This window comes from Cnephaeus nilssonii, assembly GCF_951640355.1.
Source record: "Cnephaeus nilssonii genome assembly, chromosome: 2".
In the NCBI taxonomy this organism is placed as follows: domain Eukaryota; kingdom Metazoa; phylum Chordata; class Mammalia; order Chiroptera; family Vespertilionidae; genus Cnephaeus; species Cnephaeus nilssonii.
Window position 1 is genome coordinate 15652114 of NC_137073.1, and position 68704 is coordinate 15720817.

The window sequence follows — 68704 nt, forward strand, 5'->3', positions numbered from 1 at the left end:
CCAGTCTTTCTTCAGTGTCTGCAAATTATCTGTCCCTCAAGCTTTTCATTTCCTTGTCACCCATTGGCAGGAAGTCTGGATCCACAGGCCTGAGCTGAAGTCTCAGCTTTGCCATTTGCTGCCAAGCCATTTAATTGACTCCTTTGACTCTGCTGCTCCAAGCTCTTCCGTGGCTTCCCACTGTACTTAGAACTACCAGTAGACCCAGACCACGCACCCTGGGGCCCATCCAAGGCCGCTTCCTACCATGGATCTCATCTAACTGCCCCTTTTCTTTTGCCTGACACATTCCAGTCATCACCTTTCAGTTCCTGAACAGGACTATCGGATCCCACCTCCCCGACCTGGCCTGGAATGGATGCTTTCACCAACATCCCCACTTGGCCAATTCCTCTTCGTTCTTACATTTCAGTCTCCTTGGGAAGACTGCTTCTGTTTGCTCTTTTAAAAGTGTTCTCTCTGCACTCTCATTTCCTTCATAGCACTTGTTACAGTGTGTAAGTCACTTATTGCTTTTTTGTTTATTCGTCTGTCTTCCCCGCTGGACTGTAAGCCATAGACCATGTCTTTGCTTCCCAGCTTGACCTCTCAGTGGATTTGAACTTTCATCTTCCTTAGAACTTTATTGATTTCTAGAATTCACACTCTTCTATTTTTTTCTCTTTCTATACTTCTCCAGTGTCTCCTCTCAGTCTCCTTTACCAACTTTTCTCTCTTTACCTGACCACTACTGGCATCCTATAAGGCCACTGGCTTAGTCTTTTCCTCCCAGCCACCAGTGATTCCTGCCTGTTGTTATTCACACCCTAGTGGAATCCACTCCCCTTATTGCTTCTTTTAAAAAAAAATTATTATATTTATTTATTTAACATGCATTAAACATTAATATTTTAAGAAAAACAATCTTAAATATAATAATACATGCAATTATTCAAGAAAAACTATCGTAAATATAATAATACTAGAGGCCCAGTGCACAGAATTCGTGCACTTGGGGTGGGGGGGGTGTTCCCTCAGCGTGGCCTGTGCCCTCTCTCAGTCCGGGAGCCCTCGGGAGATGTCCGACTGACAGCTTAGGCCTGCTCCCCAAAGCCGTCAGTCGGACATCCTTAGTGCTGTGCTGTCCTGTCGGCTTCTGACAGCTCCTGCATTGAGCATCTGACCCCTGGTGGTTAGTGCATGTCATAGTTACTGGTCGTTCTGCCATCAGGCCAAAACCAGCTTTCAAGACATCCCCAGAGGGGTCCCAGATTGCGAGAGGGTACAGACCAGACTGAGGGATCCCCACCAGTGCATGATCTGGGCGGTGGAGGGACACAGGAGGTTGGCCAGATGGGGCGGGCTGCAGGAGGGCTCCAGGGTGTGTTCAGCTCCTCTTGCTCAGTCTGGATCAGCCGGACCCCAGCAGCAAGCTAACCTACTGGTCGAGCATCTGCCCCCTGGTGGTCAGTGCACATCATAGCAAGCAGTTGAGCAAACTTAGCAAATCCTATCTAATAAAAGGGTAATATGCAAATTAACCATCACTCCGCGACAAAAATGGCGGCGCCCATGGTCACAAGATGGCGGCGCCCAGTCCTCTTAGCCCCGAGCCCCAGCGGAGTCCCTAAGTCTGCCCAGCAGTGGCAGTCCAGGGTGTCTAGCTGGGAGGCGCCCACCTCACACACAGCAATTCCTGCCCAGTGGCGGCAGTCCGGGGTGTCCGGCTGGTCGCCTCTGAGCCACGCGTGATCGGGGGCAAAGCGGGCCGTGGGGCTTTTGGCCGGTGTGTCAGGCCGGCAGTGACCCGCCCCCTGAGCCGAGCGCGATCCGGGGCGAAGCGGGCCGAGGGGCTTTTGGCCGGGGTGTCAGGCCAGCAGCGCAGTGCACCCCCAATGCGCGATCTTCAGGCCAGGGAAGGCACCCACCGGGCTATCCGCAGCCAGGCTGAGATGGGGTGTCATCTGGGTGGGCTGAGGTGGCAGCCTTGGGCTGGGGTCTCATCCTGGCCAGGGCCAGAACCCCTCCAGCGGTGGCAGCCTGGGGTCTCAACCATTGAGTCACACCAGCCAGGCAGATATGGAGGAATCTTAAATGTTTCTTTTTTTATAATATATATATTTTATTGATTTTTTACAGAGAGGAAGGGAAAGGGATAGAGAGCTAGAAACATCTATGAGAAAGAAACATCGATCAACTGCCTCCTGCAAACTCCCGACTGGGTATGTGTCCCCAACCAAGGTACATGCCCTTGACCAGAATTGAACCTAGGACCCTTGAATCTGCAGGCCAGTGCTCCATCCACTGAGCCAAACCAGTTAGGACTGTCCAATATGCTAAAGAAAAAACCCTATCTAATAAAGAGGGAATATGCAAGGGAGGGCATTTGGGGGTGACTGGGGTGTCAGGGGAGGGCAGTTAGGCATCGATCGGGCTGGCAGGGGAGTGGTTAGGGGGTGATCAGGCTGGCAGGCAGAGCGGTTAGGAGCAATCAGGAAGGCAAGCAGGCGAGTAGTTGGGAACCAGCAGTCCTAGATTGTGAAAGGGATGTCTGACTGCCTGTTTAGGCCCGATCCATGGATCGGGCCTAAACAGGCAGTCAGACATCCCCCAAGGGGTCCCAGATTGGAGAGGGTGCAGGTTGGGCTGAAAGACACCCCTCCCCCTGCCCCGTGCACGAATTTCGTGCACCGGGCCTCTAGTCATTAGCATATTACGCTTTGAATGGTTGAACAGCCAACTGGATGATCAGACACTTAGCATATTAGGCTTTTATCATATAGGATTACATGCAATAAACATTAATATTTCAAGAATAAAAGGATTTTAAGTAAAATAATATTACCAAAACTGTACTATCATAGTATGATATCACAAAAGTTGTAGGAAATATTAAAAATCTGCAAATAACAGGATTACTTCTATTATATTCTAGAATATTTTCCCCCCTCTGGCTCTATTTTTGTTCATCAGTTTATGTTGTTCATTATATTCCACAAATGAGTGAGATCATGTGATATTTCTCTTTCTCTGGCTTATTTTGTTTAGCATGATCTTCTCCAGGTCCATCCATGATGTTGCAAATGGTAAGAATTCCTTTTTTACAGCAGCATAGTATTCCATTGTATAGATGTATCACAGTTTTTTAATCCACTCATCTGCTGATGGGCACTTAGGCTGTTTCCAAATTTAGCTATGGTGAATTGTGCTGCTATGAACATAGGGGTGCATATATCCTTTCTGACTGGTGTTTCTGATTTCTTTGGATATATTCCTAGAAGTGGGATTATTGGGTCAAATGGGAGTTCCATTTTTAATTTTTTGAGGAAACTCCATACTGTTTTCCACAGTGGTTGCACCAGTCTGTATTCCCACCAGCAGTGCACGAGGGTTCCTTTTTCTCCGCATCCTCTCCAGCACTTGTCATTTGTTGATTTGTTGATGATAGCCATTCTGACAGGAGTGAGATGGTACCTCAGTGTCGTTTTGATTTGCATCTCTTGGATGACTAGTGACTTTGAGCATGTTTTATATATCTCTTGGCCTTCTTTATGCCCTCTTTTGAAAAGTGTCTATTTAGGTCCTTTACCCATTTTTAGATTGGATTTCTTCATCTTCCTTTTGTTAAGTAGTATGAGTTCCCTGTAAATTTTGGAGATTAAACTCTTTTTGGAGATAACGTTGGCAAATATGTTCTCCCATGCAGTGGGATTTCTTGTTGTTTTGTTGATGATTTCTTTTGCTGTGCAGAAGCATTTTATTTTGACATGGTTCCATTTGTTTATTTTTCTTTGGTTTCCATTGCCCCAGGAGCTGTATTGGTAAAGATATTGCTATGACATATGTCTGTTATTTTGCTGCCTATGGATTCTTCTAAGATTTTTATAGTTTCCTGTCTTACATTTAAGTCCTTTATCCATTTTGAGTTTATTTTTGTGTATGGTGTAAGTTAGTCGTCTAGTTTCATTTTTTTGCATTATCTGTCCAATTTTCCCAACACCATTTATTGAAAAGTCTATCTTGGCTCCATTGTGTGCTCTTGCCTCCTTTGTCAAATATTAATTGAGCATAATGGCTTGGGTCTATTTCTGGGTTCTCTGTTTGGTTCCATTGGTCTATATGTCTGTTCTTGTGCCAATACCAGGCAGTTTTGAGAACAGTGGCTTTGTAATATAACTTGATTTCTGGTATTGTGATCCCTCCAACTTTGTTCTTCTTTCTCAGGATTGCTGCAGCTACTCAGGGTCTCTTTTTATTCCAGATGAATTTTTGGATAGTTTGTTCTAGGTCTGTGAAATATTCTGTTGGTATCTTAATGGGGATTGCATTGAATCTATAGATTGATTTGAGTAGTATGGACATTTTAGTGATGTTGATTCTACCAATCCATGAATACGGTATATGCTTCTGTTTGTTTATGTCTTCCTCTATCTCTTTTTTCAACATCCTGTAGTTTTCTGAGTACAGGTCTTTTACCTCCTTAGTTAAGTTTATTCTTAGGTATTTTAATTTTTTTTTTGCAATGATAAAGGGGCTTGTTTGTTTAGTTTCTCTTTCTGTGAGTTTATTATCTCTTATATAAAAGGCCCACGGCAGTCACGCCGTTATGACCAAACTAGCAGTGGCTCTTGCGGCAGGTGGGACAGGGCATGCGAGCTACTAGCGGCAGAGAGCTATGAGCAACAGAGGGTGGGGCAGCAAGCTACCGGCCGCGATGGGCAGGGCGGTCAGCTGAGGCAAGTGGAAGTGAGCTACTCGTGCACGACTTCGTGCATGCTGGGCCTCTAGTTGGTGTATAAAAAAGCCATAGATTTCTGGGTATTAATTTTGTATCCTGCTACATTGCCAAATTCATTTATTAAGTCTAGTAGTTTTTTGATGGAGTCCTTGGGGTTTTCTATGTACAATATCATGTCATCTGCAAAGAAGGACAATTTTACTTCTTCTTTTACAATTTGGATGCCTTTTATTTCTTCTTCTTGTCTGATTGCTATGGCTAGCACTTCCAGTACTATGTCAAACACGAGTGGTGAAAGTGGGCATCCCTGTCTTGTTCCTGTTCTCAGGGAAATTGTTTTAGTTTTTGCCCATTAAGTATGATGTTTGCTGTAGTTTGGTCACATATGGCCTTTATCATGTTGAGATATGCTTCCTCTATTCCAACTTTGCTGAGAGATTTTATCAAAAATGGCTGTTGGGTCCTAACCGGTTTGGCTCAGTGGATAGAGCGTCGGCATGCGGACTCAAGGGTCCCAGGTTCGATTCCGGTCAAGAGCATGTGCCTTGGTTGCGGGCACATCCCCAGTGGGGGGTGTGCAGGAGGCAGCTGATTGATGTTTCTCTCTCATCGATGTTTCTAACTCTCTCTCCCTCTCCCTTCCTCTCTGTAAAAAAATCAATAAAATATATATTTTTAAAAATGGCTGTTGGATTTTGTCAAATGCTTTTTCTGTGTCTATTGATATGATCATGTGATTTTTGTCTTTCAATTTGTTTATGTGATGTATCACGTTTATTGATTTGCGAATATTGTACCAGCCTTGCATCCCAGGAATAAATCCCACTTGATCATGGTATATGATCTTTTTAATATATTGCTGGATGTGATTTGCTAATATTTTGTTGAGGATTTTAGCATCTATGTTCATCAGGGATATTGGCCTGTAATTCTCTTTCTTTGTAGTATCCTTATCTGGTTTTGGAATTAGGATAATGCTGTCCTCATAAAAAGAGTTTGGAAGTGTTCCTTCCTCTTGGATTTTCTGAAATAGTTTGAGGAATATAGGTGTTAGTTCTTCTTTGAATGTTTGGAGAAACTCCCCTGTAAAGCCATCTGGACCTGGGCTTTTGTTTGGTGGGAGTGTTTTTTTTTATTATTGCTTCTATTTCATCAGTGGTTATTGGCCTTTTTAGGTTTTTTTATTCTTCCTGATTCAGTTTTGGGATATTATATTTTTCTAGGAATTTGTCTATTTCATCTGCATTGTCCAGCTTGTTGGCATATAGTTGTTCAGAGTATTTTCTTACAATCCTTTTTATTTCTGTGGTGTCCATGGTTACTTCTTGATTTTCGTTTCTGATTTTATTTGGGTCCTCTCTCTTCGTTTCTTGATGAGTCTGGCTAATGGCTTATCAATTTTGTTTATCCTTTCAAAGAACCAGCTCTTGGTTTCATTAATTTTTTTTTTAGTCTATGTTATTTATTTCTGCTGTAATCTTTATTATTTCCTTCTTCCTACTTACTCTGGGATTTTCCTATTGTTCTCTTTCTAGTTCTTTAAGTTATAGGGTTAAATAGTTTATTGCTGATTTTTCTTTTTCTTTCTTTCTTCCTTTTCTCTCTCTTTCTCTCTCTCTCTCTCTCTCTCTCTCTCTCTCTCTCTCTCTCTCTCTCTCTCTTTTTTAGCTATGCCTGTAGTACTATGAACTTCCCTCTCAGGACTGCTTTTGCTGTGTCCCAGAGATTTTGGGTTGTTGTGTGTTCATTTTCATTTGTCTCCAGGAAGTTTTTTATTTCTTTCTTGGTCTCATTGGTAACCCATTCATTGTTTAATAACATGCTATTTAGCCTCCATGTGTTTGAATGTTTTTGGGTGTTTTTACTGTAGTTGATTTCTAATTTCATTCCACTGTGATCTGAGAAGATGCTTGATATGATTTCAATCTTCTTGAACTAGTAGAGATTTGTTTTGTGTCCTAACATGTGATCTATCTTTGTGAATGATCTATGTGCACTTGAGAAGAATGTATATTCTGCTGTGTTGGGGTGAAATGTTCTATAAATGTCTATTAAATCCATCTGATCCAGTGTGTCCTTTATAGTCTCTGTTTCCTTGTTAAGTTTTTGTTTGGAAGATCTGTCCAGTGAAGTCAGAGGGGTGTTAAAGTCCCCTACTATGACTTTATTGTTGTCAATCTCTCTGTTAAAGTACTCTAGAAGTTTTTTATATATTTAGGTGCTCCTATATTGGGTGCATATGTTTACCAGGGTTATATCCTCTTGCTGGATCGATCCCTTTAGTATTATGTAGTGACCTTTGTTGTCTCTTGTGATGGCCTTCATTTTAAAGTCCATTTTGTCAGATCTGAGTATTGTTACTCCAGCTTTTTTTTCTTTTCCATTTGCATGGAAAAATTTTTTCCATCCCTTCACTTTCATCCTGTGTGTGTCTTTTGTTTAGAAGTGGGTCTCTTGTAGACAATACATAGTTAGGTCATCTTTTTATATCCATTCAGCTACCCTATGCCTTTTGATTGGAGCATTCAATCCATTAACATTTAGGGTTATTATTGAGAGGTACTTTTTTTTATAGCCATTTAAATTCTGTATGACTAGATTTCTCTCTCTGTTTCTTCTTCTCAGCAATCCCTTAGAGCAGCGGTCACCAACTGGTGGTCCACGGACCACTGGTGGTCCGTGAGGTCCGAAAGGTTGGCGACCGCTAATTTAAGGAAACCTTTGGAGTAGTGGTCACCAACCAGTGGTCTGCAGACCACTGGTAGTCCGTGAGGTCCAAAAGGTTGGTGAATGCTACCTTACAGCAATCCCTTTAGCATTTCTTGTAATGCTGGCTTGGTGGTGATGAACTCCTTTAGCCTTTTTTTTTTTTTGTCTGGGAAGATCTTTATTTGACCATCTATTTTGAATGATAGCCTTGATGAATATAGTAATCTTGGTCTCAGATCCTTGCTTTCCATTACCTTGAGTACTTCATGCCATTCCCTTCTGGCCTGTAGAGTTTCTGATGAGAAATCAGGTGTCAGCCTTATGGGAAGGGAACTCCTTTGTAGGTAACAGTTGTTTTTTTTCTCTTGCTGCCTTTAAGATTCTCTCTTTGTCTTTAATTTTTGGCATTTTAATTATGATGTGTCTGGGTGTGGGTCTGTTTGGGTTCTTCTTGTTTGGGGTTCTCTGTGCTTCCTGAACTTGTGTGACTTTTTCCTTTACCAGGTTAGGGAAGTTTTCTGCCATTATTTCTTCAAACACCTTCCCTATCCCTCTCTCCTTTTCTGCCTCTTCTGGCACACCTGCTATGCTAATATTGTTACAGTTCACATTGTCCCACAGCTCCCATAAGCTGTCCTCCTGTTTTTTAATTGTTTTTTCTTTTTGGTTCTCTGATTGAGTGATATTTTCAACTCTGTCTTCTAATTCACTGATTCGATCCTCAGCTTCCCCTAATCTGCTGTGTATTCCTTCCAATGTGTTCTTTATTTGTGTTATGCCATTCTTTATCTCAGACTGTTCTTTTTTCATATTTACTATATCTTTTTTCATACTGTTGAGCATTTTTACCATCATTACTCTGAACTCTGTTTCAGATAAATTTCTTATCTCTGCTTCATTTATCTCTGCTTCTGGAGAATTCTCTAGTTCTTTCATTTGGGGGTTCTTTCTTTGTCTCCTCATTTTGGTTGTCTGTTTGGGTATGTGACTATGTTTTTGGTAGATCCTCTACACCAGCGGTCGCCAATGGACCACCGGTGGTCTATGAGGTCTGAAAGGTTGGCAACCACTGGTTTAAGAAAACCTTTGGAGCGGTGGTCACCAACCAGTGGTCCACGGGTGGTCCATGAAGTCTGAAAGGTTGGCAATCGCTGCTCTATACTTTTCAATCTCTGGTGCAGGACAGTGTTAAAGGCTGTTTCTGACAAATTGGGTCAGGCAAAGACTCAAAGCCTCTAGAAACTGCCTCTGTCTACAGACTAATAGGATTCTGACTTGAATTGCCCCCAGGCCAGTGGTCAGCAAACTGTGGCTCGAGAGCCACATGCGGCTCTTTGGCCCCTTGAGTTTTTAGCAAAGGCCAGCTTAGGAGTACCCTAATTAAGTTAATAACAATGTACCTACTTATATAGTTTAAGTTTAAAAAATTTGGCTCTCAAAAGAAATTTCAATCTTGTACTGTTGATATTTGGCTCTGTTGACTAATGAGTTTGCCAACCACTGCCCCAGGCAATTTCCTCAGGTGTAGCAAGAGTTTTTCAACAGGGTGGGGCAGTTGTTTCTGTCTGAAGGCTAATTGTTACTTTTAATCTCTTAAGTGGCCTGGTTTTCCAATAAGATGTGTTGACTGTCTTCCCCCCAGGCAAGGCAAGTGTCTATGTGGGAAAGATGTCCTCCACTGAGTGAGGGAATGACTCATCCCAGGAAACTTGGGGTGTCTGTCTTCTAAGCTTTATCCCCCCAAGTCCCCAGTCCTGGGTTCTGCTCTCATAGCTCCAGTCCACTTCACTCTTCCTTTGCCAGAGCACAAGGTGCATGGTTCCACAGGGAATTTTTGTGCGTTAGCCCTTCAAGAGGGTGCCTGAACTTGCAGCTGCCACTCCCTGGCAGACAGCACACCACTGCTTTTCACAGCTAGATGTTATGTGGGTACCCTCCTCCGATTTGGTGCTCCTTGCTGGGGAGCCCAGCCTCATTGGGATTAGATCCCAGAGTTCTCAGTGGCACCCTCCCACAGCTGAGATATCTCTCCGGGACTTCAGTTGCTGTCTGTGGGCGCCTGGCCAGCCCTTTCGTGCCTCTGCCCCTCCTACCAGTCTCTATGCAGTCTCCACCTTCGGTCCTCAGGTATCAGGGTTCTCTCCTGTGAGTTTTCCGTTGATTATTCATGAAGACTTTCCATATTTTAGTTGTAATTCTAGCATGTTCCTGGGAGCATGTCCGTGCAGCATCCACCTACGTTGCCACCATTTTTAATCTCAGTTATTGCTTCTAATAAACAGAATCCAGTCTGGTTAGTGATGGAGTGTCACTCTGAGATTAGGTTGTAAACAAAATGTGGTTCCTCTTGGGGACTTTCATGTGCACACCTTCACTCTCTTGCTTGCTATCCCTGGAGGGAGCAATGTCTGTGGAGGGGTCCATGTGGTGAGAGATCAAGGCCAGCCAATGTGTTTTCTCCTCCCTTGAATCAAGCCTTAAAATGAGACCACACCCCCAGCTGACAACTTGAATATAACTCTCATGTATTTGTTTTAAGCTGCAATGTTTGGGGATAATCTGTTTGCAGCAAGAGATAACTAACATACCTCCATTGGTGGTTTCATAGCTCCTGTGGCCTCAGTTACCATTCTCAGTGGCAGTATCTCTGTATTGATATTTTGCTTCTCAATTCTCTTGATATTGCTACTTTGTTGTTTCATAAATTCGTCAAAGTTTTCATGTTCAAAACCAACTCACCCAGCCACATAAATAAATGCAAATTTCATGAGAGTGGCTTCATTGCTATTCACTGCTGTGTCCCCAGTGCCCAGCACACAGTAAATCTTCACTAAATGTAGGTTGGATTAATATTTCACATCAAACTTGTATCTTTTCTGATGTTCTCTATTTCAGTAAATATAGTACGATCCATTTAGTCACTCAAGGGACTTATTCTTGACCCCCTCACTTTACTTCATTCTCACATCTTATCAATCTCTAAGTTCTGTAAGTCTAATATTGTAAATATTTTCCAAATCTGCCTGATTCTCTACCTCCATTGCTGTCACCCAAATCCAGGTCACTATTATGTCTTACCTGAACCATAGCAATGGCTGAACTGGTTTCTCTTCATTCACTTTGTTGTTGCTTTTTAAAGTAAACTTTTAAATGTAACATACAGAAATGTATAAAAACCTACAATGAAGAGTGTGATGGGTTTCCACCACGTGAAAACAGCCTTTTAGCCAGGATTGCCCTAGCCGGGTTGGGTCAGTGGATAAAGCGTAGACCTGCGGACTGAAGAGTTCCCAGACACTCACCTGGGTCAGGAGGTCAGGGGCACATGCCTGGGTTGTAGGCTCGATCCCCAGTAGGGGCATGCAAGAGGCAGCCAATCAAAGATTCTCTCTCATCATTGATGTTTCTATCGCTCTCTCCCTCTTCCTTCCTCTCTGAAATCAATAAAAAATATATATATATATTTTAAAAAAGAACATATCAACACTCCCGGGGAACATAACCAGTTTACCCTATTAAATTTGGTGGCTTGCTTGGCTGAGGCTGAAACTGCTAGCCTTGACAATTGTAGAAAGAACGACTTAGTGTTGCTGCCTATGGCGGAGACTTCTGTCCTCCTGGAGCTTGTCCAGGGCAGGAAAAGGCAACTGTGATGGGCAGACTGCCAAGCCTGCATCGTGGCTGACATCCAGAAGCCAGGCTTGGGGTTGGCAGCCTCTCTGCCTCCCCTATTTGCAAGATTAGATGTTAGTCTTGCTCACCCACTAGGAAGGAACAAAGCCTCCATGACCGTAACTGCTGAGTAGTTCCTGTTGCTGCAAGACAAGGGCATCAAGAATTTGGTGGTGAGAGGGACCTGGTTAAAGAGACTGATATGGCCACACAATGAAATATGCCGTAGTTTAAAAAAAAACACACAAAAAAAACCAGCAAGGTACTACTTGAGAACTGCAGAACTCTCAGCACACAACCTCTCCATCTAAACCTGCACTAAGAGACTTGACCAAATTGTGGCATGGCTTCTAACAGCATAAGGCTAGGATGACCCTAGCGCTCCCCCACCCTCACCCCTAAAATGCCTGCCTGAAAAAGCTCAACGCTGCTGCCAGGAAAATATACTGTTTGTTCTAGCCAACACCTGATGATTGGCCCCTGACCTCCCTTTCTCAGAGTATTTACTAAAAAGGGCTTATAATTGTGAATATGTGTCTCTTACAACTCAGAAGCCATCTGTCACAGACCTGAGAGTCATTCCTTTGAAATGCATTTGCCCGGAAGGACAGGACGTCTGTCTCCCTACTCCGTGGGAGGATAGACGACTGACACATCTAGCGGACACACCTGGCCTCGTCACATCTACCCTGGCCAGCTCTGTGACCTTTCACTTCTGATTCTACTGAGCCCCTTCCCTCCCTCCCGCACTCTCCCTTTCCCAAATGCCCTCTCAAAGCGGAGGGCGTTCAGCTCTTTTCCCTGCTGTCAGTAGTTATCCAATAAAATCTTCCCACCGCTGTAACTAATGTCCGGCTGTGTTTGTCTTCGACACGCTGCATGTTTGTTTGTTTTTTTCTTCTCTGTATGTTTTTTATATTGAACCATCTCTAAGATGTGTCACACACAGAGTGAGGGCAAGTCAGCAGCATATGGTGGTATATACTCCCATTTCTGAAACAAAATCCAGACTAGGTGAGTGTGGGAGGAGACCTTGTCCCCGGAAGGCTGGGCCGGAATTTGCTCCGGGTTGTTAGCTTGGTAGCCCCGCGCAGACCGCCTCAATTTCCCCATCGCGGGCTGGCAAGTGTCTGCCCCGGAGTTCTCGCTGCTTCGGGTGGCCCCGCGCCCAGGGCCCACAGCTGGCGCCGCGAGAGCCGGGAAAACCGGAAGTTGGAGTGGGGCAGCCGGACGGGAAACGCCAGCACACCCGCCTGGGTCAGGAGGCGCAAGGGTAACTCCACTCAGCAGGGCTGCCCCTCGGGGGCGCGGACGGGAGCGCGCAGGTGAGAGTGGCTGGACGGTGCCTTGGAGAGGCGGGGTCATATGGACGTCAGCCAATCACCGGCGTGTCCGCGGGCGGGGCAACGTCGTTGCCTAGGCAACACGCTCCCAGCATCGGTGCTCCGAAAGCGTCCTCTCCCACTGCCTCGCATTAGGGGACTCGTCCGTGGAGTCACCTCCGTGCCTCTGGGGGTGAGCTCCCACGACCTGGTCTCCAGCAGACTTGGGGTTTCTTATTTTTCTTCTTTATTCCTGGGACCCCCTCCTATCTAACACTTATACTGGTTTTCTTTTTTTCTTTGTCAGTGGTTAACATTTGCTCTGCTATTTATTCGATTATTCCTGTTTTTCTCCCTCTCCCCCATTCCTTTATTTCCCCTTCTGGTCTCTTCTTCCTAAGACTAGATGTTTGCATTGCCCTGTCTCCAGCCTGGGCTGCCTTAATACAAGGTTGTTTTTTCCTTACTTAAGATTGTTGTGTGTGTTTTTTAGTTTTTATTATTCTGGTGTGTTTTGTTTGTTTGTTTGTTTGTTTGTTTTGTTTTTGTAAAGTCCTCTTTAAGACCTGAATTAGCTCTCAGGCCAATCTCCGAGGATAGGTCTTGATTTATTTTCTAAAGGTAGCGTATTCTCCTTACTCAAGCTCAATGAAGCCACCTGATACCAGTTTGCATTTGTGTTTCCCGTGCCTGAAGCTCCCATAAGCGCCTTCATCCATGATAATTATCCTTGTGACAGGCTCCTGAGGTGAGTACATACCTAAATTGGTGGCCTGTGAACTGGACAACCAGTTATTTGTGCTGGGTTTATATGGAGTTATTTTTTAAAAATTTATTTTAGTCATCAACATTTAAAAGTCAGGACATTTCACATAGAAATCTAATTATCTTTTAGTTCTCTTGAAAAATCCCCAAGCTTTGGCAATTCTGGGTCCCCAACTGCCCCCTTTAAACAAAATATGGTTTATTGAGGCCTCTGAAGTCCCTCCCCACGCTGGTCTTACACCCAAGGAACCAGTCATTTGTGGTACTGCCTGGCTGCTGGATGCATTTAGGTTTTTTTGTTTTTTAAACAGTACATGATTATATTTAATACACAAGTTTGATGCAACCAATGCATTTAGGTTTTGATCTCTGCTTTACTTATTTACTCACCCTGCCTTGGTGCCTTTCTGAACTCTTTCAGGGAATTCCCACAGAGCAAATGTGAGAGCCTTTCCTCCTAGACCTGCTCAGTCCTAGCACCAGTCCTGGAAGGGTTTCCTTTTCTTTCCAAGAAGGGGCTAATATCTGTCATATAGCAGGTGCTCCATATATATTTTTTGAACAGTTAAATAAATATTGTTACTTTATTCGGTCTAGTTTAGGCAATCCCCTGGTGGGACCCAAATCTCAGGGCTTCCCAGTATCCCTGACGTGTCCCTTACGTCTGGTAGAGAGACTTTTGCCCAGGAAGCACTCTTTTTGGACTCTGTGCACTCCTGGGACTGCCATGGGCTAAAATGGTTCACCTGAGGAGCAAGGTCCCCCCTCACTCTGGACACTGGCCAGGCTCCTCCTTGATGGAGAAATGCTCACAGATTGAGCAGTTCATCTTCTCCAGGGCTTCCTGTGGCTTCTTCTCAGTTTGTAGCTCTCTCTGGCTTGAAAACAATATTTACTTTTGCTACACATTTGTACATCTCTCTTTACCTTGAGGATTAAAATGCCTGGAAATACTGACCAGAGATAAACCCTAGGGGTAATTTTTCCTTCATCAAAGTGACAACAGAATGGGTTAGAGTCCTAGGACTCCTAAAACATGTTGAACTCCAGGAGGAGAGTTGCAAACTCAAAATGCTGCAGGGGCCAAGTGGGGACCAAATGTGGCAATCTGAGAGCAGCCCCTGGATGTGAGGAGGTTGGGTTCAGGGTTGCCAGATGTTCTAATTTTTCAAGAAAATAAAATTTATGAGAATTCTAATTTTTAAATTTTGGAAACTGATCTATAATAATAAAAGCACAATATGCTGATTAGACCAGACATCCTTCTGGATGACCTTCCACATGAAGCCGGGGCTGCGAGGGAAGCCCAGGTCCTGAGTGCCTGCCAGCAGCCAGAGGGAAGCCCAGGTCCCAGGTGCCAGAGGGAAGCCGGTGCCAGCAGCCAGCCAGGGGAAGGAAGGCCTACTCTTGCATGAATTTCGTGCATCGGGCCTCTGGTTTTCTAAAGAGTGAAATCCTTGTGAGCCTTTGTAGCATGCCTGTGGGCTGGTACAGGGGCCAGTCATGCTTGTCTTACTGGATGAAGTGGATACGTCTCACAGGACTGATGGGCTGAAGGCAATGGGCAGGGGAATGTTTCCTGGAGGAATGAATCTTCCTAGAATCTGACTTCAGGGCTAGTCCCCACCCCTTTTCTGACTGGGAGGTGGAATATGAACCTACCAGGGATGTCTGAGGGTCTGGGGCCCCGTGGATAGTTGGGCCAGACCCCTTAACCTCCACTAACCTCAGCCTCGAGAGGGGAGTTGGGGGTAGGAGGCAACTAGAAAAATTAGATTGATCCCCCATCTTTCAGAGGTGTAGGGAAATGGGGGAAAAGAGGTAGAAGGGAGATCCTGGGCCTCTGTTTCCTAAGTTCCATCTTCTGGAGAGGGAACTCTCTGTCAGTCTTGGGGGGAACCTGGAGGACCTGCTGACCAGCCTGGGGGCCATAAATAAAACACAGGGGAAATCTTTATGGAGACACCACAGACCTTCAGAAGTCCTCAAGGGTGCTGAAAAGGACCATCTACCCCTCCACCCAGCAAAGTGCCCTCCCTCCTGTGAGGACAGCTGCAGTGTTCTCTCTGAAATGCCAAATGTCAAACTCCTCCCATAAAATGCATTTTCCCATATTTGCACCCCCGCTTGGGTGGCATCACAAGTAGTACGTGCCCGGAAAAGTGATTGTGAGCTGCCAGTGCAGATTGGGAGTGACCTTTGGAGCAAGAGCAGGCACTGCTGGGCTCGGGACCCTAAGCCCGGAACCCTCGAAGCCAGGAACCCTCTAGGACTGCAGCTACGCGGGGAACGGGATCTGGGAGGGACTTCCTGTTGTCCTTAATCCCAGTCTCCACCCGGCTCCCCTTCCCTGGTGCTGGCTGCCGCGACAACTTTCCTGGGGGAGGACCCCCCTTCCCACTGTTCAAGGTGCCCCATCCACCTCCACCTCAGTGAGGGTGGGGGGCTGGGGTGGGGGCCTGAATCCAAAGACCGATTTGGGCGGCCAGCTGGCAGGAGGGGACGGGGTCGAGGGTAGAAGGCTTGGAGAGAAGGGGTCCTGGACCCAGCTTGGGGAAGGGGAAGGACAGGAAGGTCATCCTCCGATCAGGACCCTGAGCCAGATGGACTCCCAAGGCCAGGCGGGTCATTGCAGCTGCAGGGAGGGCTGCTGAGAGTGGCTGCTCACTTTCTGGATCCCAGGCAGGGTTGAGTCGGGCCGAGTTCAGGGTGTATGTGTGTCCTGAGCCAGAGAAACGCCAGAGCCTGGATTCCTCAGCTGAGCTGGCTGTGGTGTTAGGGGCCCCACGCAGCACCTGCTTTGTAGGATCTCTGCAGACCTTTCAGCTTCTGATGACAGGAGATACAGATTCCTAGTCAGCCCTGCTTTGCCTGAACTGATGGGCTCTTGTTTAGTGACAGACGGGACAATACAAAATAGCATGCTGTAGAAGCGAGGAGCCAAAAAAACAGAGGGAGGCCGTTGGATAGCATCAAGGAGGCTTTATTTTTTATTGAAAACGGGGGTGCATCTGGCCCTACATGGGATTTTTTGGGGGCACTTCAGAGGTGTCCAGGAGACGTTGCCTGGTTTCCTTCTGCTCTTCCAGGCTCCTGGCCAGAAGCTGGAGGGGGCCTGGCCAACAGAGGAGAAACGACTCAGTTGTGCTTTCTTGCTGTGAGATAGAATGTCTGCAGATCGTGGCGGCATCCGGGCTACCCAGGACAAAGAGAGAGCCCAAGAGGTATGGACGGGGCGCCAGGTGAGGGAGGTGTGCTTTGGAAGGAACTGGAGCTGGATGGTATCTTCACAGGAGGGTATCTGGACCAATGGAAGAGTTAGACTCACTGGGGTGCAGAACTGGTGGGTGGGGGTGATGGGGGTATTAAAAAGAAGATGGTATGATGGGGAATACTTTCCACCTGGGAATTGACTTCTGTGGAACTGCATTGCTTTGCAATAGTCAGAGGACCGAAGGCCACGTTGTGAGGTAGCATTTAGGCTGTGTAGGGACCCTACTGAGGAGGCGAGCTCTCTGAACAGAACCCAGAGCACACACAGAAGCCTCAGTACCCCCATCCCCCCCCACCCCACCCACCCCACACACACACACTGTCCTTGGCCTGAGACCCCTTCTCTTCTCTCTGGGTATGAGCACCTAGGCCTTCCTGTACCGTGTGTGTGTGTGTGTGTGTGTGTGTGTGTGTGTGTGTGTGTGTGTAATTACAGGGAGACCAGAGTCACCAGGCTTGGAATCAGAGGAATATGAGTCAGTCACAGCCAGGTGTGTGGCCTTGGGCAAGTCCCCTGGCCTCTGGAAACCAGGTGTATGATCTATAAAGTGTGGATCATGTGCCTGTTGTTCCCATCTGTCTCACCCAGGTGGTTAGGAGGCTCGGAGGAGATAATGGGCAAAGAGTCCTCTGTAAGCAGTTCATCAGCCTGTAGGAGGTCATTTTTGTAACACACAAAACAAGAACACCCACAGCGACTGGAACCTAGTCAGAGAGACCTATGTCCCCTCACCTAGTAGTGCAAATACAAATCAAGTACTAGTTCTGTTTTTCCTACCATAGAAGCACAAAGAATTGTTACCTTTGTTTGGTTTCTATTCCACAATGCCTTTGTAACACCAAAGGGCCTCACACACCCATGACATTCTCTGCTGATGGTGGGTTCTGTCAGCTCACACAGTTGAGTAATAATAATAATAGTAACTGTTTATCTAGAACTTTCTGGGCAACTCTTGCTCACCCGTTATCTGTGCAGGAGGCAGAGCAGCTGAGTCTTGGAGGCTGCCTCACCCACGTGGTTCTCAGGCACCCTGACTCCCGGGTTTTTTCCTGTGAGACTAACACAGATGGAAATGGGGGCAGTGGGGAGGGTTTTGCATGAGTTCCCAGCAGAAGGCTGGCTAGTCCCTGTGCTGTGGAGGACAGTGAGGCTTCACCAGGGGCCTCCAAGTGTAAGGGAAGTAACTGAGATTCTGGAGGTTTGGGTGGAGGCGGTGCCTGCTCGGGCGAATGGCTAGTGAGGAACGGCTTTGGATTTGAGCCCCAGTCACCTAACTAAAGCCTGCTCCTCACTCTCCAGAGGACGGGCTGAGGCTGGTGTGACGAAGGGGCGACAAATTGGGAGGACCCTGAAGTCCCACTGTGCGGGGTGGTGCTGAAGGGGGTGAGCTGGAGAGGAGTTCTGTCAGACCAAGATGGGCATCAGGCCTCAGCACACTGAGTGGCACTCTTGGGTTTTTTTCTCCACACCAACAAACGCCCAACTATGACCAAATTGAGTCAGGCCAGAAACAGCCCAAGGCCACATGATGCCTCCCTGTCACCTTTAAGACATGGTGGCCCTAGGGTGACTTGGGAGTCAGATACACTTGAGTTCAAATCCTGGTTGAGTCACTCACCAGCTCCATGATCTTGGGCCATTGTCTGATCTCTGAGCCTGGCACTATTCGTTTCCTAGGGCTGCCGTAACACAGGACCACAAACTTGGTGGCTTAAAACAACCAGAATTGATTCTCTCAGTTCTGGAGGCCAGAAACCCAAAATCAAGGTGTGGCCAGGGCTCCCTCCCAAGGCTCTAGGGGAGAATCCTTTCTGCCTCTTCTGGCTTCTGGGGGCTCCCGCTGTCCCTTGACTTGTGACAGCATCACTCCAACCTTTGCTTCTGTCTTCGCATGACCTCCTCCATATTTCTGTGTCCTCTCCTCTTTTTATAAGGACACCAGTCATTAGATTTTCAACCTGCTGTACTTGGTTTCCTCATATATTAAAAATAATAATCCACACAGCTGTTAGAGGTGCAGGCTTGAATTGAAACAGGCAGCCGTCCTGTGGGCACTGGGCCAGCTTGCACCTAGCAGGGCCTTGATAAGCCTGCCTTTCTTCCCTTTGTTGGTGAGCAGGAGATGCACAGGCCCCTGGGGATGGGGAAAGGAAGCAAGGCCAGTGCTTCAAGCTGTGTCTTGTGTTTGGTTGTGCATTCGGCCACAGTAGGTGTCTGCCCTTGCAGGGACCCCTCGGTGTGGAGGACATGGTGCTTGGCCGTGTCTCCCCGTCTCCATCCCAGTGCTGATGGGGGCTGCCATTCCTAGGTTCCAGGTCCTGGGCATCCTTGTCAAGAAATGCTTTCTGAGTCAAAGGAGATGGTGCCTTTGGGAGCCGCTCAGGAGTCACCCTACATTAAGACAGAGCTGCAAGAACCACACCCTGAGGAGGCGTTGCAGGAGGACAAGGCTCAAGGAGCTTGGAGCTGGGGGCGCCTAAGCCAGGGCTCTAAGGAGAAAGCTCTTTTTTTGCCTGGAGGAGGTGAGGAGAGGAATGTGAAGAGCAGTGCTTTCCTGGGCAGCAGCTGTGAGGAGAGATGGAGGCTCACAGCCCAGGTGGGGAGGGGAAGAGGCCCCTGCCATGGTCAGGAGCGATGCCTGGGTGTCTGCTCACTTGCCTCTTGGAGGCCATCCTGACACAGCCTCAGAGCCTACTGACCTCTTCTTGGGTGGGGTCAGCGGTGGGGTTTGAAGCAGCTGTGGATTTTCCAGGCATGAGCCCACTTGGGGAGCAGCAGGATGCAGCAGGGTGAGGTGGCCTCTCTGAGGACCTCTCTCCTCTCTCAGCCCTCCCCTCCCCCCAGATCCCCGTGCTTTCCCATGAGGGGAGGACCAGAGACCGGCAGATGGCTGCAGCGCTCCTCACTGCCTGGTCCCAGGTGAGTGCGCCTGTCCAGGGCCGGAGGGACAGCATCTCTGACTGAGTCGTCCTCCAGATCTCAGCACCGGACCCGAGGGTGGGTGCTGGAGGGAAATGTGCTGGAGATCCGAGCTTTGGCTGTGATGTCGGAAAGAAGGTCTCTCGTTTTTGTTCCTGTCGTCTGTTGTACACAACTGCCTTATTCTTGCCCCACCCCCACCCCCACCCCCCAAAAAAAATCCTTGGGCGGCTCCTGCTTCACCCTCAGACCTGGGCAGCAGGTTGGGAGTTGGGAATCTCATCTTGGCACTGTCAGGCCCCCTCCACCAGGCCTCGTCGTGTCCTGCAGAGAAGGCATTTTGTGTTGTTTCAGATGCCAGTCACCTTTGAGGACGTGGCTCTGTACCTCTCCCGGGAGGAGTGGGGGCAGCTGGACCACACGCAGCAGAGTTTCTACCGGGATGTCCTGCAGAAGCGAAATGGGCTGGCCTTGGGTAAGGGCTGGCACTTGTGTTGGGGCGACCACTTCCTGAGGCCCTAGATGTCAGAGGTGGGGTCTGTCCCACTGTCACCTCCCAGCTTTCCAAGGCTTAAACCCTTCTCATAGTTCACGTAGACAGTGCGGTTATGTAGAACCTTCCTAGTGATGGGCATGTTCCACGTATTGGGCTGAGATGGCAGCCATGAGCCAGATGTGGCTGGTTAGAGCAACTGAGTGCTTAATTTATTTCACTTAATCAGCTCAGTTTTGAACTGAAATCGCTATATGTGGCTAGTTGGCTGCTGGACTAGACAGTGCCACCTGCAGATTCTGCTTCTCTTTGGTTCTTCTGTGTGCTTATTCCTGTAGTTTCACCCTCTTTCTTTCTCTCTTTCTTTCTAATATTTTTATTGATTTTAGAGAGGAAGGGAGAGGGGAGAAAGAGATAGAAACATCAATGATGAGAGAGAACCATTGATCTGCTGCCTCCTGCACGCCCCCTACTGAGGATTGAGCGCACAACCTGGGCATGTGTGCTGATCAGAAATGGAACTGTGACCTTCTGGTTCATAGGTTGACACTCTTCCACTGAGCCACACCAGCTGGGCACCCTCCTCTTTCTTGAAGCCAGGCTTTAGAAGTGTCTGAGCAGAAAACTTGGCTCTGGGGTCAGGGCTGCATGCCTGCAGTAGGGGGGACATGGCGCCGGTTAATCTCCAGACTCGTAGACTCATGCCCAAGAGGCACGCCCTCTTCTCAGAGGGGCGTGGCGCTCTGTTTTTCTCACTGTAAGAGTTAAGTCCCAGGGCGGTTCTCACTTTCAGAATCTAGTTTTTTTGGCAGATTTTTTAAGATCTTATGGAAAACTCGGTGTGTTCATTCATTTTTTAAAATATACATATTTTTTATTTCAAAGAGGAAGGGAGAGGGAGAGAGAGAATTATTGGTCAGCTGCCTCCTGCACGCCCCACACTGGGGATTGAGCTCACAACCTGGGCATATGCCCTGACCAGGAATCGAACCTTGACCTCCTAGTTCATAGGTCGACATTCAACCCCTGAGCCATGCTGGCTGGGCTCTTCATTCATTCAGTTAGTATGTCTATCAACACACATCTGTTGCACATCTGCTAGTCCAAGTGGAGCTGGGGGCTTGGTAATGACCCCCTTTGACTTCATTGGTGAGCCGAGACCCCTACGGTCCCTGATGGACCCCCAAATCACAGCCACCCTGCTCACTCTTTTAATTGTTAACATTCTCAAGGCCCAGATCAGCAGGTCTGGGCAAGTCCTGGGAGATCAGAGGGAACCTAGTGCCCATTTGTGGCCCCATGACAGGTCTCACGAATGACCTAAATTACCCAGTTTGTCCAACACATTCCCTTCCTTCCCGGGAGCTTGGATCAGGGTATGGAGGCCAGGCCCTCTGCTCTCTTACTGACTTAACCAGAATTCTCAGGCCTTTACCAAGGACTTGCCGAATGGACCTCTGGTCCCTGACTTCTGGGTGGTCAGTGTCTCTGGCCTTCCTGTCCCCGGCCCTCCCCCAGAGCCCTTTTTTGCTGATGGTCTTGGAAAGGTGTAGGTGCAGGAGTGGGAGACTGTGTTTGGTTTCCAACGATGCTGGGCCCACTGCCGTGGCAGTGTGAGGAAGCGGGTTGCTGGTAGCCAAACTGGCCCTCTACTTCTGGTGCTCGTTCAAGGAGACAAGGAGGAGCCCTAACTCAGCCCTGAAAAGACTGTGTCTAGGGGTGACCCTGGAACGTGCTTCCTAGAGAGGGTGGACATCTGACCCCAAGCAGTCTTTGAGCTCATATGGTATTACCTGGTGTTTCCGGTTGCACCCATTCCCCTTTGCTCTGTCACTTCTCGGGGGGTATCTCCTGCTGGGCAGCCCGGGAGGTCTGTGACTGAGCACTGCATCTCTTTTTGGGCAGGGTTTCCCTTCAGCAGAACTTTCTGGGCCTCCCAGGTGCAGGGCAAGGGCGAGGCCTCAAGTTCATGCCTGCAGATGGGAGATGAAGAGGAGGAGAGAGGTGCGTCCAGAGGTGATGGGTGGGCGGTGGGTGGTCAGTGTCACTCCCGGGTGCCCTTTGTCAGTGCAGGCTGGTTCCTGTGGGTGCAGACACATGGCCCTGCCTGGGGCGGGGTGCCAGCCCCCCCTCTGCTCAGGGTGGCCGTCGTTTCCCTGGCCCCCCTCGGGTCCTTGCGCTTTTCTCCATCTCTGGAATTCCCATGGGTCCCTCACAAAAGCCTCTCTCTGGTTGGAAACCGTTTCTCCAGGAGCGGTGGAGGTGAGAAAGGAGGATCCGGCAGTCCCTGGGGATGTGAAGTCCTTTAGGACCAGGGCAGGGAGAGCCCAGGATGTCCTGCAGTGCGGACGGCAGGCAGCCAGCAGCCAGAGAATGGGGCCCGCCAAAGATGAGGGGCAGCCGGGACCCCCGGAGGAGAGACAGCTGGAACCAGCCCTGTCCGACACTGACCCTTTAGAGAAACCCAGCGAGGGGGAGACAGGCGCCCCCGAAAGCAGCGAGGAGGGCCTGGCCCCTGACGGTGACCCCAGCAAGAAGACCTACAAATGCGAGCAGTGCGGCAAGGGCTTCAGCTGGCACTCCCACCTGGTGACGCATCGCCGCACGCACACGGGCGAGAAGCCCTACGCCTGCACGGACTGCGGCAAGCGCTTCGGCCGCAGCTCACACCTCATCCAGCACCAGATCATCCACACTGGCGAGAAGCCCTACACCTGCCCCTCCTGCTGGAAGAGCTTCAGCCACCACTCGACACTGATCCAGCACCAGCGCATCCACACGGGCGAAAAGCCCTACGTGTGCGACCGCTGTGCCAAGCGCTTCACCCGCCGTTCGGACCTGGTCACTCACCAGGGCACGCACACTGGTGCCAAGCCCCACAAGTGTCCCATCTGCGGCAAGTGCTTCACACAGAGCTCGGCCCTGGTCACCCACCAGCGCACGCACACGGGGGTCAAGCCCTACCCCTGTCCCGAGTGCGGCAAGTGCTTCAGCCAGCGCTCCAACCTCATCGCGCACAACCGCACGCACACGGGGGAGAAGCCCTACCACTGCCTCGACTGCGGCAAGAGCTTCAGCCACAGTTCGCACCTCACTGCCCACCAGCGCACCCACCGCGGGGTCCGGCCCTACTCCTGCCCGCTCTGCGGCAAGAGCTTCAGCAGGCGCTCCAACCTGCACCGGCACGAAAAGATCCACACCACGGGCCCCAAGGCCCTGGCCATGCTGATGCTGGGGGCTGCGGGCGCTCTGGCGGCACCCCCACCTGCTCCCACCTAGGAGGCCTGGAGGGAGGGGCCAGGCCCCGCGGAGGAACGAGGGCAGCTGCAATGGCAGTGAGAAGGTAGTGGGAAGGGAGCTGGGAGGTGCTGGCATGGGGATGGGGCATGGCAACACTGGGAGGATCTACACTGAAGAGCAGGCAGGCTAGTTGCAAATTAAAGGACTTGGAATTCAAGCCACAGCCTATTGCTCTGTCTTGAGGTGGGGTGGTGGGGTGGTGGGGTGGGGAGGGGTGGGGCCATGGGGGATGCTGGTGGCTGGCCCCAGACTTGGGTTGGGGCCCTATCCAAATGGTCAGGACCGTAAGTCTCCGGGCGAAGGAGGTTTTAAGACCTGAAGCCAACCAGCCACTGCTGGAATGGTGGACTCCTGGTGGGCCCTCTGCTGCTGCCATCACTCTCATCCCATGGGCCTGCCCACTGAGCCCCAAAACCTCCCTGGGCCTGCTGGGAGCCAGGAGCGGGCCAGGGCCAGCTCGTGAACTCATACTTACTGTCTCCTGCCTGCCCTGTCTCCTGTCGCAGGTACCAGCTCAGACATTTTCCATCTGCTTTCTCTGGGGTCTAGTGGTAATTCAGTATGAAAGCCTCACTCACCAGGGACTACTGTCCCTCCTAGTTCCTTCTGGGGCTGCTGCCAGTTCCTGCTACTTCTCCCCTCGTTGGCCTCTTCACACGTGTCCTTTATAATTTGCCCTACTCACCTCTGCCTGGTTATTTTACTCCTGGCCTTCTAGCTTTTTGCTTCTGTTGTTTGTTTCCCATTCTCTACTATGTTTCCTGGGCGGGGTGGGCTCAGCCTGCTTATTATCCAGGATTTGCAGGTTGGCTCCCAAGATAACATGCAGTTCTGACCTCGACGTCTGCATCAGAGAGGCCATTGAGACCCCACCTGTCTCTGTGGGTCATGGAGCCCGCAGGGTGGCTGAAGCCCTGGTTGGCTCCCAGCTCCTAAGGGATGGCAGACTGGGGATATTAATAATAGCTGCCAGTTGTTGAGCAGCTGCCCTGCCAGGCATGGGACCAAGTACCATATATATGTCACCTCTACTCCACAACACTGCGGAGTGGGTTTTATCCCATTTTTTTAACTTATTTATTTAATTATTTTTTAAAATGGATTTCAGAGAGGAAGAGAGAGGGAAAGAGAGACAGAAACATCAATGATGAGGGAGAATCATCGATTGGCTGCCTCCTGCACGTCCCACACCGGGGATCGAGCCCACAACCCAGTCATGTGCCCCCAACCGGAATCAAACCCAGGACCTTTCAGTCCGCAGGCTGATGCTCTATCCACTGAGCCAAATTGGCTATGGCTTATCCCAGTTTTATAGATGACGAAATGGAGGCTGGGAGAAAAGGCTAACTTTCCCAAAGCCATACAACTGGAGAGCTGAAAGCTGGGGTTCAGGGCCAGGGATTTCACCAGGTAAAGAATATCCCTATTTCCATGCACCCCAACAGCTATTGACTATCTAATTAATGCATGATATTATAAGGCAGGGCTGTCTAAAAAGAGTAAGAGTGGACTTGACCTTCTGGGGTGCTGGACTCAGCCAGAGATGGGGGAGGGAGGAGCATACAATCAGGATGCCAGAAAGCTGCTGACTAGTGGGAGCCCAGGCAGGACTGGGAGGCCTCAGTGGGATCTAGGGTTAAGTTGCTGGCAGGACTGGTGAGAAGGAAAGCAGTTTCCTCCCTTCAGCTTGCCTTCATGGCTCCAGTCACAGCCAGAAATGGGATTTCTCTGCTTGGCTCAGCGTGAGGGGCTGACGGGGCTCTCACACAGAGCAGGCTTGCTGTCCCGGGAGCTTGTCTTCGAATGCAGGAGACAGAAGTGAGAAGGCGACTTAAAAGGACACTGGGAGCTGTCAGCACTTGGCACAAGCTTAGCACAGAATATTCATTTGCACAGTGGCTATTTGCTTGCTTGGGCTGCACGGCCAGGGGTCAGGACTTGAACCACTCGGAGGTCTGTTGAGTGAGTCAGGAATTTCACTCTGGCCTATGAGAAGCTCAGAGACCACAGTATCCAGGAGAAACTGTCTTCCCTTTTCATAGCATGAGGCATAGAGATGTGATTCCAAGACCGCACTGGTCTCTCCTTTCCTTCCTAGACGTCCATCCACAGATCACCATTCTGGCGCCGGCCAGGCAAGAGCATTTTAAGAGTGGAACTTGGCAGTTTGGAAACGATTTGACAAGAGCAGCTAAGAGTGAGGAGGTAGCTGGGGCATCGCAGAAGGGCCTGGAATGTCAGGGTGAAGGGTGTTCGTGGTTTGGTGAGTTGGGGAGTGCCACTGAGGTAGCAGGCGGGGGTGAGGGGACGCCAGGGTCTTGGTAGCTCTGGGTACCCATTGAGGTGTGGCCTACTTCCTCCTTGCTTCTCACCCCTGACATACCAGCTTCAGGGCACTGCAGAGCCCAACCTGGTCCTGCGCCTTCAGGAGGGCGAAGGCGAGGGGAGAGTACTTCCTCTGGGCTCTCCACCCTCTTCCTGGGCGGCCACAGGCTCAGCACAGGTCCTGGCTGGCCGCGCAGCCCTCCCGGCGCGTGGTCCACGGCCTCGGCACCACGTTGGGGTCTGGAAACCCGCCGGGGTCTCGGGGGAGCCGACCACTACGGTTCTCACCTCACGGAGGACCGGCCCTGGAAGGCCCCGCCTCTCCTGCCTTTAGCCAATCAGGCGAAGAGAGAGGCGGGCACCAGGAAAACCGGCCAATCGCGGCTGACGTTCTCGGGAGCGGACCGTTTTTTGTGGTTGTTTACAGCGGGCTGCTAGGGCAACGGACCCCACGCTCGGGATTTCTTGTTTGTTTGTTGGTCCTCACCTAAGAATGTTTTTCCCATTGATTTTTAGAGAGAGTGGAAGGGAGGGAGGGAGAAAGAGAGAGAGAGGAACATCGATGTGAGAGAGAGACATCGATTGGTTGCCTCCCGCACATGCCCCCACCAGGACAGGGTGAACCTGCAACCCTTGATGGATGGAGGCTCCAACCTCTGAGCACACGGCTACTGCCCGACGCTCTCGATTTTGAAACTTGCCCCTTTCCTTTAGTCCGGCGTCGGATGCAAAAGGAACCAACGACTGGGGGCTGGACTCCTGGTTTCGTCGCCAGCCCCAGAGCCTTCAGAGCCGGCCTTGGGCCTACCACAGAGATACCAAGCCTCCTGCCGTCCTAGACGGGATGCGGACGGAGGGCCAGGGCCACTTCCGGCGTCGTGCTCGAGCCCCCATCACTTAGTTGCTACCCCGCGAGACCCGGGGAGCCCGAGCCTGGCGGCCACATCCAACCTTGAGAATGGCTGACTCTTCCGCGGCGCCAGGGAAATCCTGCCCGCGCACCCGGCCTCAGCCCAGACACCTCCCGCTGACACTAGCACCCTCCGAGCGAGCGAGCGAGCGAGCGAGCGGAGCAGGGCTGACGGTGCTGCCAGTGGGAGCTGAGCGCTAGCGCGGCCACTGCCTGGAGGGAGACTGCGGTCCTGGGGGGAACCTTTGGGGCGGGGGCGGGTAAACTGAGGACTCCGGTGCAAGGTGAGGGGGTGGTAAAAGGTGGGAAAACATTAAATAGGGTCTTTGCTGCATTCACTCATTCATTTTTTAAAATATAAAATGAATGCATTCCGGGTTCTTTGCTAAATGTTGAGGAATAAGCGATGAAAAAGCCACACAAGATCCTTGCGCTCATGGGGTTGTCCCTGGTGGAGGAGACTGGCAAGCAGATAAATGATACATTAATTTCAAGTAGTGACAAATGCCAGAAAGAAAGGACAGGTGAAGCAATGAAAGATGCTAGCAACTGATAGAAAAGGCCCATGCAAGGAGGGAACATTTAAGCTAAGACTTGAAGAATGACAAGAAGCCGTTTTATAAGAATTTTGGGGCAGACCCTTCCAAGCTAGGAAAACAAAATGAAGCCAACAAAATCAAGGCCCTGCCCAGAAGAGACCGGCATTTCATGAGGTGAAATGACAACCCTGGTGGGAGGGCGGGGAAGCTAGAGAAGGGAGACTTGTGAAGGGCTGTGGCCTGAGGCTTCTCCCTGGTCGCCTGGATGGTGGAGAAGGGAGGTTGTGAGGATGGCCCAGCCTTCCTCATGCTCACGTTCCTGGTCCAGCCTGTGACACGGGTCAGGCAGCCTTCCTGTCTGGGTTCCAAATGCAGCACCTGCGGCTCACTCACCTCCTAGAGCACTCCAGTTTTTCTGTTCTCAACGAATAAAGCTCAAGGCCAGCCATGAAGATTAAGACAATGGAACAGGCCACTGACCAGAGCAAGTTGGGCTGAAATCTTCAGGGGAAAGTGGAAAAGATGCACAGGGGTTCTAACTCGGGCAACTTCTCAGGTTCTCTATGCTCCTGGCAAGTTCCTGGTGATGATAACTTCCTGAGACTAACCACTCTTTAATGAGCATTTACTGTGTATTAAGAGTTAATACTGGTCTACTTGTATTCTCTCATTTATGTAATCCTTATAATGACCCTATGAGGTCATCAGGATTCAGTTCAACTCCAAATAACAGAGACCCAAAATAACAGGGTCTTAAACGAGACTGAAGGGTATTTCTCAAGATAATGTCTGGAAGTGGGCCAGAGGTGGGCAGCCTATGGCAAGACTGGCATGGGAGCCCTAATCTACAAAGTCAAAAGAGATTCAGACTCCTAACCTGCTTGCTACTCCACCACTGTTAAAAGTGCCATCTTGGGATCTCAAACCATGGGTTTAAACATACATGTTGATTTTAAAATTTAAAAACACAGAGGGGAAGAGGGAGAGAGAATCAATGTGAGGGTGAAACATTGACTGGCTGCCTCCCGAAGGCCCTCCACCAGGGATCAAGCCTGCAACCCAGGCATGTGCCCTGACCAGGAATCAAACCCTGCAACCTTTCGATGCACACGATGACACCCAACCAACTGAGCCACACCGGCCAGGGCTATTTCTCTCTCTCTCTCTCTTTTTACATACGTTTTTATTGATTTCAGAGAGAGGAAGGGAGAGGGAGAGCTAGAAACATCAATGATGAGAGAGAATCATTGATTGGCCGCCTCCAGCACACCCCCTACTGGAGATCGAGCCCACAACTTCCTGATTTGTGGGTCAACACTCAACCATTGAGCCACATTGGCCAGGCTATTTCTTTTTAATGAAAGAACTCTTAGTAGGCAGTAGTGCTAGATAAGGTATACATTCTGGTTGTAATAGAGATCCAAAATAACAGTGGCTTAAGCATGATATCTCTTTTTCACATTACCTTCCTGAGTATAAGTCCAGGGCTATTTTGGTGGCTCCACAGTCATCAGGAATCCAGGCACCGTCCATCTTATTGCTTCGACACCTCTGGATGTTACTCTTATTTGCATGGTCCATGCCACTATGTCCAAATTCCTGCTAGCAGTTGGGGAAAAGAGACTAGGGACATGACCTATCCCTTTCCAGTAAGATGCATACATCACATCTGCTCACATCTCATTGGTTTCACTTTAATTACATGGCCATACTTAGCTATAGGAGAGGCTTGGAAAATATACTCTTTATTCTAAATGGCCATGTGCCCATCTAAAAATGCTTACTATAGGAGGGAAAAACTGGTATTAGGGAACAACTAGTAGTCTTTCTGCTACAAATGAGAATAGATGTTGCTTAATATGAGCATGGGTATAAGAGACAGTCAATAGACTATTGTAAATCATTAAAAGTATTTTAATTAGCCAAGAGAATGATGTCTTCTGCCCTAACATTGTTTAGGGAGTTCTGGACAATGCTCATGCATATAAATTCTGGAAACGAATATAATTTTTTGGAAATAAATTTTTACTTTTTTCATTATAGATTATATTTTCTAGCTAGAAAAATAAACTAAAATACTGTCAGAAGGAAAAGAAAGTTCAATTAGGTTGTCAATTTCATATACCTGTGTGAAAATAATTTATCATATGCCAGCAATGCCCAATAGAATATATGGTAGGTGTGCTAGTTATTAATTTGTCTGTCAGCCCCCAATACACTCATTTTGTCCTTTGTGATACTGAAGCCTTCTGGATCCTGTAGACATTTCTCCTTTGCTCGTCAATATGATGTTAGTTTTTGCCACTAGAGGGCGTTGGTAGAACACTATAAGGCCTTTCTTGGAAAAGGGGGGACTTGCAAGTTTCTTCTTCCCCTTGTCCTTTTCCTTTGAGGCCAGTAGGGGAGGGGAACCCAGTAACATCACGTCAACTGTTTGATAGAACAGTCTTGGCTCACGTCCTCCAGCAAGTTCCTCAAGGGAATGCAGCAAAGTGTATGTAGAAATACAGAAAAAATGAAAACTAAATGCCCAATAGTAAGGGGCTTTAAATAAAATATGCAGCTTTCATGCTATGGAATAATATGCAGCTCGAAAAACAGATGCATTCTTTTATTTATAAATGCTGATATGGAAAAATATCCCTGATAGACTTTTCAGTCAACAAAACATTACTTGGGGGGAAGGAGAGGTGGAGGAGGGTATTGGGGAGTAAATGGTGATGGAAGGAGACTTGACTTGGGATGGTGAACAGTGTACAGATGATGTGTTATGGAGCTGTGCACCTGAAACCTGTATAATTTTGTTAACCTGTGTTAACAGCATAGATTCAATAAAAAGGAAAAAACAAAAAACGACAAAAGATTACTTATATAAAATGATTCCAGATTTATTCTCAACTGAGGATGTTTTTTGTTTGTTTGTTTAGAGAGAGGGAAAGAGAGCAAGAAGAACATTGATGTGAGAGAAACATCCATTAGTTTCCTCCCATATGTGCCTGGACTGGGGATCAAACCCAAAACCTAGGTGTGTGCCCAGACCGGAAACCAACCCACAAACTCTTTGGTGCACAGGCTCATGCTCCAACCAACTGAGCCACCTGGCCTGAGCAAATTATTCCAGATTTATATTAGAAACATTCGTGTAGATGTAGAACGGTAAGAACAGACTAAAATATTAACAGTATTTATTTCTGAATGGCTCTATTAGGAATATTTTAAACCTTTAGTTATTCAACAAATATTCTGTCAGAAACAATTCTCTATCCTGGGAGTAGGGCAATGAAAATAGTGTGACCTCATGGAGCTTGTAGTCAAGAGACGGTTATTACACAAATATGTCGGGTATTGAATAAAAGTAAGGAGGAAAAATAAGGCTGGGCAGAGCCAGGGCGGAGTGTGTGTGTAGGTGCTGTTTACACACAGTTAGGGACAGCCATTTTGAGGGAGTGACATTTGAGCAAAGTGACGGAGCTAACCTTGTGGATCTCCATACCTTTATAATTTTCCATATTTTCTTAGTTTTCTTTTCCACACTAAGCAGGCAATGCTTACATAATCAAAACAAGAAAGCCTTTTCTATTTCAGAGAAAGATCTGGAGCCTCAGATCTCGAGGTCGAGGAGTAAGTAGAGAGCGTGGGAGCAGGTCCACATCTGCGGGAAGGAGAACCCAAAGGTTCCCGGATACGGCCCACCTGCTCTAGCTTCTCCCAGGCCCCGCGGGGATCCCCGCCGCTCCGGAGACGAAGCTGCTGGGGGGAGAGCGCGGGGCTCCCTGAGGTCAGAGTCCCCGCCTGCCGAGTCCTGTTGGGCACTCCAGCCGGCGCTCAGGGGCAGAGAAGAGCCGCAGGAGGCTCCGCGCCTCTCACTGCATTTCCCAGAAGCCCCACGCTCCTCAAGAGCCAGAAGAGCTGAGAAGTCTGAAGGATCAGCGTGGAGAACTACCCGAGTCTAAACGCAGACCACAACCCGCGGGCGGGGGTATTGACGCGCAAGGTCACTCTCTCCGTTCATTGGCCCTCGGTCAAGGCAAACAGGCTCACTGAGCAACGGCCTTCTGGGGGATGTAGTTCCGAGTACTCAGAGCAGCGCGTGCGCTGTGCCGTTTCCCGGCGAGCTCCGCGCGGACTTCCGGTGCCAGAAACCAGCGGAGCTGGGAACGCCGGGGCCGCTGTGGGAGGTGTGGCCCCGGGGCGGGACGCGCGACCTGGGCTGCTGGGCTCCCAGGTCGAGCTCGGGTCTCCCCGCGGGTGGGGTCCGCGCTCCCAGGCAGAAGCCGAAGGGGGCGTGCACCCCTGAGAAGTGCTGCGGGGAGCCCGGGCGCCTGCACCCACTGCCTGCCCCGCCGCCTCTCAGCTCCGCGCAGGCGAGGCTGCCGGGGATCGAGCACGGGACTCCGGCGGTCCGCGTTCCCGCCTGCCGCGTCCTGCCCAGCGACCCTGGTGAGTCCCTCGCCCTCTCCGAGCGGAGCCTCCTCCTCGGTCACTAGAGGACGAGAATGGAGCGCGTACCTTTCAGGGGTGTTGTGTGAAGTACAAGAATAAAGCGCTTGCCCGGCCGGATTGCTCGGTTTGGTTGGCATCGTCCTCATACGACATGGTTGCGGGTTTGATCCTGGGTCGGGTCACAGTCAAGAAGCAACCAGTGAATGCATAAATAAGTGGAACAACACATCCATGGTTCTCTTTCTCCCTCCCTCTCTAATAAATAAATAAAATTTTTAAAAAGACAGAATAAAGTACTCAGTGTGCCGCAGAGAAAAGGACTGGAACCAACCTGAATGCCTCACTGGGGTATTGGTTCAGAAACGGGAGTACATCCATACCTCGAAATCTTCCAGAGTGGCTAATGAAGAAGCATTGTTAAGTGGAAAAGCGTATTACAAAATAGTGTATGCAATAAGACCTCATTATGTGAAAACACACACACAAACACTTTCCGTTTCTAGAACTACATTTTAAAATGTATTAGTACTTTAGGGAAAGGTCTGGGAGGTTATATGTGACTTAATGGGGGGGGTGCGCTGCATTGTCGAATGGAGAGTTTCTCTTTTATGTATTCTGTATTGTTAACCCCTTCCCCCTTTTATTACAATGGTTGGTGTCACTTTATTGAAACAAAAAACCAAAGTTCTAAAATACACTCTTTCAAGACTTTTATGGCAATATAAGGCATACCACGTCATACATTCATACATACCTGTGGATAAATGGCTTAGGATGATGTCTGTGAGCCCATCGCTGACACCCCTGGACCAGACGATGTTTGGAATTCAGACGTTTTTAAATTTCAGGAAGATAATACAGTACACATACTATATCAAGTAACCCCTGCCAGCAGAATCTAGGGCAACACTCAGTCAAACCTGTTAAATTTTTTTATTGAACCATAGTACACATACAGAAATACACATTCTAAGAACAGCTTGATGGATTTTTACAAACTCAAATACGTGAATATTTCTGCTGTAAAATATATGAACATTTACATTAAGTGGGATAAATGGAGATTACAAACATGCTCATATCATCAGTAGGCCAGATGGTATAAACCTGGGAGTTTGGACTTCAGAGCTGAGGATAAGGGGCTGTGGGCCTGTATTGGTAGGGGGAGAGTGTCGTATGAGCAAGGCATTACAGGAGAGCCTACGAAAGGCCTCAGGGCCAGGGAAGGATGGGAGCTAAAGTCCCTGGATGTCCCTCCAGACTGGTGTTTGCTCATGTACCTTCTTCCCTCCTGCTATTTTGCTCTTTCCCTAGGAGCTTGTGTCCAGATGCTGGCCCAGTTGCCACAGGGAATCCCTCTGGGAGACTGACGGGCAGGCTCCTGGGTTGAGGCCCACCAACCCTGAGCCTTAGGCCAGGAGAATGGCAGCCCCCCTGGAGCCTCAGGACCAGGCCCCTGGGGAGGGAGAAGGGCTTCTAATTGTGAAGGTGGAAGATTCCTCCTGGGATCAGGATTCCGCCCAGCAAGAGGACCGCAGGGACTCTGAGGCCTGCCGCCAGCGCTTCCGGCAGTTCTGCTACAGGGATGCGGGCGGGCCCCATGAGGCCTTCAGCCAGCTCTGGGGGCTCTGCTGCCGCTGGCTGCGGCCGGAGCTGCGCACCAAGGAGCAGATCCTGGAGCTGCTGGTGCTGGAGCAGTTCCTGAGCGTGCTGCCCGGGGGTGTCCAGGGCTGGGTGCGAGAGCGGTGCCCTGAGAGTGGCGAGGAAGCTGTTGCCTTGGTGGAGGACCTGCAGAAGCAGCCAGTGAAAGTATGTCTGCAGGTGAGGGGCCCTTCCCACATCCAGGGGTGGTGGGGGCGCAGAGCCAGCGAGAACACCCACAGGAGATGTCATAACGGGTGTTGCCCATCTGAAAGACCCTGTCCAAATGAATCTGGTTTCTTTTTGGTGGCCTCGGAAGGTAGAGCCGAACCAAAGCAGGCATGTTCCGGAAAGGCAGGTTTTAGCTCCACACGAACTCTGCAAATGCTTATTCATTGTCTGCTCTAGGCCAGGCACTGGGGTTACAGGGATGTGCATAGTGAGAGCACCAGAGGGGGCATGAGAAGGTAGAGCTGTACGTGCGAACCCTACTGTCTTGTGAGGTGTTGGGTCCTTGACACTGGAAGCATCTGGGGAGGTGCTGAGTAACTGGGGTAAGGGTTTTGTCCTTCACAGGGAGCCCCCCACACACACACTCTCCTCCTTGCTAAATGGCTCTGTGATTCTCTCCTTTGGGCTGGTTCTTGCCTTGGGTTTGATCAGTGAGTGTCCCTGGGCGCATGGCACTGCTTGGCATCACATTCTCCTCTGGATCTTCCTGGGCCCTGTATTGATGTCTCCCCAAACCCCAGCCTCCTGAGGGACATGTCCTATGTCTCCTTCCCAGGGATTAAACTCTGTCTCTCCTGTCTGCTCTCGGTGCTGATGAACTTGTTGTGATTCCTGCACAGGATGTGCCCTCGGAGGAGGTGGAACCCAAGGCTGCAGTCCAGGGGTCTCAGGCCAAGGGACCTCCCCCTAAGGCGGGGGCACAAAACCAGCCACCTGTGCCCTGGGAGCAGCACGGCCATGGTGGTGAGTAAGCTCCTTCCCGGCTTTGCCCTAAAGGTACCAGGAAGGGTACTTGTTCTGTGAAGCTTAGGGGTGTGTGTGTGCGTGCGTGTGTGTGTGTGTGTGCGCGCGTGCGTGCGTGTGTGTGGTCCCCCCATGAACCAGGAGATCTGGGCTCGAGTAGAGTGTATGGGGTTTCATATCTAGCTTGAGTTGGCCTCTCTGAAGCTTTGTTCTTTTCTTTCAGCCCAGCTTCCTGCTCTTCTTAAAGAGGGGAGTACCAAACAGAAAACGAATGCCTACTTTGCCTCTGAGATCCATGTAAGTAACCAGTCCCTTTGTCCCCTCTGAGGCCGTTGGTACTGATGACTCTCTAAATCAGGCGTCCTCAAACTACGGCCCGCGGGCCACATGCGGGTGTTTTTGCCGTTTTGTTTTTTTACTTCAAAATAAGATATGTGCAGTGTGCATAGGAATTTGTTCATAGTTTTTTTTAAACTATAGTCCGGCCCTCCAACGGTCTGAGGGACAGTGAACTGGCCCCCTGTTTAAAAAGTTTGAGGACCCCTGCTCTAAATAGTCCTTGCCTTCTCAAAGCCTCTTCCATTCATCCTGCTCCTGCTTGAGCCCATCCTGTTCCCCATCCCAACCCTCTTCCTCTCAGCTGCCAGGGGAGTCCTGAGCAAGGCATCCCTGAGCGGGATTTCTCACCTCATTTCAGGGACCTGTGACATTTGGAGACATTCCCTTCTATTTCTCCCGGGAAGAATGGGGGTCCCTGGACCCTGCTCAGCGGGATCTTTTCTGGGACATAAAGCGGGAAAACTCCCGGAACGTTGCTGTGGGTAAGCAGTAGGTGCAGCCAGGACCCTAGGAGTCCTTGGTTTCTCTGAGCTGGAGGCAGGAGCCTCCTTGGGGGTCCCAGCAGCAGAGAGGGTCCAGGCAGGCCACACTCCCCTGCACATCCTGCTGGAATCCTCAGGCTTCCTCCTCACTCCCTTTCAGCTGGCTCCAAAGTGGGCTTTCCCAGCCTGTCTTCAAGAGCCCTGGCTGATTTATTTTTTTGTGTGTTAATGTTCATTTTGCTTTGCCTTTGAACATTTATTAATATATATGGGTGCTTGCAACATGCTAGCACTGGCTGAGCACGCATATGGACATTTTCTCATGTGGTTCTCACAGCCCAGTACATAAAGGTGTTGTCCTTTTTTTATAGACAAGGGCCCTGAGACTCAGGTCAATGGACTCCAAAGGGACAGAGCCGGGACTCAGTCCAAACGGTGGTCGCAGGGCCCTCCAGGCTGCCCTGGGAAGAGGTGCTGACAGTGAAGGCACGTGCTGTGCCAGGGCCTGGGCCCTGTGCTGTAGGGGCCACACTCCCTGGAACCTCTCCAAGCCAGGACCTTTCTGAGCTCTGATTGGGGGTCATCTCACATAATCTACACGACTCGGTGTGGTGGGCTAGGACCCCTCTGGATCCAACTCTGTTCTTGAGTTTAGAAGACAAGAGCTTGGCCCAGTGGGTGTGGCTCAGTGGTTGAGGGTCCCCCCATGAACCAGGAGATCTGGGCTCCATCCCCAGTAGGGGGCGTGCAGGAAGCAGCTGATCAATGATTCTCTCATCATTGATGTCTGTCTCTCTCTCTCTCTCTCTCTCTCTCTCTCTCTCTCTCTCTCTCTCTCCCCTTCCCTTCCCCCTCTCTCCCTCCCTACTTTCCTCCCTCTCTCCCTCCCTCCCTCTCTCCCCTTCTCCCTTTCTCTCTGAAACCAATTAAAAAAAATGGTTTTGTTAAGTTTATAAAAAAAGAAGACAAGGGCTTGTGTAGTGAGAGGAACCATGGTCGCTGAACCCATGTGAGTCCTGTTTCTGAAAACGATCAGTGAGAGTTTGGATCATTTACAAACTTTACCTTAATCTCCAGTTTTGGAGTTTGAATTGCCAGGGTTCAGAGTGGGGTGTTGGATCCTGTTATGGGAGGGAAGCATAGATGGGTCAGGTGTATAATTGGTGCCTCTGGGCAGGATCAGCCGACTCCTGGCCTCTGACTGCTTCTGCCTTGCCCTCTCTGCCGGCCTTGTACCATGCCCCATTTTATGGAGGAGGAAACAGGCCGGGAGTTTCTGGACCTGACAGCCAAGGCGCTGTTTCTGCCTCGCCTCAGCTCTGAGCCCAGCCCAGATGGGACTGAAGAGCCCACCTCCTCCTCTTGCAGGTTTGGGGCTCAAGAGCCAAAGGGGGCGATCCCCGCTGGAGGAGGCAGTGAGGGTGCTCCCAGGCCAAGCGGGCAGCGATGTGACTGTGGCCTGGAGCCCTGAGGAGGCCGAACCCTGGGAGAGTGAGGCCCGGCCAGGGGCGCTCTTGGAGCCAGCAATGGGGGCGAGGCGGGGGCGGCCGCCCACCTGCAGGCGCCAGTTCCGGGACCTGGCAGCCGAGAAGCCGCACAGCTGCGGCCAGTGCGGCAAGCGCTTCCGCTGGGGCTCAGACCTGGCGCGCCACCAGCGCACGCACACAGGCGAGAAGCCCCACAAGTGCCAGGAGTGCGAAAAGAGTTTCCGCAGCTCCTCGGACCTGGTGCGCCACCAGGGCGTGCACACGGGCCAGAAGCCCTTTTCCTGCTCTGAGTGCGGCAAGAGCTTCAGCCGCAGCGCCAACCTGGCGGACCACCAGCGCATCCACACGGGGGAGAAGCCCTTCAGCTGCGGCGACTGCGGCAAGAGCTTCTCGCTGCGCTCCTACCTGCTGGACCACCGGCGTGTGCACACTGGCGAGCGGCCCTTCCGCTGCGGAGAGTGCGACAAGAGCTTCAAGCAGCGCGCCCACCTCATCGCCCACCAGAGCCTGCATGCCAAGATGGCCCAGCCCGTGGGGTGAGGGCTGGAGGGGGTATTCTGGGAGAAGGAGCAGCAGGATGGCCACCTCTCTCTGCTGCCACCTTCTGCAGCCACCACCCCTACTGCCTTGCCCTGCCCTGCTCTGCCCCAGGACCTGGTCAACACAACCAAGTAATGGAAATCCCCTATGACCTCGCAGCCATTCTGGGGGTTTCTCTTGCCTTCTGGCTTCCTGGAGCCCCAGCACATTCCTGGCAGGTGGCCTTAGCATGGGAGAAAGACTGAGGCAGCAGGGAAGTGTGAGGATTTGGGCAGGACCCGGGGTCCCCCAGCCAAGAAACTCCCCTCTGCTTTGCTTGCCCTGTGGCTCTTTGTTCCCTGCCTTCTTGGCTGGGTCCATGGGCCAGGCCCTCTGCCCTGCCAACCTGTGCCTTCCCATAGGGGTGGAGGACAGGCTTTGACCACTAGTCAGCCCACACTTGTGAAGATCTGGGCCCTCCGTGGGGCCAAAAGGGCTTTCTGGCCCCCACCCCCTCCCACTTCGGCCCTGACCACTCTGCCCTGTCCTGGCAACATGCTACTGATCTGTACCAACTTCCCCCTTGAGAGCCATCCTCTGCTGAGGCTCGTGGTAGCTCCGGGGACTGGAGGTCTGTGCAGACCAAGATCAGGGCCAGTAGAAGCCCACTGCTCCCACACTCCCCTCCAGAGACGTGGGGTTTATAGTACTTAACACTAGCACTCTGTCAGCACTTTGTCACTGAGTCCTTAGGCACTGCATTCCATGTTGTCTGCATCGTCTGCAGATTGGCATTCACAGGGACACACCACAGGCTCTCCAAAGGAGCTCGGCCCAGCCTGCCTCAAAAGGGCAGCAAGAGGGTTTGAATAAACGTGGAAACTTCCTCCAGGCTGTCTGTTCTTTAGGTGGCTGCTGGGTAGGGGAGCCTAGAATTTGTATCCCTTGGTCTCCTGACCTGGTAGTCCTATTCGCACGTGGTGCTGGGCGGTTACCAGGTGGAGCCACATTGGCTTCCAGGTGAGCTGGGCCCCAAAGGCAACTATAAGCCTTGAGACTCTGACCCCCCGTGTTGGTCAGTGTCTGTCCTGGTCTGGGGCCAGCTCAGGATGGGACCGCCAATAGCACCCTTCCCTGTCCCAGCCGAACAGGACTTCGGGGTCTTTGCCAGGCCATTCCCTTACTCCCCATTGGAGGAATGAGGAGACAGGCTGGGAGACAGGGTTACTGGTCAGGGTGGTGGTGTGCTCCTGCTGGTTCCTGTGTTCACATCCATTAGGGAGAGGGCTGCTGAATCAACGTGGGCCTTGCTTTCATCCCCCACATAGCCCTTGACATCTGACCACTCGCATGCCCAGACCCCAGGTTGGAGCCTGCCTGTAGCCGCTGGGCCCATGCCAGCTCCTTCCATCCCCGCTGCGCCCTTCTCAGTTCCCCAGGGGTGGCCTCCGCAGGCTCACTTGAGGAGAGGTGGGGCTGGCTGAGACAAGACGTTCCGTTCCGTTCCTTGGTCTGTGTGCCAGCCGCTCTGCCCCCGGGCCTTTCCTCAGCCAGTCAGTGTGTTTTACTGACTTCAGAGAGGAAGCGAGAGGGAGAGAAACATCAGTGATGAGAGAGAATCACCGATCGGCTGTCTCCTGCACACCCCACACTGGGGATCAGGCCCACAACCCGGGCATGTGCCCTGTCTGAGAATCGAACCGTGACCTCCTGGTTCATAGATCAGTGCTCAACCACTGATCTGGGACAGACCCCACTTCCCAGATGAAGCAACTGGGGTCTCACCATGGACAGCTGACTCCAGTTGGGGGGTTCTACCTCTGAGACAGTGCCCCTCACTCTCTCTACTTTAATGCTCGAGGCTGCTGTGTGCATGTGTGTGGGCATCTTGCATGAGTAGGGTGAGAGGTGGCAGGAGTGCACAAACGTTTCTGATGCTGATGGTTGGCTCAGAAGGGAGACACTCGGGTGTAACAAAATCAGATAAGAGGTGGCCCAGGAGCTAAGAATAGGATTGGGCACAGGCTCCTGGCTTAGGCAGGGGCATGTCAGTGCCAGCCAGGAAGTAGCCTGCGATACCCGAGGAACAGAGCAAGGAGTGGGGCCCAGGATCCAAGGTTCCAAGGGAGGGGACAGAGTCCGGCTCAGCTCATAAACAGCTGATAGGTCAGAGACCAGGGAGAGGGCAAGTACTGAGATGCAAGGCATTGGTGCTGGGGCCAGGAGGTAGGCTCTGGGCTCAGAGGAAGTACCCACCTGGCACCCATGGCCTTCCTGGTGTCCGGGACACTGCGGGTGGCCGCTCAGATAGCAGATGCTCAAGACAGCCTGGGAAGAAAGGTAGTGGGAGGCACTGCCTGGCCCTACTCACTCCTGGCTCCCAGCTGAGCCCCACCCTGCCCAACTCTGGCCTTACCTTCCCAGGGGAAGTACAGCGTGCAGGGTCCACGGGTGGCCTTGACACTCAGCAGCCCCGAGGTATCGGTCTCTACGGTGGCTCTCCTGGAGAGTGTGTTCCAGACCCTGGGCTTTGAGAGCTGCCAGAGGAGGGAGGCCTCGGTCCAGGTGAGCCCTACCCTGCCTACTGCCTCCGCCCTTAACCCCACTTGGGGCCTCCCCAGACCCAGGCCTCCCTCTTACTCTTGCTCTAGGACTTCCTTGAGGAGCTGACTGGGTTCCGGGAGCAGCTGGATGCCCACAGGGCCCCTGTGGGCTGTGTCCTAGTGGCCTTGGTGGCCCCCCGTGGGCAGCTGAGGCAGCCACAGAAGTTGGTTCGGGAGCTGAGTGGCTGTGAGGCCCTGCGGGGCTGCCCCAAAGTCTTCCTGCTGCTCTCAAGTGCTCCTGGGGGTGAGTGGCTGGGCAGGGACCCCTACTGTGGGGCAGAGCAGACCGAGGGTGGGGGTGGACAGGAGGCCAAGACCCTCCCTTCAGGCCAACGTTGTACTTTTCTACCCAGCTTCCCCCAAGCCCGGGACCTTCCTCACTGGCTTGAGTGAACTCTGTGGCCGCTGTCCTCACTGGTCCCTGCTGCAGCTGCTGACAGAGGTGGGGGCCCCAGATGGGGAGTGCCAGGGAGGGGGGCTGTGCCAGTCGCCTCCTCTGAGCCTGTTATACAGATTCAGTCACATGCTTCCCACCCATTCATTGTACAATACTATTCTACAATTCATTGTCTACACACATGGTAGACATGGCCCCGCCTTTCACCCCCCACCCATGCCCAGCCTCACACCCACTCCGACACTCCAACATCTTCCCATCTCCACCCCTTTGCTCCAGCTGCTCCCTCTGCTTGCCACGCCCTGCCTGTTGTCCCGGTGAGCCTCATACAGCCCAGGCTGCCCGTGATATCCTCTCTCACACTCCCTGAGTCAACACTCATACTTCTGCCCACCCCGGTTCACACTATTCCATCAGACTGTAGGTCCCTGGAGGGTTGGGAATGATTCAGTTCTAGTTCCAACACCCAAAGATCTCACTGGATGGTTGGGTGGCCCTGGGTGACCCTGCAAATGAGGGGTGAACCCCAGCTCTGCTCCAGCCTGGTGCCTTTCCTTGAAAGGCAGTGGTTAATGGTATGGCCACTGTATAATCCATGTCCAGGGAAGCGTATGACCTTGAGCCTGAAATAGAACTCTCCTTGTAGCCCCCCCTCTTTTGTGTCCTCCTCCCTCGAACTGGCAGAGGAACCCAAAGAGACTATAGTAGCTATGTGTCTGGTCGAGTCATTCCTTGGAACCAGGTTCTCTTCTCACCAAGCTCCCATGGAGCAGCCCCCTGAGGACCCTGTGGCTCCATCCCCCCAGGTCTTCTGCAGGACAGCTGGAGAGTCCTCGGGGGCCACCTACTGCCCAGTCCTTCAGAGCTCCTTGCGGGGGGCGCTGTGCCTGGGGGACGTGGAGCCCTGGGGGCCTGAGGTAAGGGGGCAGGAGGAGTGTCCAACCATGTGGCAGCAGTGGCCAGTGGGACAGAGGCTCAGGGAGACCCGAGGTGGGGGACACAAGGAGTTGGAAGTCTGGTGAGTACGTTCAATGTACCTGACCTTGTTTATAGCCAGAACCCAGCCCCAGTGCTCAGTATGACCTGTCTGGAGACAGGGCTGCCCTCTTCCTAGCCGTGATCCGGGACCGGCCTGGGGCCCAGCGTGATGTGGAGGCACTGGGGGGCCTGTGCCAGACCCTGGGCTTCGAGACCACCCTGAGGACAGACCCTACAGCCCAGGTGAGAGGAAGCCCAGAACTTCTGGTGCTGCTCTAAAGAAAGGCGTACCCCCACCCCCGGGCCCTGGGCACTCTCTCCTGGGCCTCTCACCATGGTGGGCAGGAAGGGCAGCCCCAAGCCTAGCCCCCATCCTCCCTGCTGCGTGCATTGGGAATCCGCCTCCAGAAGGCGGGTCTTCAGGGCTCCTGTGGCTGCTCAGGCTGGCTGTTCCTCTGCTCTCCTGATCAAGGCCCCAGTTGGATCAAAACCACCAGGTTTTCCCTGGAAGGGTCTCAGGTTCCTTCCCAAAACTCATCAGCTCACTGCCCTCCCCTCATGCCTCTTAACTTTTTTGACACCAGAGAAGCACCTACAGAGCCAACCACATGTCTGTCACCTCCATGCCAGGCTTTGCAGCAGGGGTCGGAAGGACTTCCTTCCTGATCCTGAAGCTGGCAGGAGGTGGGAGGTAGGGTTGGTGGGGCTGGAGAAGTCTACCTGGAAGGCTTCCAGGTACTGGGAAGGCAGTGGCCCTGACCCAGGGCCCAATCTCCTTGCACTCCAGGCTTTCCAGGAGGAGCTGGCCCAGTTCCAGGAGCGGCTGGACACCCGCAGGAGCCCCGTGAGCTGTGCCCTTGTGGCCCTGATGGCTCATGGGGGGCCTCAGGGCCAGTTGCTGGGGGCTGATGGGCAAGAAGTGCAGCCAGAGGCCCTGGTGCAGGAGCTGAGCCACTGCAGGGCCCTGCGGGGCTGTCCCAAGATCTTCCTGCTTCAGGCTTGCCGTGGTGGTGAGTGGGTCTGGGGCCCTCCAGGGGTCAGCCTCCAGCCTGACTCCTGTCCCAGATTTCTGCACCCAGCCCACCTCCTCCAGGAAGCCTGAGCACTAGCCCTTTTCCTGCCCCCTCTCCCAGTGTCTCCTAGAGGTCAAGTCCATGAACTTGAGCACTTTACCCTCAGCACTTCTCATTCAGTGCTCTGAATGTTTCCAGCCTGGCAGACCTGCTCTGGGGTTCTAGGGGCTGGGGGTTGGACCCCTGGAGGCACCTCCAGGATCTGCTGAATGAAAGGACCTGCCTGTCCTCTCCTTCCCTAGGACACAGGGATGCGGGCATGGGGCCCACAGCTCTCCCCTGGTTCTGGCGCTGGCTGCGGGCCCCACCAGCCACCCCCTCCCACGCTGATGTCCTTCAGATCTATGCAGATGCCCAAGGTGGGTCTGTCTTCCTTCTGGAGCCTGGCCTTGGGCAGGGCTGTGGTGTGTGTGTGTGTGTGTGTGTGTGTGTGTGTGTGTGTGCGCGCGCGCGCGCGCGCTCTGAGCTGGGGTCCTGCTGCCGCCTCTGTCCTCTCTTTGCCAAGAGGATGGGAAGAAAAACCACCTGAAACCACAAGGGCTTCTCCCCTACTTGAGCCTCAAAACAACCCTGGAGTTAAGAAGGTGAAATAGCTTTTTTGAGGTCATACAGCTGGTAAGTGGCAGGGCTGAGGTTTGAACTCTAATCTGTCTTTGCTGCTCTGCACTCGTTCCGCTGCCGTGTGCTGCCCTTGAGCCAGGCTCAGGGAGACCCCAGGGATGGTGGAGTCCGGGGATGCTGAGTAAATAGAGTCGATCCCTCTTGCAGGCAGCTCCTCCGGGGGCTTCACGCCAGGGAGCTGTGACCAAGCAGACATCCTAAGGGTCTATGCAGCGGCCGAAGGTAAGGGGAAGGGTCATCAAGAAGCCTCGTTACACAGGACCCAGCCTGGCTGGAGGTCTGGTGTGGCTGTAGTGGCAGCTGGAGCTTGACGTGTGTGGCATCCATCTGCTTCCGATTAGGTCATTTTCCTTTCGTGTTTATTATTTATCATAATAGTAATGCTGGTGAGCATGCGTTGCGGGCTGACTGTGCCAAGCACTGTACCTGCATCATTCCCTCCGGGCTGTAAGTTTCATGAGGGCAGGGCAGTTCTGCCTGCTCAGGGCCCTTCCCAGTGCCTAGCAAATAGGATGTTCACAGTGAATGTTTGTTTAATATTGAAGTCATCGTATGTTCATTCGGCAAATATCGAGAGCGACTTGTCTCAGAAACAAGAAGTTCCCGCTCCCTGCCCCATTTGCTTGCCTGACTCCCAGGGTCTTGTCTACTTGCCCCACTTCCACCATCAGTAGGCCCCTGGGGGTTGGAAGGCGGCTGGCCAGCCTGAGTCTGACGCGCTGGCCCCGGTCCTCTGGCCTAGGCTGTGTAGCCTATCGGGATGAGAAGGGTTCCGACTTCATCCAGACACTGGTGGAGGTCCTCAGAGCTACCCCCGAGGGAGACCTCCTGGAGCTGCTGATGGAGGTGTGTTGGGGAATGGGGGTTGGCATTAGGGGAGAGAGGCCAGATTCATCCTTCTTAGCCCTGGTGTCCTGATCACCTCCTATGCACCCCGTTGGTGAGGGAGGGAACCCCCAAGCTCAATAGTGTGGGATGGCCGAACACATGACACCCACAGCAGCTATTAGTCATATACTCACAGCCTGGGGGGGCGTGCACCGTACACCAGGCAGGGCCACTCGGGGTTGCACTCAGGAACAGCAGGAGGAAGGGATCGGCTTGTTTGAGTAGTTTTGCAGGTTGGCAGGGCACTGAAGCCCCTCGGGTTGAGGCTGGGGTGGAGTGCAGCTGGTCCGGCTGGTGGGGGAACTAGCTGGGTGGGGGACTTATTGGACAAGAGCAGGGGGACTCCTGGCTGGTCCTTTGGAGCCCTATGAGGTCCAAAGATATCAGGGCATAACTGGAAACTTTAGGCCTTACAATACACTGGGTGCCAGGCTGGGCACGAGGGGACCTGGGCACAGGCTGAGTGTGGTCCACGCAGGTCAATCGGCAGGTGTGTGAGCTGGATGTGCGGGGTCCCGACTGCAGTGAGCGCCGCAAGGCCTGCCTGGAGATCCGCAGCTCCCTGAGGCGCCGGCTCTGCCTGCAGGCCTGACTGCAGCCACCCAGTTGTGCTGACAGAGTGGCCACACCCGGTGCCTCCGACTCCATCCACTCCTCAGTTACCTCATCTATACATGGGGCGTCACAGCAGGTGCTGGGCTCAGCTGCAGACTTGGCCTCTGCCTTCAGGACTGTCCAGATTGGGCCACAGGCCTGGAACAAAGCATTGCCGGTTAGCGGTGCTGTGATGGGGAAAGCACAGTGGTGGGGGGAGCAGTGGGCAGCTCCTGACCCAACGCCAGCTGGGAGCCTGCAGGGAAAGCGATCGGAGGGGGCCTCTCCCAGCGGGAGGGGCCTGGAGGCCTGATTGGGTCTGGAATTCGCAACAGCAGGACCACGTCTTCAGTCGGTGCTCAATTGCCATTGTAGCCCAGACCGGAGCCCCGCCCACACGGAGCCCGAGGGGGTGGGGGTGGGGCGGGGGGCAGAGCTCCTATTCATTCCGAGCGCGAGCACTGATGCGCACCACGCAGGCGCCTAGACAAGCTTTATGGAAAAAGCCGTACAGCGTTTTTTTCACAGGGCCGCGTGGCCTAATGGATAAGGCGTCTGATTCCGGATCAGAAGATTGAGGGTTCAAGTCCCTTCGTGGTCGCTGCTGAGGTTGGTTTTTCTCCCTCGCTTAATATTTTCCCCTCTAAGAGCCCGGAGTTACCGGTGGCGACTCCCACCGGGAACCAATGCTGGCGGGACCCGGGATCCTACTGGGAACTGGTTACATGAAATATAGTTCAGACGAAGAAAACTGTCCCCGAGGAGGTTTCGGACTGTTGAGGGAGGTATCGAAGAGGAGTTGCCCCAGGATGCATTTGAAAATGTAAGAGACTATTGTGATTGAAAAAGGTTTAAAATGGTAATGGCTGCACAATATGTGACTGTAACTGATACCCCTGAATTGTACATTTAAAAATGGTTAAAATGGCAAATTTAACTATATATATGTATATATATTATATATATTTATTTACCACAATAAAAAATTTATTAAAAATGTAATAGATTACTTCAATTTCTTACACTGAGCGTACCCTTAAATTACTATGTGAATGTATACAGTGTCCCCAAAAATGTATGCACAGTTTGAATAATTATTAATTCCAATTAATAATTATTCAAACTGGATTAAATCTGAAAAGAAACATCAATTGAGCTACCAGCTGTTAAATGTGGATACATTTTTGGGGACACCCTATACATTAAAATTGAAATGAAGAGTATGCCCAGGATTGAGCCATCGTTTTGCCCAGGAAAAATGTCTCTACCTTTGCAAGGGAGTTCTCTCCAAAGGATTCTGGCCAATGACCAAGGTGCTGGGACCTCCCCCCACCAGGGTAAACGCTGGGGGAATGGCACCCCAATGATCAGCTCAGCTGACCTGGGGTCATGCATCATCTCACTTTCTCTTTTATCATTTTGATGATGTTTCAGTGGTTTATTGAGGGCTCATAAATATAAAGAAGAAAAACGTCATTAAAATGAACATTTTAAAGATGAGAAAGAACACCCGTCTTACGGTAGGAAAGTCAATGCTGGGTTCTCTCCGAGTCTCAGGTTCTGCAGCTGAGCTAGCAGGTGGAACAGGATACGGAGCCATTATGAAGAGTCCTGAGGATAAAGGCCTAAGGCCATGGGGCTCTGCTAAAAACCGTGGAGACCTGGGCCCCGGTAACACTTAGGATCAAAGGGGCAATGTGGGGAGTAGGATGGAGACAAAGACCTGAACTTTTCTCAAGCGCTGATCCCGCTCTCCCCTCGGCTCCTACAAGTTGCATTACCTTCCTGCAGCTAATTATCCCGGGACCCAGCTTCTCCTAAAAGGAGGGGGGAAGGGTTCCTCTGGGATCGATCCCCTGACTTCTTGTGCCCTTAGTGAGGATCGTATCCCAATCCAATGAGATGCCTTGACGCCTGCTGTCCAGGTTTTTGGACTCCACAAGTGCGCAGTCTCTTCTAACCTGAGGATGCTCTGGCGGAAGGCATCGGAGAGGGAGTGCGGACCCAATGCGGAAGTGGAGGGGCAGTAGAAGGGCTGGGATGGAACTGGGAGACTGAGTGTAACCTGCAGGAAACCAGAAGAGATGATTGAGAGATTGGTCCAAGACTATTGCAGCACACCCTTTTATGAGCCCTGGTGGCCTAATGGATAAGGCATTGGCCTCCTACGCCAGGGATTGTGGGTTCAAGTCCCACCTGGGGTATAAAGGATTGAGTTTTAGACCCCTCCTTCCTAAAAGTTATCCAGATGCATCCCTTAGATTTCAGGGGAAATGCTGGCATCCTTTATACTATTCTAAAAACAATCCATTCTACCTGATGATAAAGGAATAATTGTTCCTTTTTCTAGGTGTGTTAATTGTATTATGGTTACATATGTCTTTTTCAGTTTTATTTCAAGAAAAATGATTTTAAATATAATGTTAAATGCAATAAACACCAGTTATTCAAGAAAAATGATCTTACATGCAATAAACATTAATATTTCAAGAATAAAAGGATTTTAATTATAATATTACCAAAACTGTACTAACATAGTATGATCACAAAAGTTGTAGGAAATATTAAAAATCTGCAAATAACAGGATTACTTCTATTATATTCTAGAATATTCCCCCCCCCCTCTGGCTCTATTTTTGTTCATCAGTTTATGTTGTTCATTATATTCCACAAATGAGTAAGATCATATATTTATTTTTCTCCGACTAGCTTATTTTGTTTAGCATAATGCTTTCCAATACCATCCATGCTGTTGCAAATAGTAAGAGTTCCTTCTTTTTTTACTACAGCGCAGTATTCCATTGTGTAGATGTACACAGTTTTCTAATCTACTCATCTGCTGGTGGGCATTTAGGCTGTTTCCAATTCTTAGCTATGGTGAATTGTGCTGCTATGAACATAGGGGTGCATATATCCTTTCTGATTAGTGTTTCTGATTTCTTTGGATATATTCCTAGAAGTGGGATTATTGGGTCAAATGGAAGTTCCATTTTTAATTTTTTGAGGAAACTCCATACTGTTTTCCACAGTGGTTGCACCAGTCTGCATTCCCACCAGCAGTGCACGAGGGTTCCTTTTTCTCTGCATTCTCGCCAGCACTTGTTGTTTGCTGATTTGTTGATGGTAGCCATTCTGACAGGTGTGAGATGGTACCTCACTGTCGTTTTGATTTGCATCTCTTGGATGATTAGTGACTTTGAGCATGTTTCATATATCTCTTGGCCTTCTTTATGCCCTCTTTTGAAAAGTGTCTATTTAGGTCCTTTGGCCATTTTTGATTGGATTGTTTATCTTCCTTTTGTTAAGTAGTATGAGTTCCCTGTAAATTTTGGAGATTAAACCCTTATCGGAGATAACATTGGCAAATATGTTTTCCCATGCAGTGGGCTTTCTTGTTGTTTTGTTGATAGTTTCTTTTTCTGTGCAAAAGCTTTTTATTTTGATGTGGTCCCATTTGTTTATTTTCTCTTTGGTTTCCATTGCCCCAGGAGCTGTATTGGTAAAGATATTGCTATGACATATGTCTGATATTTTGCGGCCTATGGATTCTTCTAAAATTTTTATGGTTTCCTGTCTTACTTTTAAGTCCTTTATCCATTTTGAGTTTATTTTTGAGTATGGTGTAAGTTGGTGGTCTAGTTTCATTTTTTTTGCATGTATCTGTCCAATTTCAACACCATTGATTGAAAAGACTATCTTGACTCCATTGTGTGCTCTTGCCTCCTTTGTCAAATATTAATTGAGCATAATGATTTGGGTCTATATCTGGGTTCTCTGTTTGGTTCCATTGGTCTATATGTCTGTTCTTGTGCCAATACCAGGCAGTTTTGAGAACAGTGGCTTTGTAATATACTTGATATCTGGTATTGTGATTCCTCCTACTTTGTTCTTCTTTCTCAGGATTGCTGCAGCTGTTTGGGGTCTTTTTTTATTCCAGATGAATTTTTGGACAGTTTTTTTTTTTTTTAATGAATCTTTATTGTTCAGATTACAATTGTTTCTCCTTTTTCCCCCCATATCTCCCCACCACCCAGTTCCCACCCCCCCTCTGCCCTTACCTCCCCCCCGCTGTCCTTATCCATAGGTATATGATTTTTGTCCAGTCTCTTCCCATACTCCCCACACAGACACCCCTTTCCCCCTCAGAATTATCAATCCACTCCCATTCTATGCCTCTGATTCTATTAAGTTCACCAGTTTATTCTGTTCCTCAGATTTTTAATTCACTTGACTTTTAGATTCACTTGTTGATAGATATTATTTGTTGTTCATAATTTTTATCTTTCTTCTTCTTTTTCCTCTTTTTAAAGAATACCTTTCAGCATTTCATATAATACTGGTTTGGTGGTGATGAACTCCTTTAGCTTTTTCTTATCTGTGAAGCTCTTTATCTGACCTTCAATTCTGAATGATAGCTTTGCTGGGTAGAGTAGTCTTGGTTGTAGGTTGTTGCTATTCATCACTTTGAATATTTCTTGCCACTCCCGTCTGGCCTGCATGGTTTCTGTTGAGAAATTAGCTGATAATCGTATGGGAGCTCCCTTGTAGGTAACTAACTGTTTTTCTCTTGCTGCTTGTAAGATTCTCTCTTTGTCTTTTGCCCTTGGCATTTTAATTATGATGTGTCTTGGTGTGGTCCTCTTTGGATTCCTTTTGTTTGGGGTTCTGTGAGCTTCCTGGACTTGTAAGTCTATTTCTTTCATCAGGTGGGGGAAGTTTTCGTTCATTATTTCTTCAAATAGGTTTTCAGCATCTTGCTCTCTCTCTTCTTCTGGTACCCCCATAATTCTGATGTTGGTTCGCTTGAAGTTGTCCCAGAGGCTTCTTACACTATCTTCAACTTTCTGAATTCTTTTCTCTTCATGCTTCTCTGGAGGAGTGTCCTTGGCCTCTTTGTATTCCAAATCTTTGAGTTGATTCTTGCGATCCTCTAGTCTGCTGTTGGGTCTCTGTATAATATTTTTTATCTCAGTCAGTGTATGTTTAATTTCTAGTTGGTCCTTTTTCATATCCTCGAGGGTCTCATTGAATTTATCGGCCTTTTCCATGAAATTCTTTAAAAACCTTATAACTGTGGTTTTGAACTCTATGTCCAGTCGCTTGTTCTCCTCCATTTCTTTGGTTTGTGATCTGTTTCCTTGCCTTCTCATTTTCTCTGCTTCCCTGAATTGGTAGGGTAGTTTTGTGTACTAGATGTCCTATTGGTTCAATGGGTCAGCCTCCCAGTTACTTGAGGTGGACACTCTTGGTGTACCCTTGTGTACTGTGTGTCCCCCAGCAGGAGCTACAGCAAGAACTAGTTTTCTCCTCCTTTGCTTGGGCGGTTTTGGAGCAGTCTGACTGGAGCTGAAGTTAATTTGGTTGAGCTGCCACAGAACAGGCCATTTATATGCAAAAGCCGCTGTGTGGAGCCTGGGCAGGTTTGTAGAATGTGCGGGGCGGGCCTCAGGGCGGGGCGGGATCTCAGGGCGTCCCTAGGCTAGGGCGTGGCCAACGGCGATGGCTGGCGTCAGCAGTCTCTGCCTTTCCACATTTCCAAGTCCCTGCACCCCGCGCTCCAGCGCTGTAAAACAATGATTGCTGGGCGCACCTCTGCAAAAAAGTCACTCTCACTTTCCGACCCGATGGCCGAGAGTCCAGCTTCTCCCCGTAGGAGTCTGGGTCCCCCGCGTGTCCCCAGAAACTGGATTTCAGAGTGATCAGGAGCTTGTCTCCCTTTGGGTTGAAGAAAAGCCGCGCACCCAGTCGCCCGCCGCCAGCCCGCTTCGCGCGCCTCCGTACCTCAACTTTTCAGCGTTTGTGCTCCTTTCTCTCCTTAGTTGTAAATCTACCACTCAGCCAGCTTTCCCATGGTTCTGGGTGGTAGACGTTTTGTCTTTTAGTTGTATTTTTGAAATTGTTGTGTGAGGCAGCAGATTAGTTGTTTAACTATGCCGCCATCTTGGTTCCTCCTCCCTGGACAGTTTGTTTTGTGAAATATTCTGTTGGTATCTTAATGGGGATTGCATTGAATCTATAGATTGCTTTGAGTAGTATGGATATTTTAATGATGTTGATTCTACCAATCCATAAACACGGTATATTCTTCCATTTGTTTATGTATTCCTCTATCTCTTTTTTCAACGTCCTGTAGTTTTCTGAGTACAGGTCTTTTACCTCCTTAGTTAAGTTTATTCTTAGGTATCTTAATTTTTTTTGCAATGGTAAGGGGGCTTGTTTGTTTAGTTTCTCTTTCTGTGAGTTCATTATTGGTGTATAAAAAAGCCATAGATTTCTGAGTGTTAATTTTGTATCTTGCTACATTGCCAAATTTATATATTAAGTCTAGTAGTCTTTTGATGGAGTCCTTGGGGTTTTCTATGTACAGTATCATGTCATCTGTGAATAAGGACAGTTTTACTTCTTCTTTTCCAATTTGGATGCCTTTTATTTCTTCTTGTCTGATTGCTATGGCTAGCATTTCCAGTACTATGTTGAACAGGAGTGGTGAAAGTGGGCATCCCTGTCTTGTTCCTGTTCTCAGGGGAAATGGTTTTAGTTTTTGCCCATTGAGTATGATGTTGGCTGTAGGTTGGTCATATATGGCCTTTATCATGTTGAGATATGCTTCCTCTATTCCTCTATTCCAACTTTGCTGAGAGTTTTTACCAAAAATGGCTGTTGGATTGTGTCAAATGTTTTTTCTGCATCTATTGATATGATCATGTGATTTTTGTCTTTCAGTTTGTTTATGTGATGTATCACGTTTATTGATTTGCGAATATTGTACCAGCCTTGCATCCCAGGAATAAATCCCACTTGATCATGGTGTATGGCCACTCAGCTAACCGACCTGTCCAGGTGGCCCACCAGCCTGGTGGCAGCCACTCCCTCCCTCAGTGGTCCTGCAGGTCCAGTCTCCGGAGAATGGGCCAGGCACCAAGGGACCGGTGCTGCCGGCACGATCCTGACAGCGCTGCCAGCCTCCTGGAAGTCAGCCTTGGGCACCATGCCGCTTCCCCACCCTAGATGCTCTGCAAGGAAGAAATGATATAAAAACGGCTGTCGGGTGGCTCCCAACAACCAGCAGGAATGTCAGCCGGATGGATCCGGATTGACAAAATTCATGCACAGGTAGGGTCCCTAGTGGCTGCTGGCTGCCGGCTGGGGCCTTTCTTCATTCTGTGCCACCCCCTGGTGGTCAGCGCATGTCATAGGGAGTGATCAAATTCCTGGTTGGTCAAACTCCTGAGGGGACACTTTGCATTATTAGGCTTCTATATATATAGATTTTTATTTGTCAAAAAATATAATGGGCTGAATGGAAGTATATACAAAACAAGCTTATCCACCAGTTTATAATGACTTAAGTTGGGGGACATGAGGGCACATTGTACAATTTTCTCTGTTTTAGTGCACACTTGAAATAGTTTATGATAAAGTTTTCCCTTCCTTCCTTCCTTCCTTTCTTCCTTCCTTCCTTCCTTCCTTCCTTTCTTCCTTCCTTCCTTTCTTCCTTTCATCTATGCAATCCATGTCTTTATCCTCAAGGTAAAAGTCTCTCAAACTACAGAACATGATCTAGAGTAAAACCAGAAGTTTCCTATATATAATACATGCATGTAGAAGAGATGACCACTGGAGATTTATCATCCATACATACAAAAACATAGTTCTGCAACATGCATAATTCAATTATGTATTAGATTTTTAACAATATCAGCCACGAAGCTATAAGATTATTTTATGGCTGTCATAAAATGTCCCTGTCTCTGAACATGACTTAGGCTGAAAGTTTAAAGTCTTGATCTTGTCATTTTCTTTCCGTAAGCAAACCAGTGCACTCAGGATCCTTTCTATGCCACAGTCCATGGAGTCACCTTTACTGCCATAACAGTCAAGTGCAGAGGCCATGTGGTCCCCAGAGCACTTGCTTCAGTCAGCACTCTGTCATTATCAACCAAGTGATTGTGGCTTGATCATGATGCCACTGTGTGCCATAAATTACCAGTATCCCGTTTCATGTTGGCAAGGAGCTCCGTACTCCGTTCAAGTTCAAGTTCATTACTGAATTAAGGTCCATGAACAATCAGAAAACCCATCCATTTGGGGGTCAGGGAAATGGGGAGAGGTTGGTAAAAGGTATAAACTTTTAGTTGTAAGTTGTGGGGATCTAATGTATAGAATGATGACTATAGTTAATAATAACATAGTGTATACTTGACATTTTCTGAGAGAATAGATCTTGTGTTCTCAACACACGCATGGTAACCAGGTGAAGTGATGGATGTGTTCATTAGCTTGATTGTCATAATTATTTCACAATGTATAGTTATATCAAATCATCACATTGTGTATCTTCAATATATATGATTTTTGCTTGTCAGTTATACCTCAGTAAAGCTGGGGGTGAAAGAAAATCCACTCATTATTTTAACAGATTAATGACAAAATGATTAATAAGGCAGAAAGGGAACACAGAGAAAGCAGCTACCACCTATATAGCTGGGATACCAAGGGGAGAGGTGAGATTTTTTAAAGCATTGATTTGAGAGTGGAGAGAGAGAGAGAGATATCCATCTGCCGCTCCACCCACCCATGCATTCATTGCTTTTTGCATGTCCCCTGACCAAGGGTCAAACCCACAACCTTGGTGCATCAGGAAAACACTAACCAACAAGGTGAAATTATTATTTTTTTAAAATGTATTTTATCGATTTCAGAGAGGAAGGGAGAGGGAGAGAGAGAGAGACAGAAACATCAATAATGAGAAAGAACCATTGATCAGCTACATGCCCCACACTAGGGATCAAGCCCACAACCCAGGTGTGTGCCTTGACCTGGACTTGAACCGTGACCTCCTGGTTCACAGGTTGACGCTCAACCACTGAGCCATGCCAGCCAGGTGCAAGGTGAGATTATTAAAAATTAGAAGCTTGGAGAGGGTTTAGGGAGCTCCGAAAAAGGTGCTACTCAGCTAGTGTGGGTGTTTTTGAGCTCAGAAAAGAGCTGGAATGCAGACCTCTGAGGAGGGGACCTCAGTCAGCTTGCACTGATGTTTCTAATAAGCTGTGATGAGGCTGATTCTGTGAGTGCTGGGAAAACTTCAAACTGGATTCAGCTGCGATTTCTGGATGAACTGTTGTTGCATGGCTAAAAAACAGTGAGGGGATGCAATAGGAACAGGAAAGAGGCCGTACGGAGTCCTTTCTTCCTCCAGTCTTTCAGTCTCTCTAGTCCCCCCTCTTGGCAAATCTACACAGTCTCCCTAAATAGGGTCTAGAAGCCTGGGTTTGAAGTGGAGAGGTAAGAGTGTAATAACTGGCACGTTACTACTTCCTTACAGATGCCTCCTATCTCAGACTTGCTTCTAGGAAACTTGTCCAAAAACAGGTGGAGCCAGACTCCAAGAATGAGGTTCTAGCCCTAACCGGTTTGACTCAGTGGATAGAGCATCGGTCTGTGGACTGAAGGGTCCCGGGTTCGATTCCGGTCAAGGGCACATGCCAGGTTGCAGGCTCAATCCCCAATAGGGGGCATGCAGGAAGCAGCCAATCAATGATTCTCTCTCATCATTGATGTTTCTATTTCTCCTTCTCCCTTCCTCTCTGAAATCAATGATAACAATAATAATAATAATAATAAAAGAATGAGGTTCTAAAGTTGAATCACTTGCTGACTGGCATGGAAGACCACAATCACTGGCATGGAAGACCACATCACTGATGGTAGGTAGAGTTTAGAGAGACCCTGGCATGCTGGAGCTGTGCAATTATTAAGACTTTTGCCCATGTCCAACTAGGAGGGACTGACATTTCAGTGATATAGTGAGATGTTAATGGTAAGGATTGTGAAATTATGTGTCTGTTGGTGAGCGTCTTTAATGAATCAAAACAAAGGAATAACAGGCTCAGGTTGACTAGTCACCAATTCAAAGCGGTGTGAAAACCTGAGGCCACTTTGGCAGCCTTGAAGTCAACCCACATCTCCTATAGCTGAAAGGCCAGTAGAGCTGAAAACCAGGCTCCAGGCCTCAGTGTGAAGTGGAAGTACATGAGAAAAAGTTGAATTCTCAACCTCAGTGGATCTCTTATGCCCATGTCAGGGTGCAGATAGTGGAATGGGGCCATCTGGGCAGATGCATTGAGAATCTTGAACTCTCTGGGCCTACTAATGTGGCCTATGCTTCTGCCCCCTTGTCTGAAGACTCTGAAGAACCTCAGATGAGGCAGGTACTTTGTAGGACAATGATTGCTCTCTTCAGGACCTGCTACTACTTCTCCTCCAGGCCATGGGACCAAAGACTAGGGCCAAATCTCGCATAACTCAATTGGAAAAGTACGGGTATTGCTTACGGGTGGAGAATTATAAAAGCAAAGGAGTTGCAGGATCTGGATAGCATGACAGAAGGAATCAGGAGAGTTTGTCCAGAGTAGATCCTGACAGTTCTGGATCAGGATGGGGAGGATAAAAAGCTGGAAAAGGCTAGTATGGCTCAGTGGTTGAGCGTCGACCCATGAACCAAAAGGTCGCTGGTTCAATTCCTGGTCAGGGTACATGCCTGGGTTTCAGGCACAGTGGGGGCTGTGCAGGAGACAGCTGATCAATGTTTCTCTCTATTGATATTTCTATCTCTCTATCCCTTTTCCTTCCTTTCTCTCTAAAAATCAATAAAAACATATTAAGCTGGAAAAGGGAGAGATTATCAGGATGAGATACATTTTCATGACACAAGACTTAACATCCTGGCAAGGGTCCCTCAAACTGGTTATGATACACTGCTGGCATGGCTCTTGGAAGCATGGAAAAAGCAGTGGCCTGCGATGGCCTACATTACATGAAGCAGAGGTGCCAGAAATACCAGGGCAAATTGTGAAGGGAGGATTCAGAAGGGTCAGAAGTACAGGCATGCTAGAATGGTCCTACAGTGTCAGAGCACAAGTCCACAGTGCCTGGAGGAAATGCCATTTACCAAGGCGAGAAGACATGCACAGTTGAGGAGAGGCACCAGCATCTTTGAGAAGCTTAGGAGTGACTGTTCTCTGGTCTGGCACATACTGGGACACATCAAAGTGAAGGTAAAACTTCTGTCCTATTATTAAGAAAGAAGCTCGGCCCTTCCCCGTGTATCTCAGTCCTTAGAGGGTTGACCAGGGCACCAAAGGGTCTCAGGTTCCATTCCCAATCCAGGGCATGTACCTGGGCTGCAGGTTCGATCCCCGGTCCCAGTCAGGGCACCTGTGGGGCCCTGTGTCTCTCACATAGATGTTTCTCTCTCTCTCTCTTCCTTCCACTCTCTCTAAAAAAATCAATGGAAAAAATATCCTCAGATGAGGATTAATAAATAAATAGAAAGAGGAAGGAAGGAAGGAAGGAAGGAAGGAAGGAAGGAAGGAAGGAAGGAAGGAAGGAAGGAAGGAAGGAAGCCTGGCTGGTGTGACTCAGTTGGTTGGACATAGTTCCATGTACCAAAATGTTGTTGGTTCGATTCCCAATGGGGGGGGGGGGGGCATGCAGGAGACATCTGATTCATGTTTCACTCTCACATCTGTTTCTCTTTCTTCCTCTCCCTTCCTCTCTCTCTCTCAAAAAAAAAAAAAAATCAATGGAAAAAAAAAATTTTTTAAAGAAAGAAGCCCAGTCACTTGATAGGACCCAGAGATGGTACTGGTTAATTTTCTGTGTCCACTTGGTCAGGCTATGGTGCCCAGATGTTTGGTCAAACACCAGCCTAGACGTTGCTGTGAAGGTATTTTTTAGACGTAATTAACATTGAAATCAGTCGACGCGGAGAGAAGCAGATTACCTTCCATATTGTGGGTGGGCCTCATCCAGTCTGTTGAAGGTCAAAAGAGAAAAGACTGAGGTTCCCTTGGAGAGGAAGAAATTCTGCCTCTGTCTTCCAACTCTGCTGCAGAAGGAAGACTGCAATGTGTGTGTGAGTGTATGTGAGAGTGTGTGTGTGTGTGTGAGAGTGTGTGTGTGTGTGAGTGTGTGTGTGTGTGAGTGTGATTGTATGAGTGTGTGTGTGTGTGAGAGTGTGTGTGTGTGAGTGTGTGAGAGTGTGTGTGTGTGTGTGTGTGTGATCTCCATTCCCCCTCTGGAGAAATCTGATAAATACAGTCTCTTTGCGATAAGTATGGTGCCTTAGCCCAGACACTAAGAGGGACCCAGCAGGCTCCTCTCCACGCCCCAGCCCTCTCCTGCCCCCTCCCCCTCCCCCTCCCTCTGGCACTGCACCTGCCCCCTAGGATATGGAAGCCTTGGTTCTCTGGCATAGAGCCAGGACTGAGAGTTGGCTAGTTGCCAGAGCTGTATGGGCACCAGGAGGAATGGACCCCTGGGGACCCCTGACCCGGGTACCCAGATGACTCCCTGATGCGGAGCCTCAGGGCCTGCACCATTAACCTTTCAGCTCCCTGTTGATAGGGGGGGCCTACAATCTGCTAGATAGAGCACCTGAATTAATCTGAAAAATAATCATATTATCTTAAATCTTAGAACACATATACTTATGTGATTAGGGGGTTAAGTTTCTTATATGTGAATAGGGGCTTAAGCTCTAACCAGTTTGGCTCAGTGGATAGAGCGTCGGCCTGGGGACTGAAAGGTCCCAGGTTTGATTCCGGTCAAGGGCATGTACCTTGGTTGCAGGCACATCCCCAGTAGGAGGTGTGCAGGAGGCAGCTAATCAATGTTTCTCTATCATCGATGTTTATAACTCTCTATCCCTCTCCCTTCCTCTCTGTAAAAAATCAATAAAATATATTTTTTAAAAAATAGGGGCTTAAGTTTTTCTTAAGGTTCCTTCTCAAGGCCTGTGCGAAGCGATTAAGGAGGTGACTCAGCTGTGAATCCAGGAAGCAGAACCAATAAGCAGGGTCAGGCCGACCCACCAGGAATCAAAACACCATCTCATCAACATCGTCTCATCGCCTGATGACAAGGACAATACCCAACGTCTGTGCACCTCCGGGACTACACGTAGCTGTATTCCGTTCCCAGACTCACCCTAGCCCCTTCCCCCTTAAAATCCCGTCCCCTGCACCTCGCTGGAAGACAGGATTTGAATGCTTGTGAGCGCCCTGTCTTCTTGGTTGGCTAGCCTTCTCAGTAAATGCCTACGATTCAGCCTGGCCTTCGATATTGGACACAGCGACAGGCAGCCCGAGCCCAACCGGGAGTTTCCCCGGAAACACTACCCCATCCCCAGAAAGGCACCGTACTTACTGCCCTCACTCCAGGAGAGCAGTGGCACCTGACCTCTGCTGTACTGGGCGTGTCCCATGATTCCCCATTTCCTTTCTGCTTTACATGGGAGAGGTGCCGGAACAGGGCTGGGTGACGGATGAAGCACTCCCTTCACTGTTGCTCCTCTGTCCCAGGAAGGAAGAAAAGCGGGGCAGGCTCGGGCAGGGGCACCGTGTGGAGGAGGTGAGAGTCCTGGGTTGGGGAGCACCTCCGGACACCACACCCTATGCAGGTAAAGGCTCAGGAACCCAGTTAGTGAGGTTCGACCTGTAGCTGGAAATCCACTTCCAAGTCCTTTATTGTCGCTCGCATTCGAGTCCAAGTACTTTAGGGGGTAATTCTTGGCCTAGATTCTTTAGTGTCAATTTTAACTTCGTAAATTACAAAAATAATATATATATATAATAAAACACTAATGAGGGGTAGGGGCATGCGTGGGGAGGGGGGTGGGATGGGAATGGGGGGATGAGGACAAATATGTGATACCTTAATCAATAAAGAAATTTAAGAACACTCACACTAATGAGACAAAAGCAGGTTATTCTGGTGAGATTGGAGGTCAGCTCCGTGTGCTGTCCTCCCTGGACCAGCCACAGGTTTTCCTTAGGAAGAGATTTAGTTACTATAGACCCAGTCACCTCTGCTTGGCTGTAAAGCCGTCGGGGCAGAAGTCACACCCAGCGCAGGGCTCAAACCCGCCACCGGGGATTTGAGGGTTCTCCGGCTCTACCAAGCCGGCCAGGCAGTGGTGAGGGCTCATCACCCCAAAGCTAGTCCAGCTGCCAAGAACTTCCGCCTGAGACTGGTGGAGATCCACCCCATCCCCTCGAGCTGCATTCCGGCCGGAGCGCTGGATTGGCCGGTCCGGTGAGCAGGAGGCGAGGGCGCCCTCTGGTGGTCTCGGTGCCCCAGCGGCTCCGGAGGCGGCAAGGCGAGGGCCAGGAGGGGAACCGGGGTGATGTCACTAGAGGTACCCAGGGAGGAAGCAGGGGGGTCTTCAATCTCGGACTCCCTCATTTTCAAACTCGCAGCCCTTTGGAGGGCCGCAGCAAGAAGCAATCAGAGGACTAGGGGCGGGGGGTGGGGTGGGGGGCTCCCTTGCTAGTGCAAGAGGAGAGAAAAGTTGGGGGCGGTGGAGCCGCCCTTTGGGGAAGAAGTGCGCTCCGCTCCGACCTCATCTCTGACCCCTGGGGCGGGGGGGTGGGGGTGGGGGGGCGGGCGGGTCGGTTCCAGAGCTGCCAGAGTCTTTGGGGCCGAGGCCAGGCCCAGAGGGTTCCAGAGGACCCCAGGTCTGTGCGGACCCCGAGATGATCCAGGATCCCCTTGGGGAGACAGAGCGTTATGCTCAGGGTGCTGACCTTGGGTCCCACTTTGGTGACGTTTCCAGGCGGGGGTCCACCTTGGAGACCTCCGCGCTCACCGGCCACGGCCTCCCTTCTGGTCACCGCCCCTCCTCTAGGGACCTGGGGCTGGGGCCTCGGCGGGGGCCGGGGGCTCAGGCTCCGCGGGTCTAGGGGGAAGGGAGGCCGCAGCCCCCTCCCGGCCGGTCTGTTCGCGCCGCACCTCCTCCGCCGCTGGAATTGAAACTGAACCCTCCGCTCCCCTCCCCTCCCCTCCCCTCCCGGGCCCTCTCCGGGGGCAGAGAAACCAGAGCCCGCGGGGCGGGAGGGCGGAACCGCGGGCTAAGGTTTCCCGGGACCGGAGTCAGCAGTGCCTCGGCTCGTTGGTCTAGGGGTATGATTCTCGCTTTGGGTGCGAGAGGTCCCGGGTTCAAATCCCGGACGAGCCCGCTTTTTTCCCGCCGGCGCGGGACGAGGCCCGCAGTCTCAGAATCCGGCGGCCGTGCCACGTGGCCTGCGAGTACACTTTTGCTTTGGGTGTGAAAGGTTATAAATTCAAATTCTGGAGGAGCCCACGTTTTCAAACGCCTTTTTCCTTCTTGGGGGGCTGTCCGAAGGGCCGTCCGCACCCGCGGGAAGGAAGGGCCCCGCAGCGGAAGGCTGGGGGTTGGGGGGGTTGCCTCAGTGCTGGGGCCGCCGAGCGCAGGAGGTCCCCCCGGGTCTCCGAGGCTGCGCTCCCGACGTGGGGTGTCTGTTCTTCCCGCTGAAGAACTGCAGTGATTTGTTATGCAGATGTGATGAGACCCACGGATCCAGCCACTGAAAAGACAGTTCCCGAGACGTGGGGACACACCGCCTCGGGGGCCGCAGGGGAGCACCCAGGTTGGCCGAGAGGCGGAGGGTGCGGGGGGATCTGGGCCCGAGCTTCGCGGAGGTTTGACGGGAGGTGAAGCCGGTGTCGATGGGCTGGGCGGAGTCATCGCAGCGCCTCTGGCACCGGTGCTGTCCGGCGCCGTCTGTGTCCTGGCCTCGGGGTGATTCTGGGAGGTGGACAGTGGCTCAGTGTGAGCCAGATACCAGAGCTCATCTGGTGCTGTGGACTCTGCTTGGTCGGTTTGCATTTGAAATGCCTGCTCAGGGGCCGGGGGGGGGGGGGGGGGGTGTGTTGCTATCTCCACAAATGGGCTAACTCCGGGAGGGGCAGCCAAAGTTCAGAATACAGAAAATAAAAGACACGGCGAATACGGGCGGGGACTGAAGCTTTGGCGGATATTTCATGGGGGCTCCAAGTGAAAGATGAAACAGAGGGCCGGAGACCATGGGATACCAGGACACAGGCTTTATTGGAGAGAAGACCCTGCCGGCTCCCTTCCAGAGGGAAAAAAAGAGGGTGTGCCGGGGTGAACACGCCTTTTGAGGGGAGGAAAAGAGGGGACGGGGCTTAGGGCACTCAGCACACGCTGATTGGTGGTTTCATGTAAGGCACCTGATTAGGCACCTGGGGACTTAGGAATGGGGGCTTAAGGTATTTGGCAGGTGCTGATTGGTGGTTCATGTGTCCATATAAGGTGTTCAGGAATGTCTGGCTGCAGGTGGAGTTTAGGTCAGACCCCGTCCACCAGTTGGGGGAAGGGAGGATCTATCACCAAGCTGGGAAGTTTCCTGACCCCAATCACAAAGGCAGGCCTGGCCCAGGGGTTGCCGCACACAGCCACCCAGCCCCCTTCCCTGCAAGCCGCCTCAGGGCCAGAGTCCAGGCAGGCCGCTGGGCCTGTCTCTGATCTAAACCTCCGTGGGTTTCTCTACTTATGCCTTGCCTCAGGGTGGTGATCTGGGTGCCTCTGTCCCGTCTTCGGACTTGAGTTCCTGAATGAGTGGGTCTCCTGTGCAGAAACCAGAGCCCACTCGGATGCCCAGGGAGACCCCTCCCTACCCTAAGGCCCATGGCATCAAGGGAGAAACCCGGCTCCCTGGGCAAGGCTTTCTTCGCTGGTGACCAGAATCTTTTAAGACTCCTGGTCCTTTAAGGGGAAACGGCTCCGGCCTCCACAAGCAGGATAGCTCCTCTCCAAAGTCCTCTTCTGTGCCGGCCCTCCCTCAGCCCCCCTTCCCCCTTCTGCCTCAGGGTCTGCTCCCCTCGACACCAGCCTCAGACCAGGGCTGGCTTGCGCTGGGCTCAGCTGTCATTTGTCCGATGAAGGGGGCGTGGGCAGTCCAGGACAGCGAAGTGCGTGCTGCAGAGGAAGGTCCCTGTTCAGGTCTTATTCTTGCCTCAGCTTCAAATCCCAGAAGGAGCCCTTAGCTTGTCATTCCTGGTTATTTTAGGGCGTAAGTGGAGGCCCCAGCAGAGTGGAGTGCGGGCTGGGATTGTGGGGCTAGATGGGAGGCAGGCTGCATGGTGGGTGCAGATCCCAGCTGGACCCCAGGAGCCAGATTGGGCCTGGGCACTGAGGCCCGGTGTCTAGGTGTGCTCAGTGGACAGGGGGACGCCTTGCCCCAGGCCAGTGGTTGGCAAACTGCGGCTCGCGAGCCACATGCAGCTCTTTGGCCCCTTGAGTGTGGCTCTTCCACAAAATACCACGTGCAGGCTGAAACCATTTTGGCTCAGTGGATAGAGTGTCGGCCTGCCGACTGAAGGGTCCCGGGTTCGATTCCTTGGTTGCAGGCACATCCCCGGTAAGGGGTGTGCAGGAGGCAGCTGATCGATGTTTCTCTCTCATCAATGTTTCTAACTCTCTATCTCTCTCCCTTTCTCTCTGTAAAAAATCAATAAAGTATATATATATTTTTAAAAAATACCACGTGCGGGCGCATAGTGCAATTGAAACTTCATGGCCCATGCGCAGAAGTCGGTTTTGGGCTCTCAAAAGAAATTTCAATTGCTGTACTGTTGATATTTGGCTCTGCTGACTAATGAGTTTGCCGACCACTGCCCCAGGCTATGAGCAGTGGCAATGTGGGATGTCTCCCCTGAGGGCTCCGTGAATTTCCTCAACATCCTTCCTCATCTTTTTGCTCCCTACTTAAATATCCCTACTTCCTGAACACCTTCCTGGTTGGGATGCTGGTCTTGGACTCCAGAAGTTGGGTCCCAGGGCAGGTCCCTCAGTGTGTGGTGTGGGAGGGGGTGTGGTCCTTGCAGCCTCTGGGAACCTGAGGGTGTGGGTGTGGGGGGAGGGGCGAGTCCAAAATTCGTTCTCAGCTTCACTCCCCTTCACCAGCCCTTACCAGGACAAAGGAGGACCTGGGGGCACTTCCCCAAAATGATGGTTTCAGTTTTCCATGGGCAGGAGAAGGGGGAAGCAGGGGAGCAGGACACCCCAAAACCTGGATGGGGACTTGCCGACGTGGAGTTTCAGGTTATGGCAATAGTGACCTCCCCCATTCCCTTCTTGTGCCTGGGGACCTGAGTCACATCCTTTCTGGACACCCACTGGAAAGGAGGGAGCAGTTCGTGGACAAGAAAACTGGGACAGTTTCTGATCTTTGAGGGCACAGATGGGTTGAGTTCACCAAGGAAGACCAAGATTCACCACAGGCCTGTGGCTTGTTGGCCTAGGAATGTGATTCTCATTTAGGGTGTGAGAGGCCCTGGGTCCAAACCCCTTTGAAGAGTGGTTGGTGGTTGGGTTGGTCGGGACTCAGAGTCCCTAAGTCCTGCTGTTGCATCTGTGCTCACTAGGAGATGGCATGCCCGCGCAGGGTGACACCCTCATACTTGCTCCTAGTGGTCTGTGTTGCTCTGCCCTGAGGGGCCAGTCCATGTTGAGTGATGACTTAGTAAAAGTTGACCTTCTTATGACTGTGGACATGCTGCCCTGTAGATGAGGAGATCATTGCAGTGGCTTGTTCTGTTGAGGACACCAAAGGAAAAGTAGGTGGCTTTTCTCTGGGAACCAGGTTCAAATTCCGCTGGACTCACTTTGCTTATAGAGGAAGCTGAGGAAGGAAGAGGTTCAAGGAGAGGAGGCAGCACCACCTCCGGGTGGCCGTGTGCAATGGCAGCTACACGTTTCCCTGCCGGTCGGACTATACGCTGTTGGTGCTTTAAGAAATCGCACCTGGACCAAGTACGCCAGGAACTGCTCAGAGGCCTGTGCAATTTGTAGGAATTTTACTGTCCAAAGGACCCCCAGCTATAGAGTGCTGTATTCTGTTGGAATCTGAACTTATTCAGCGAAAGATTTGTTTTCAAGTTTACCAACTCTTTATTTTCACTGACACTTGAGCATGTTATTTTATAAATGACAAGAGGTGAGGGTTAGAATCAAATGCTTTTCTTTTCTTTTAATTTTATTTTTAAAAATTATGTCAGTTTAAAAAGCCCACCTCAGTGTTGTGGTTCAGTAAACTGGCTTTGCTCTATGGAGGAAAGAGTGTTAAACTTGGCATTTTAAAAGATGTTTCTCTAAGGTTAAACATGATTTCTAAGTGTTATTTTTACTTGTGTTTGCTTCTTGTATGGCCAGATATTGAACTTGTTTTTTGTTGTTGTTTTTTTGTAGTTCCTGATATTTTTAGAAAAATTAAAATAAATTTGTTCCATACAAAAAAGGACACCCACCATAAAGTTCGAACCCACAACCCTGAAACTAGGAGATTCAGTGCTCTACTTACCAGGCTATCGAGGCAAATGTGAAAAGGAGGCTGCAGCTAAATTTCAGAACTTGACCGGCTGAACGGGTGGGTCAGGTCCTGGAGACCTGGGGATGGGCCATTTCTGAAATTCAGTCCAGGCTGCCTGCATGTAGGGCTGCCGGCCTGGAGACTGGGGGAAGGTGAAGCTGGCATGCCGAGTGGGGATGAGACACCACACTGACCTACAGATGAACAGACAGAGGCTCAGCGACCCTTGACCCTGGAGAGCCCTGGGGTGTGAGCAGGACGCAGAGCAGACCTGTGCTTTCGAGCTGATTCCACATCTCCACATCATATGGGCACGTGGCAGGAAATGGGGATAGAACCCCATTGCCCTGTATGTGGTCAAACGAACCCATGAACTTAAAATAATTATTAGGCCTACTGGATTCCAATTGTTCATATTACTCCAACTAATTTTTTTTTTTAGTTGTCTGAAAACTATTTTATCTTTTAAAAATTAAATTATTTTGCCCCAACCTTTCTTGATCTGCCCTTTGGGTAATTCTGAGCTGCCACCTGGCTGTGAGGGCAGAGAAAGTAGAAGACTCCGGGGCGCCCACCAGGTTTCCTGCCACCGGGCCTCTGCCTTGGAGGGAGGGTGTCCCTGGAAGGAGCCAGTGCATCCTTGAATGGCAGGTGTGAGCAGCTGAAACCTGGACCCAAACTGGGGATGAGAAAATACTAAAGTTGCTGGATGTGAGCATGGTATTGGGGATATTATAAAATAAAAAATAAAAAAGAACTTTATTTGTAGAGATATTTGCAAAAAAAAAAAAAGGCAAAATGCTTTTATTGGCAAAGCAATATTATATGTGCTTTAAAATATTCTTTTAAAAACTGGAGGGAGATAGTTTTCTTTGTAATTTGTTGATTTTTGAGAGAGAGAGAAACATCAATTTGTTGCTCCACTCATTCATGCATTCATCCGTTGATTCGTGCATGTGCCCTGACTGGGGATCTAATCAGAAACTTTGGTGTATGAGGACTACATTCCAACCCACTGAGCTACCCAGCCAGAGCAGGTAGGTTTTAAAAATATACAAGAACAGGGGAGGCTGTGCAAATGTGGGAGCAGAGGATTTATGAGAACTGTGTATTTCTGCTCAATTTTGCTGTGGACCTAAAACTTCTTTTAAAAACACACAGAAAAATTTCAGCCTCTTCTAATACTATTTAGCCCCATCTTTCTCCTCTCTTGGGTCTCCAATGACTCAAACACTAGATATTTTGTTAAAGCCCACAAATGCCTGAGGCTCTGTGTTGTTTTTTTTAATCCATTTTCTCTCTTTTTTCAGATCAGATCATTTCTGTCATTCTATTTTTAAGTTCACGGATTCTTTTTTTTTTAATATATCTTTATTGATTTCAGAGGGGAAGGGAGAGGAAGAGAGAGATAGAAACATCAATGATGAGAGAGCATTATTGATTGGCTGCCTCCTGCATGCCCCCTATTGGGGATTGAGCCCGAAACCCGGGCATGTGCCCTTGACCAGAATCAAACCCGGGACCTTTCAGTCCACAGGCTGATGCTCTATCCACTGAGCCAAACCGGCCAGGGCAGTTCACGGATTCTTATTGCTGTCTTGTCCATTCTACTGTGGCCATCAATTACGTTTTTTATTTAGGTTATTGTATTTTTCAGTTCTAAGTTTTCCATTTTGTTATTCTTTATATCTTATATTTCTTTGAGACTTTCTGTTAGTTGGAATTCTCAATCAGGTTGTAATTGCTCATTGGAGTATGTTTACAGTGGCTGCTTTACCACCTTTACAACCCTGTCAGGTGGTTCCATCATCTGAGTCGGTGTCTTCTCAATTGTCCTTCCTCCTTCAAGTTGACATTTTTCTTGGTTCTTAATATGACCGGCGATTCTCATTGCATCTTGGACATTTTCGGTCTTTTGTTATGAAACTCCATCTTATTTGTCCCTGGTTTACCAGCCTCCTCTGACAAAGCGCCCTCTGGTGGGTGAAGAGGGCACCGCACCGTTGTTGCGGAGGTAGTTCACCCCGGGTGGGGCCTCCCTTACTGCTGGGCGGGAATGGAGTTGAAGATCCCCACTAGGCCTCCACTGACACCTTCTGGCTGGGGGAGAGGGTGGTCGCCTCGTACTGCACCAGGACAAAGAGAAGGTGGGGGCAACCTCTCTGTCCATCATTAACGGCCAGAGTAATGCAGGGCACTGGGCCGCAGGCTGAAGTAGCCCTGCAGTTGCTGCTCCGATCCCAGGAAGGGAAAGAGGAGGTGAGGAGAAACTTGGACCAAAGTGGAGAAGTCTGTTTTGTGAAGTGGATGCTCAGGGTACCCCGACACCACACTGGTCATTATTAACAATAAAAAGTAGTACAAGGCCACTGGCCAGACCCTGGTTCACCCTGAAAATAGTTGGGGGGCTTCGAGGACCAGGGCCCTGGAGTTATCGGCCCAGAGGGTTGGCTGGGTGCTCCCCCAGGGGTGCAGGAGCTACAGAGGGCGAGGTGTCCCAGGCTGACACTGCGGAAAGGGGTAGGAAAGGGGGTGGGGGATCAAACCTGAGACCTCTAGCACCTGAGGCTTGAATCACACACCTAAACTTGTCCTGCACCTGCCCACTCCCCCCCCACCACAGCCCCGGCCTTTCCTGATCCCAGATGGCCCTGCAGGAAGGAGGTGGGGCATGTTCAGCCCACAGCCCTGAACGTAGGACAGTTCAGTCAGTATCTCTGGACCTGGGGGGCATCTGAGACATTGCCCCATCTGAGGGAGGGGGAGGGAGTAGACAGAATCAAGGACACCTACAAAAGACAGTTCGGTTCGCTGGAATCGGGGGGTGACTTTTGCTTCAGATGCAAGTGGTCCCAGGTTCAAGTTCTATATGAGCTCAGAGACACCATACTTGGGTGTGATGCCTTCCCTGTGCTTGGAGGTTTAATTTGGGGGGAGCTGGTCTAAATATAGAATGGCAGAGTGAGGCCTGAAGTGCAGGATGAGAGGTGGGGGGTGCTGAGCTGAGGCTCTTATCTTAGGGTCCTGGCCAGCACCCCACCTTGGGCCTCCTCTTATGGCCCTGAACCTGCGGGTTAAACTGAGGCCTCCACCCACTGTGGGCTCCCAGCTTGAACAAATCTTACATCTGATTACAGGGCCCAGGCCAAACTGGAGCCCATCACATAAAAGGACGCAGATGACACCCCAAGATGTGGCCTCCTGGCCTTTTCCAGACAAGCTGTATTCAGACTCACAGGAGCAAGCCACCTTCCCCCTCCCCGTCAGGAGGAAGCCGGCAGCCCCAGGGACAGTGAGGACAATACCGGGAATAAGGCACAGACGTGTTTAACATGAAACCTGACCCCGACTTCTGGGGCCTTCTGCCCTCCCTTCCCAAATGCAGGCAGTCTCATCCCCTCCATGTCCGCCTTCCCCGCTCCAGCGTGGCAGTGCTCCTTCCGGCAGGTAGGAGACCCCGTCCCTGATCACAGCCCCACCGAGGTCCCCTGGACAGGTTGGTACGTACTCGCTGTATCCCCAGCCCAAGGCCTGGCTCAGCCAGTGACTTACAGATGAATGGATGGCTACAGCCCCCACAGAACCAGGGGGTGAAACCATTTTCCTCCATGAAAGGGAGAGAGGTAAAGAAACTGACCTTGATGGCTATGTTCATCTAGGGCGTAGTGTTTATGCAATGGTGGACCCTTTATATTACGATGGAGAAAAAAGAGGTTGAGGATGGAGATGGTGGAGAGAGGAGGTTGCTCGTGCCTGAGGCCCCGCCCCCCTCGCCCCCCCTCGCCCCCCAGTTTTCAGATCCCACTTTAGGACACTGTAGACCAGTGATAGCGAACCTCTGACACGCGTGTCAGTGCCATTTCTGATGACACGCGGCCGCTGAGGCGGCCGCATGCCGAGGATGAAACATTTATGTTATTTAAACTATAAATATCGCGAAATAATGTTTTTTCCTCAAAGGGACACACTACCCGAGTTATGCTCAGTTTTTTGGCAAAGTTTGAAATACCGAGCTCAAAAGGTTGCCCATCACTGCTGTAGTCACATAGAGCTAACTCCTGTCCCAGAGCCATGTATCCAAACTTTCTTGCACAGACTCCATCCCTGAACCCGTGTCTGGAGAACTCTGTGCTTCCTGGAGAAATCTTGCACTGGGAAACTCCCATGGCCAATTGGCTTGTGGTCTGGGGTCTTGAGCCTCCCCCTAGGAGTGAAAGGTCCAGGACACAAATCCTGGGCAGTTCTTTTAGGGATGGGGGAGGGCTACAGGACCAGGCTCCTCAATTCCCAATCAGGACTCCACAAATCTAGACCTACAATGCTTGGACTCTCAAGGGCCTCAGTTTACTCATCAGTAAAGTGGGGATAATAGCAGGTCATGCCTCAAACACTTATTTGGGATATTAAAACTTATTTTTTGAAAAGCACTTTCAACAGTGCCTCAAGACTGTAACATGAACTCCTTTCTGAGTGTCCAGCCTGCCTCCCCACCCCAGTGCCAATCCTTCAGCTGGTCTGGTGGAAGCCAGGTCTTCTCTCTGAGGCCCCACCCACCTCCCGCCTTTGGGCAGGAAACTGAACAGTCTCTTGTTCCAATTGGGAAGATCCTGGCTCTGTGTCAATCCCTCCAAAGAAGCTGGATTCTGAGGGCCTGCTCCCACTAGGATGGATGCGAGTTTGAGTTCAGCATTTCGAGGGAAGAAGGAATCAGTGGGTCAGACCTGGCTTTCCGTCACCCTGTAGAATTGTCCCTGGTTCCCGTATCTCTGGAGCAGCCTCAGGCTGACTCATCCCCCTCCTACGGCTTCAGGGTGGTTCTGGAACCCAGGGACTCAGGGCACAGAGAAGGACTAGGACCCAACTTGGTGCCTGGCAACATCAGGGGGTCTTGGGCTACATGTGACCTTTGGAGTCTGGGCTGAAGGCAATGGGTACACCTGAAAACGTTGTCCATATTCCGGTTTCGACCGTGGCGTCACATTGATCTAAAACTCGGCTTTACCTTAAAGAGTCAGTAGGCTGCGGCTGTGTGGTTTCCCTGCCAGCTCCGTCAGTGGAATGTGAGACTCTTAATCTCAGGGCCGTGGGTTTGAGCCCCAGGCTGGGTGGATTGTTGCTGGGCGGGGTTTTTAAATCGCCAGTTGTGGGCCGTGGAGGCATTTGGGTTCCCGGTCCTAGTAGGTTGTTTTTCTGTTCCGGGTTTCCCACCAAGGTCTAAAAAGCTCCCTGATGGGGCACAATGAGAGTTAAAAAAAAAAAAGCAGTTACAATAAAAGCAGATGCCTGCTCATCCTAGGAAGCTATGTTGGGTTTCCGCCTTTGAACCAGGATCTGCCTTCCGGACACCCATTTCTGGAGGGCCAGGAGAGTAGCAGTTCAGCCACCCAGTCCCAGGCCAAGACAAGGATCAATGATGCCCTTTAAGGCCGACCTGAGGGCTCCCTCACTCCTTGTTGGCAAAGGCCCTGGGAAGGAGTCCCACACGGGTTACCCTCCCCAGGGCTGACCCCAACTAAAAGACAA

General features: G+C 50.4%; 4 protein-coding genes across 7 annotated transcripts; all 4 read left to right on the top strand.

The window, feature by feature from the left end:
- The first annotated feature begins 12510 nt into the window (after positions 1-12510).
- ZNF205 (zinc finger protein 205) lies at positions 12511-23328 on the top strand. Of its 2 annotated transcripts, XM_079795478.1 has the most exons (8): positions 12511-12613; positions 13042-13168; positions 16275-16409; positions 18768-18981; positions 19287-19378; positions 19733-19853; positions 21777-21875; positions 22123-23328. In XM_079795478.1, exons 3-8 carry the CDS (start codon positions 16353-16355, stop codon positions 23148-23150), a joined length of 1611 nt encoding a protein of 536 aa, XP_079651604.1. In that variant the 5' UTR covers positions 12511-12613; positions 13042-13168; positions 16275-16352; the 3' UTR covers positions 23151-23328. The 2 variants fall into 2 exon arrangements, with proteins under 2 accessions (XP_079651604.1, XP_079651603.1); XM_079795477.1 differs by lacking the exons at positions 12511-12613; positions 13042-13168 and adding an exon at positions 14684-15594.
- Positions 23329-31084: 7756 nt separating this feature from the next.
- Positions 31085-38090, top strand: ZNF213 (zinc finger protein 213). Of its 2 annotated transcripts, none has more exons than XM_079781874.1 (6): positions 31085-31385; positions 32703-33209; positions 33881-34004; positions 34228-34301; positions 34702-34825; positions 36194-38090. In XM_079781874.1, exons 2-6 carry the CDS (start codon positions 32811-32813, stop codon positions 36850-36852), a joined length of 1380 nt encoding a protein of 459 aa, XP_079638000.1. In that variant the 5' UTR covers positions 31085-31385; positions 32703-32810; the 3' UTR covers positions 36853-38090. The 2 variants fall into 2 exon arrangements, with proteins under 2 accessions (XP_079638000.1, XP_079638001.1); XM_079781875.1 differs by having other exon boundaries at positions 32703-33197.
- A 1006-nt stretch (positions 38091-39096) lies between these two features.
- On the top strand, positions 39097-41504 carry LOC307110345 (uncharacterized protein; the record flags this gene model as incomplete). Its single annotated transcript, XM_079789423.1, has 7 exons — positions 39097-39171; positions 39256-39396; positions 39483-39678; positions 39788-39876; positions 40638-40748; positions 40885-41052; positions 41394-41504. The coding sequence occupies 7 exons, from the start codon at positions 39097-39099 to the stop codon at positions 41502-41504; spliced, it is 891 nt and encodes a 296-aa protein (XP_079645549.1).
- A 154-nt stretch (positions 41505-41658) lies between these two features.
- LOC307105973 (putative caspase-16) lies at positions 41659-44848 on the top strand. 2 transcript variants are annotated; one of them, XR_013814071.1, is made up of 4 exons: positions 41659-41819; positions 42125-42241; positions 42651-43349; positions 43870-44848. XR_013814071.1 is itself a non-coding variant. In XM_079782003.1 (3 exons), exons 1-3 carry the CDS (start codon positions 41678-41680, stop codon positions 42812-42814), a joined length of 423 nt encoding a protein of 140 aa, XP_079638129.1. In that variant the 5' UTR covers positions 41659-41677; the 3' UTR covers positions 42815-43590. The 2 variants fall into 2 exon arrangements, 1 of the variants encoding a protein (XP_079638129.1); XM_079782003.1 differs by lacking the exon at positions 43870-44848 and having other exon boundaries at positions 42651-43590.
- Positions 44849-68704: the final 23856 nt, after the last annotated feature.

Excerpts from the sequence above, each read along its gene's own strand:
- ZNF205 (XM_079795478.1), top strand. The coding sequence starts at position 16,353 with ATGTCTGCAGATCGTGGCGGCATCCGGGCTACCCAGGACAAAGAGAGA. Across the intron at positions 19,379-19,732 it reads TCCTCACTGCCTGGTCCCAG|ATGCCAGTCACCTTTGAGGA; the intron begins GTGAGTGCGCCT and ends GTGTTGTTTCAG. Across the intron at positions 19,854-21,776 it reads GCGAAATGGGCTGGCCTTGG|GGTTTCCCTTCAGCAGAACT; the intron begins GTAAGGGCTGGC and ends CTTTTTGGGCAG.
- LOC307105973 (XM_079782003.1), top strand. The coding sequence starts at position 41,678 with ATGGCTCATGGGGGGCCTCAGGGCCAGTTGCTGGGGGCTGATGGGCAA. Across the intron at positions 41,820-42,124 it reads GCTTCAGGCTTGCCGTGGTG|GACACAGGGATGCGGGCATG; the intron begins GTGAGTGGGTCT and ends CTCCTTCCCTAG. Across the intron at positions 42,242-42,650 it reads GATCTATGCAGATGCCCAAG|GCAGCTCCTCCGGGGGCTTC; the intron begins GTGGGTCTGTCT and ends TCCCTCTTGCAG.
- ZNF213 (XM_079781874.1), top strand. The coding sequence starts at position 32,811 with ATGGCAGCCCCCCTGGAGCCTCAGGACCAGGCCCCTGGGGAGGGAGAA. Across the intron at positions 33,210-33,880 it reads CAGTGAAAGTATGTCTGCAG|GATGTGCCCTCGGAGGAGGT; the intron begins GTGAGGGGCCCT and ends ATTCCTGCACAG. Across the intron at positions 34,302-34,701 it reads ACTTTGCCTCTGAGATCCAT|GGACCTGTGACATTTGGAGA; the intron begins GTAAGTAACCAG and ends ACCTCATTTCAG.